The sequence below is a fragment of the Protomyctophum bolini genome (genome assembly GCF_963924005.1).
Source record: "Protomyctophum bolini genome assembly, chromosome: 24".
Classification (NCBI taxonomy): domain Eukaryota; kingdom Metazoa; phylum Chordata; class Actinopteri; order Myctophiformes; family Myctophidae; genus Protomyctophum; species Protomyctophum bolini.
In genome coordinates, this window is record NC_137885.1 from 5763970 (window position 1) to 5831469 (window position 67500).

Below are 67500 nucleotides of genomic sequence, written 5' to 3' on the forward strand. Positions count from 1 at the left end.
GGGACCCCTTCGCGGACCCGTTCGCGGACCCCCGCGGACCCCCGGACCCACCCACTGAGCAAGCATATGGTACACACATCACTCATAATATTTTACATTTGACATGAAATGCATTCAGATGTATTTTTACAATGGTTTCTAACAGTATTCTTTTTAACATGTGATTGTATAGTGGTCACGCATCACACGCACATCATCAAGACACAGGTATATAGCTACAGAGGCAGTACCATCCGGGGACCACAGGGTGGGGCCGTAGCCTAGCTATAGAGCACCCTGTAACATGCCTTGATCCCGCATCTAGCTGCTGCCAGCGTAGAGTCTGAGAGTTAGTTGGGAGGAGGAGGGGGATCCCCCCCCCCAAAAGGTAAATAGAGGCGAGAAGAGACTGTCTTCTTTGTAAAAGGTAAACAATGGATGATGGAATGGATTTTATTTTGGTTTTGCTGTCTTTTTCAAAAGGTTAATTTGTTGTGCTCCTCGCTCCTGCGGATCTTGACCTGTGGCCGCGAACACGGGCCATTCAAACTCAAGTCGGCTGCGTTATCCAACAGACCAACGAGGATACAAAATGCCATGGATTTTGGGTACGTTTGGTTTCGTCCCCTCCCAACGTCACATTGGTCCCCCCCAAATGAGTTGGGGGGGGGGTCCCCCCTGGCTGGGGGGTGCCCCCCCTTTATCCCCCCTGGCTTCAAAGTTATCTTAGGAGTAATACTTTTGAAATCCTGCGTTCATAAACGCGATATATATATTTTGAAGCATATATATCCACCCCTGTGAAAATCCCAAAATGGTTTGGCCCGTTCTACAGTTGTCAGAAGTTTGGGAGTTGTTACACCGCCATCAGTGACCCAATGTGCTTTGCACTCTGTAATGATTCAGGAACAGGATTCAATAGGTCGCCACTTTTGGTAGCACGCACCACTTTTGGTAAGACGTGTATCAGTAGATATGAATGGATAAGCTTTATCCTTTTCGTGTCAAGGACCCCCGAATGGACACGTATTAGCCCGCGGACCCCCCCTTCCCATTCGAAGAGAAGAGAAGGACCCCCATAACAGAAGATTTATACAGCTCAGTGATTCTCAACCGGTTTAATTTCAAGGACCCGCAGTTTGACATGCTTAATCAGGCTTTCATTTCGTCTGCGCGAAAAATGACAGACTATTTTAATGCCAATGCCATTTTTAGCTGTGGGACTCCAATTGATAATGTAAAATCAATGTTAATTTAAAAAACTGAGAGTGACATGCCACAAGGGTCCATTTGGTTCCAAACTATAATACTATATCATGTAGCTGTACCTCCTGGAACTCGCTCAAGGACCTCTGGGGGTCCCCGGACCCCACTTTGTGAATTATATTATTATTATATTACACCATTTTGGGATTTATGGGGAAAGGAGGAGATCGATGCCGCTAATGAAAGCACAACACCAGGTAAGCTGCAGCCAGGTTTTCTTTCCTCTCGAGTTGCATGGGTTTAACACTAACTACAACCTCCTCCTGAAAACTTCCCTGGTGTTGTACATTTTATATACTGTAGTGTGGTGGATAGACACACACTGAACAGTTATTAATGACATTTATAATTCACTGCGTTCCTGCCCATGTTATATATGGTTGTTCCTCTCACTTTAATGCAAGGCATAGTGTGTTACCTTAGGAGCAAAGAAACACACCTCCGAGGTGTTGACGTAGTGACAAGTTGACGTTTTATCTATGCGACAAGTTTTGTGTTGTCTCTCTCTTCTTCTAAAATAAACGGAGTGCCACCATCGTTGGCTTTTCCAATACGAGAATAAATCTCTCTTTTCTCTCTGCCTACACCGGCACTCCTACATTGGTGACCCCGATACTCTTGGACGTTTCCAGAGTTTTATTATATACTGGACATGTCAGCCTCGCTCAAATTGCCCGACTTTTGGGAACAGAATTCCAGCGCATGGTTCGCACAGGCGGAGGCTCAATTCGCCATCAAAGAGATCACAGTTGATGAAACAAAGTTTTGATAGGCTAACTTACAGATCAGATGGTCAGTGAGTTTTGACCTGTTCGAGGCACTGCTGATAATGTGGTTAAACTTTTTCCTAAGGAGGAGGAATCACAGCCAGGTAATTCATAATAATAATAATAACTGTGCCAAAACGCAGTTTTGTATGTACATTGAGTCACTGGAACAACCTCTGTGTCAGTCAGCGCAGTATTTTTATGTAATTTATTTAGGTAGGAACCAAAGTTCGCTAAGGCGGAACCTTTGTTTTTAGATCGCTCGTTTCTTACAAGACTTCGTGTAACATTGGTGTGCGACCCGCATATGGGTCCCTGTTTTGGGAAACTAAGGAATAGGGTTTGGGAAGCTCGCTGACTTTAATGGAACATTCTCCAAAGACCCCACCTATTTGATTTGTGAATTCTCTTTTCTTCTCGTCACCACGTCAGACGTTCACTCATGCTCGGAGAACATTTGTCTGAATGGAGGAACTTGTTTCAAGACGGGCAGCATCCAGTCAAGCGGCTGTGCGCGGAGACCGCTGTGAAACAGGTACAGTACGCACTGAGAGTAGCTCCCACAGAGCACGTTCTCTCCATGATTCACACACGCATCATTCCAGCTCTTATATCTGTCTTGACTATTGCAAATGCCTTGTTCAACTGCAATGCCTCAGCTTTAGTAGTCTGTTCTGCTCTGGCCTGGAATGCTGCATGTGAGCTTTCTAACCTCACATACAGCAGAAACCTAAAAAAACCTTGTATGTCCATGCAATCATCCATCCATCTTCAACCGTTTATCTGGAGTTGTGTCGCGGGGGCAACCTTTCCAGAAGAGAGCTCTAGACATGGGGTCTTGGCAATTTCCCACCAATGCCTAAAATAGGGAGGTCTGGTTGAGAACCGGTCTTTCCAATGAACAATATTAACACAAGCTTGTGACAACACTGTCGCAAAATTGCTTGCTCAGGGTCGGATCTATGTCAGTCTCTGCTCTGCATGTAAAGTTTAATAGAATCTACGGTGACCGTGATAGGTATGTCACGCGAGCATGGATTATATATTTATTCATTCAACAAACTTGACCTACATGGAAGCTAAATAGCCTACAAGTTGTTAGTTTACATTAATGAAATCAATAGTGTTGTATATACACAAATATAAATGTAATGTTTATATTTACAGTATACTTTTTGACGCTGTATTCATTTGGTTTGACACAACTTTTACACACAAAAATTCAAGTTCTCTCCTGAGCAGCTCAGGTAAACATTTCAGCACTCATCACAGGAGACCCGGATTCAAAAGTGCAGCTTTAAGAATTCACGCACGCACGCACGCACGCACGCACGCACGCACGCACGCACGCACGCACGCACACACACACACACACACACACACACACACACACACACACACACACTTTCCACTTTCCTTTCCTTTGTTTAAATAACTTAAGTCCATGCAGGATAACACATCGAAGAAGGTAAACTCATGAGCCACATGTCCTCCTCTCTCCCTCTCACCAGACACGGAGACATGTGACTACGGATGGCACAAGTTCCAGGGTCACTGCTACGCTACTTCCCCACCAGGAAGAGCTGGGACGCGGCCAAGAGGGAGTGTCGTGTCCACGGGGCCCACCTGACTAGCCTGCTGTCCCACGAGGAGCAACACTACGTCAACCGTACGTCCCACAAACGCTAATATGGTATCCGCTAGACTGTATATAGACGGTGCTAGACTGTATATAGACGGTGCTAGACTGTATATAGACGCCGCTAGACTGTATATAGACGCCGCTAGACTGTATATAGACGCCGCTAGACTGTATATAGACGCCGCTAGACTGTATATAGACGCCGCTAGACTGTATATAGACGCCGCTAGAGTGTATATAGACGCCGCTAGACTGTATATAGACGCCGCTAGACTGTATATAGACGCCGCTAGACAGTATATAGACGGTGCTAGACAGTATATAGACGGTGCTAGACTGTATATAGACGCCGCTAGACTGTATATAGACGCCGCTAGACTGTATATAGACGCCGCTAGACTGTATATAGACGCCGCTAGACTGTATATAGACGCCGCTAGACTGTATATAGACGCCGCTAGACTGTATATAGACGCCGCTAGACTGTATATAGACGCCGCTAGACTGTATATAGACGCCGCTAGACTGTATATAGACGGTGCTAGACTGTATATAGACGCCGCTAGACTGTATATAGACGCCGCTAGACTGTATATAGACGCCGCTAGACTGTATATAGACGCCGCTAGACTGTATATAGACGGTGCTAGACTGTATATAGACGGCGCTAGACTGTATATAGACGGCGCTAGACTGTATATAGACGGCGCTAGACTGTATATAGACGGCGCTAGACTGTATATAGACGGCGCTAGACTGTATATAGACGGCGTTAGACTGTATATAGACGCCGCTAGACTGTATATAGACGCCGCTAGACTGTATATAGACGCCGCTAGACTGTATATAGACGCCGCTAGACTGTATATAGACGCCGCTAGACTGTATATAGACGGTGCTAGACTGTATATAGACGCCGCTAGACTGTATATAGACGCCGCTAGACTGTATATAGACGCCGCTAGACTGTATATAGACGCCGCTAGACTGTATATAGACGGTGCTAGACTGTATATAGACGCCGCTAGACTGTATATAGACCGTGCTAGACTGTATATAGACGCCGCTAGACTGTATATAGACGCCGCTAGACTGTATATAGACCGTGCTAGACTGTATATAGACGGTGCTAGACTGTATATAGACGGTGGGTTAGGTTTAGGGTTAACCCTAAATCGAAGAACGACTGACACTTTTAGAATCTGATCTCAGGTCAGAATTGGTTAATCAGACCGGTGTGTGTCCAGTGTAAACCTCGTATGAATCTGATCTCAGGTCAGAATGGGTTAAGTACTCTACTTCAGTTCTTATACTACATTAACTTGCTAATTTGAGATCTGAAGAAGCCAAAACGAGGTACAATTATTTTCCCTAAGAAGCTGCATTGACCTTTTGATACGAGCTGGCTTTATGGAGCTGGTCAGGGACGACCCCGTGGGATGTGGCCCTTTTCCTTCTAAATGCAACGCGTGCCCTGCATTCTGAAGGAAAACGCTAAGGGGTGTGGCTTTAAACCATGTAAGGCCTGGAAAATAATTCTAAATCCTGACAGTTTTCTGAAATATCTATGTTTCTAGGCCTATATATATCACTCAATATTTCATGTCAAGGACCACAAAAATGATCTGTAATTGGGCCTCCGACCCCCATCTGAAAATATGTTGTTCCAGGGACCCTCCCCAGAAGCAAAGATTTTAGTTAAAAACGTTCGTTCTGAAAAAATATATTCCAAATTTGACAGTGTAAACTGTACATTTTTGAGTGGTGCAACCACTCCAAGGAACAGCAATGTCCGTGTCTATGTGTGGTTAACCTATGTGTTAATGAGCACCAGTATAATGAGTACCAGTAGGGGCGCTGTTGTGCCATGCGGAAGCAGAGAGAGAGAGAGAGAGACAGTGCTGCACTGTTGCCTGCTAATGAGAGAGAGAGAGAGGGGGGAGACTTGGCAGCTTTTGCAGCTACAAATAATGAACAAAAATGAACTGAAATGGACCTACTATAGTAACTGCACTGCCAAGAAGATACTGTACCACCTGACTGCTCCAGTGCAGTATTTGTATACTTTATTTAAATGAGGTTATATGTTATGCATATATACATTTGGCACCGACTCAGCGCCATTCTAATGCAAATTAGCCTTATTGCAAAAGTACAATTCACAACCAGCGACTATAGCCAATAGTCACACACAGACAGTTAGAGTGAACATGATTATACAGTGTCTTCTTCAGAGAGTCGGTATTATAGGAACTGAAGCGCTTTTTATAAGAGGACTTTAAAAGTGATCATGACAGCTGTGGTTGTATAGCCAGGGAGAAAGCATCGTTCCGATGTCGAACTCAATTCATGTCGCGGGCCGGATTCCTTCTCTGTGTGTGTGTGTGTGTGTGTGTGTGTGTGTGTGTGTGTGTGTGTGTGTGTGTGTGTGTGTGTGTGTGTGTGTGTGTGTGTGTGTGTGCGCGCGCGTGCGCGTGTGCATGTGCGCGAGTTTACCGGAGTTTGTTGGAAACTTGAACCCATTTTCACCTGAGATCAGATTCTAAAAAAATGTCTTCCACATCCTGACAGTTTTCTGAGAAAGCTGTGTTTCTATGTCAGTCGTTCTTCGAACCACCAGGTACTCAGCAATAATGTACAGTAATAACAATCCACATTAATGGAAAAACTCACGAAGAATTGCGGCAAAACAAATAATCCACGGACACGATTATTTTTGCATGGCCGCATCCGTCCGACCTCATCCTATGTTATATATAAACAATAAAATCAATCAAATAGAAACACGATAGTGTAGCTTGATAATCTATAACACAGGGCGCCGCCATCAGGCAAGTGCGGCTCATTGCAGTCTCTCAGACCAGAGCTGTTTAGAGCGACAGAGTGCAGACAACCGGCGCAGTGGTCACGTGACCCATGCGGCCCCATGAATGAACGGTGAACGGAACCCCCCTCAGAGTGTATACCGCGGACCCCCGTGCAGACCTGCGGAGAGGAGACCCCCCCGGTCCGTCCCCCCCTGTGCATTAAATACACCATACGCTTTTTTTTTAGCTCACTGAGTGTACTACAATGTCTTTACTTTATGTATTTTATTTAGCTTTCCTTATTTTGGTGCTATTTCATTTACTTTGTTTCCATACAGTACGTATAGGGCTACTTTGCACTGTTGTTAGTTATTCCCATTCACAACCGCTAGAAGTGAATTAGTGTATTACTTCAGGTATGCTGCATGTATAGATCATCTGCTAGTTTTTGAGGGCACTAGCCCCTCCCATATACAACCTTTTGAGGGCACTAACTAGCCCCTCCTATATACAGCCTTTTGCTATAGCTCGTGTCACATTTGCCATTGACAATGAAAGGAGAATTTACATCATACGTGTCCGAGCAAATCGACATGTCGACGTGCGCCGATAAGAGCACCCTCATTTCACACAGGTGGGATTTGTTTTATTGATTGATTGATCTCTTCTTCTTCATCTTCTTCATCATCTACATCTCCTCCTCCTCCTACAGTTCCAGCCAACATCTACAAAGTGTCAGAGGACATCAGCGTGAACGAGGGCAGCAACGTGACGCTCAGCTGCCTGGCGAGCGGCCGACCAGACCCTACCATCACCTGGAGACTACTCAACCCCTCGGGTAAGAGCCAGCATCCCTATACATGTATCTTACAGCATGTTATGTATACAGTTACAGTATGTATATGCCTATACACAGGGCGCGGGGACTTATACGCGCCAAGAAGCGTCAAGAAGACGCCTGTAGGTCCCCTAGGGTAGATACCCTCACAAAAACATGCAGTAATCCTGGTCTCTAAACTGCCTCCCCCTGGCCAGCCGTGGGTTTTTCATTTGAAGGACCCCCAGAATTAGTTGTTCCATATTCTACAACAGGTCGTTTCGTGGAAGCAATCTGATTGGTTGAAACGGCTTCTAGCCGTGGGTTAAACCACGCAGCACCATTCACCACCTAATCAAAACAAATAATTCAGCTGCTCTGTTTTCCCAGAGCGCTAGAAAACTCGGTGGCTAGGGTAGCTAGTTTCTTGAGACATTTGTGGTCGTAGTGACTACATCTGTCATTTAAAAAAAAAAGGTTTTTTCAACGATTTCCTTAGTTTTAAGGGTAACTGTTGTAGAATTGCAATATTACACGAGAGGGTGTGGGTTAACGTGATTATTGCCACTTCAGTGATGCTTGCGGAACTCGACTTCGTCTCGTTCCTGACCGCATCCCTGTCGTGGCAATAATCACGTTAACCCACACCCTCTCGTGTAATATAGCTTAATTCTAAACTTTCTGCAATTCTGACAATAATCATACTCTCCACGTTTTTGCGGGGTCAAACAAAGGGAATCACCGTGACATTGATCCCCTTCGCCTATTCGCTCATACGGGCATGACGTACGTATGTGCAGGCAGACGAGAGGCAGTAGGGATTTATTTTCATACTTTGTGTTAGTGTGCACGCACGTGTGTGTGTGTGTGTGTGTGTGTGTGTGTGTGTGTGTGTGTGTGTGTGTGTGTGTGTGTGTGTGTGTGTGTGTGTGTGTGTGTGTGTGTGTGTGTGTGTGTGTGTGTGTGTGTGTGTGTGTGTGTGTGTGTGTGTGTGTGTGTGTGTGTGTGTGTGTGTGTGTGTGTGTGTGTGTGTGTGTGTGTGTGTGTGTGTGTGTGTGCGTGCTATAGGGTGCATGCACGTGGGTTCATTTCGAAACCAATCTTACCGTCGCAGATTCGTTGGAACAAGACATCTGTTCAAGTCCGTTATAGGCTCGGAGCGTTGCCAAAGCGCACTCTGTGTTGTCCATTATGAATATTGAGGCTGTTAACCTCTTTATAAGTAGCTGCTTATGGCAGCTGGATGCTTTTAGCGGGTGACGATTAGTGACCTTGACACGTCTCCTCCTGTACGCAGCGTCCAGACGCCAGCCTGCGTGGACTCTCTGTCTCCTTCCCTATACGACCATGGCACCTTGTACACTATCTATTAGTGCTCTAGTTTCGTCCTTTGCTAACATTTTGAATAGTTAAAATAGCCAATCTATACAAGCTCTACAATCTACAAACGTGTCAGTGTAGATTGGCTTTTAACCCTTTGACTGGACACTCTTAATAAGATCTTATTGTGCATTGGGCCAGATTTCGCGACTTTTTGAATGACAATAGAAATATGTGCGATATGACCACAATGTCAGGAAATGTCTCATCTCCAAGCTGCATGTCTGTACTTTACAATGAAAAAATAATTATGATTCTAGCATTTTCCATTGTTTACTAATAAGCATTTTAGTACACCTTGGTTTCAGTAGATTACATAAAAAATAAAAAAATAAAAGTCTAAAAATCGATCGAATTTTTTTTGTTATAAAAAGACGTACTGACAGGGCAGTACGTCTACCACGCGGATAACGTTATTGGCCCACGTGGGATTTGTTGATTTACCACGCGGATAACGTTGTTGGCCATGGGAGGGTTTTAAACACGTTTCGAGCCATAATCGTGTCTATACGGTTTACACTTCTGTGCCAATGCCGTAAGGATAACGTTTTACGGCGTGCGTTTATACGGCAGGCCTCTTGGATACAGCTGTGTATCGCCTGAAACGGCATCCATCTTGGAACGGGACGAGAGAAAACAAAAACGGTTGCTTATAACGATCATCCGCGCTCCATATAGAGTCCCATAATGATCTTTTTAGCGAAGTTTATCTCGGATTTGGTGATATGAGATGAATTCGGGCTGTATTTTGCGTGTCTTAAGTACCAGGTCTTATTCCCTAACTTGAGTAAACTAAAGACCTGGATGCTTTTACCAAGTGATCCAGAGGTCAATGCTCTTTGGCCACTCAGAATAGCCAAATGGCATTGATCACGCCTCCAGGTCTTTAGTTTACTCAAGTTAGGGAATAAGACCTGGTACTTAAGACACGCAAAATACAGCCCGAAGTATGATATTAGGATGTCGATAAAAACCGTGCGCGTTGCTCCGTCTAGCAGGCTATAGCGTCCTCCATGCTAGTCCCATGCTAGATCGACCCCGCTGTATAACAACGGCTATTACTTTCCCGGTTCAACAGCCGCGTCACGGGGTCCTGAATTTGTTTTTAGCATGGCAAGGTTTACAGAGGTGCACAAGAACATGCATGCAGGGAATGTGTTTAAACTATATTCGAAAATGTTTTTCAAAATGGTAAAAGAAGTTTAGGGATAAGGGTATAAAGCATGGACGAAAACACACTGAACTCCTCAATGAGACTAAAATGAACTAAAATGATCACTGAGGATTTTCACTCTCTTTGTCTCTCTCTCTCTGTGACAGACGGAGGGAGGCCATATTTAAAACACGCACATAAGCGTGAGCGCGCACACACACACACACACACACACACACACACACACACACACACACACACACACACACACAAACAGTGCATGTCAAGCTGTCAGTGACAGACAGTGGCTGAGCTTGCTGATTGCAAGCAGTGAAGTATACTATAAGGTGCTGACAAGTGCTGCGTATGCGTGCGTGCGTGTGCGTGCGTGTGTGTGTGTGGCGTGGTGAGGACTGGCGTCCCTGTGAGGTTTCAGTGTGTGTGTGCGTGCGTGTGTGTGTGTGGCGTGGTGAGGACTGGCGTCCCTGTGAGGTTTCAGTGTGTGTGTGTGCGTGCGTGCACCGAGTGACGCGCTATATGAGCTTGTAGATCTGCTATTTTTCTATAGCTAAAGCATAACATAATGCTGACACCAAAAGGGTTTCCCGCCCCCAAAATATGTTATGACTTAAATAGGCAACCCTTGCCGTAAGAAAACAATGAATAAAATATAGGCAATTAACACATGGATCATGACAGTCAGCATCAGACTGTGTCATCACTTACTGTACCTTATAGGCTGATCCTCACCGTTCTCAAATAGACTGTACTAATAATAATAATGCGACGATACCGGCGGTTCATTAACATAATCAAAGCCATGCAATGACAACAAAAAGACAGTGAGTAAACTAAAAGATTGACTTCCTCGTTGTAATGAGCGGCCAACTGAACTGATTGTCTGAGTCACGTTGAACCCATTCTGACCTGAGATCAGATTCATACGAGGTTTCCACTGGACACACACACACTGGTCTGATGAACCCATTCTGACCTGAGATCAGATTCTATAAAAATGTCAGTCGTTCCTTCGATTTTTCAAAAATAGCAGACCTACAAGCTCGTAGCGCGCCACTCGGTGGCGCGCTACGAGCTTGTAGATCTGCTATTTTTCAATAGCTAAAAGCATAACATGATGCTAACACCAAAATGGGTTCCCGTTCAGAATGGGTTAACGATCACCTTATCGATCGGGGGCTTATCGAGCCGGGTTCTTCTTATCGAGCCCACTATCGAGCATTTTCTATTGTTTTGTGGAAAGACGGGAGACAATAAATTCTGTACAAAACCCAGTATCTTTTAATAGGGCCGTCAAATACAGTATAGGTTTCTAACAGACGGAAGGCAATTGGCCTTTTTACCTATATATATGTACTGTATATATATATATATATATACACACATATATATACACACGTCGTGATATACACATTCACGACGTGCCAGAATGTAAAAAAGAACAAGCCGACAAAAGCTCGATAACGAAGTTACAGCAGGTGCCACCGTGCCTCCCCGCCATAAATATCTCTTGATGTGTTGAGGAGGCATATATTTATTTGTTAATTATGTGTTGAACATCATTTAAATTGTGCTGGAAGTGAGAGAGACAGGGTGGTGGTGCACGGATATAAATTGCACACACGCACGCACGCCGTGTATAGGATGATGACACTCGTTTGCTCCAGGGTGGGGGAAGGGTGGGGGGGGGACCGGACGTTGGGGGGGGAATAACGCCTGTACGCATGTCCTCTTCTGGAGTCGCTGGGCATGGAGTCCCTCAGACATTCATGCATGTCCTCTGGAGTCCAGGGGGACATGCCCATGCCCAGTCGCTCCAGGGCATGTCCCTCAGAGCTTCTTTGCTGATTGTTGTCGTGTATTTGTCAAGATGGCTGTGCATGCGTGGCATGCGGTGAGAGCTTCAAAGCTATATGTGTGGGTTTGATTCATCAGGTATTTTGGTGTGTAGTCCTTGTATAGCGTCTGCTGTTAGACACATAGGCACGTACGTACACGCGCATGCACGCACGCACGCACGCGCACAGGCGCACACTTTCACGTTGTGTGTGTGACAGACGACATAAAAACAAATGCGCCTGCTAATGCTATGCTCAACTTTAGACGTCTCACAAAGTAGCTGCTTAACATAAATTAGCATATTATAGGCCTATTGCTAAATAAAATGTTTCACACTGTGAGGGGAAAGTGATGCCGGTGCCACATTTAACCAACTGAAGTTGCTGCGTCCGCCCACTTACACCCCCCCCCCCCTTCCCCTCCCTCTCTCTCTCTCTCTCTCTCTGTCTCGCTCTCTCTCTCTCGCTCTCTGAATTCAAGGATTCATGGGGGGTGTAATTGATATATATAATATAATATCAGTACGTTTTTGGGTGGACTACTCCCCTAAAGCACCACTTTTCAACCCTTCTTCATATAATTGGTCCTCTCTAATATATATATATATATACTGTATATTATATAGGTGGATATTTTCAGAGAGAGAGAGAGAGAGAGAGAGTTCCTGAACTGAAGAAAGTGGTGCTATTTTATCATGAACATTGGTGAGGGCCAAGTATATGAAGGTAGGCTGAAAAGTGGTCCTTTAACACCCAGACAACATGGAGAAACATAATTATTCAGCTCTGAGAGAGAGAGAGAGAGAGAGAGAGAGAGAGAGAGAGAGAGAGAGAGAGAGACCCACAACATCGGAAGTGTCCCCTGATTAGAAGAGGAAGTAAATCAAAATAACAGCTGGAGAGAAGGTGATAATTATTCTTAACGGAAAAAGCAGAAGTGGAGATATATCAGGCACGCACGCACGCACGCACGCACAATGGTGGAACGTAACAAAGTATATGTATTTAAGTATTGTATACTTAAGTTTAAAATTTTCCCGGGGTCTCCTCCCAGTGGGACGTGCGCCGAGGACCTCCCTATAGGGAGACGCCCGAGAGGCGTCCTAACCAGATGCCCCGAACCACCGCAGCTGGCTCCTTTCTATAGGCGAAGGAGCAGCGGTTCTACTCCGAGTCTCTCTCTCTCTCGTGTGACCAATTTGTGCTTTACAAAAAAAAAACAGAGATAGCTTTAATGTGAAGTGTTATTGTGTTTCCAGCGGAGCCGTTGGATGGCGAGGAGTACCTGGACATCACAGGGGTCATGAGGAACCAGGCGGGACGCTACGAGTGCAAGGCCAGCAACGATGTGGCCACGCCCGACGTCAAATATGTCAACGTGGTCGTTAACTGTAAGTCAGCGGTGGAGAGAGAGAGAGAGCCACTACAGTTCCACACTCACTCCAGAGAGCCACTATAGTTCCACACTCACTCCAGAGACCCACTATAGTTCCACACTCACTCCAGAGACCCACTATAGTTCCACACTCACTCCAGAGACCCACTACAGTTCCACACTCACTCCAGAGACCCACTATAGTTCCACACTCACTCCAGAGAGCCACTATAGTTCCACACTCACTCCAGAGAGCCACTATAGTTCCACACTCACTCCAGAGACCCACTATAGTTCCACACTCACTCCAGAGACCCACTATAGTTCCACACTCACTCCAGAGACCCACTATAGTTCCACACTCACTCCAGAGACCCACTATAGTTCCACACTCACTCCAGAGACCCGGCCATTATAGTTCCACACTCACTCCAGAGACCCACTATAGTTCCACACTCACTCCAGAGACCCACTATAGTTCCACACTCACTCCAGAGACCCACTATAGTTCCACACTCACTCCAGAGACCCACTATAGTTCCACACTCACTCCAGAGACCCACTATAGTTCCACACTCACTCCAGAGACCCGGCCATTATAGTTCCACACTCCCACACTCCCCAAAGAGCCACATTGCATACTGTCGTAGCAAACAAAGCCGATCTACACAGCTATTGTTGCTAATATTATGAATTGAAATCCAGATTTTATTTTTTGCTGTTTTTGAATTGGAATCCTGAAAAGTATTTTTTTCATTTATTTAAATAATCGGCCGATTAATCAATTATGAAAATAACCGTTAGTTGCAGTCCTAATAGATAGATATTGATTTTTGATTTAGTGCACCTGTTTCATTCCCATTGCTGCGTCGTGCTCAAAACACAGCTGCTTCTTGATTACAGAACTACTCTGTTTTTAATCTCATTCAAGATGACATCCAGACAGTGTAGGCCTATTACTCGTTTTTAAACTTAAAGACAATGGCAGAATCTTAGTTTCCGAACCAACCAGAGCGTCACATCCCTCCAGGCTTTGGGGCGTATGTCCGTCTCATGCCCGCAGGCCAGTGTTGTTTTGGCAGCATTTTAGTTTTAGTCATAGTCTCTTGAATAGTTTTCACTTAGTTTTAGTCACATTTTAGTCACCTGGAATGTTCTAGTGTTTAGTCTAGTTTTGGTCGACTAAATATCATACGATTTTAGTCGACTGAATCTACAGTTGATTTAGTCGACTAAAATGTGTTTTGACAGGCCTTGATGTCGTTGTAATGACATATTTTACACTTTGGTTGCATGATGAAAATAGCAGATATACAATCTCACAATGCGTCGCATAAAACTGGCATAAAACTGGATCTCTTGTCCACTAGTCCCTTCCTAACATTTTAGTCTAGTTTTTATTTGTCGACGAAATTGTCAGTATATTTAGTCTTATAGTTTTAATCATCATAGATTTGTTTTTATTTAGTTTTAGTCAGTGAAAAAAGGTAGTCGACGAACATTTTCCGTCGTAGTTTTAGTCGACGAAAAAAACACTGCCGCAGGCTAACGAGTGCTAGCGAGTGCTAACGAGCGCGCTAACGAGTGTGTCAGGAGGGAACCGTGCATTGAGCGCATGTCTCTATTGTTCCAGATCCTCCGACCATCCAGAGAACCCAGAGCACGGAGACCCAGGTGGGTCGCATGGGCATTCTGCAATGTGACGCCACCGCTGTGCCCACGCCAGAGTTCGAATGGTACAGAGATGACAAGAGGTACAAACCGCACGCACGCACATACACACACACACACACACGCACGCACGCACGAACGCACGCACGCACGCACGCACGCACGCATTTTTCTAAACTTACTCCCACAGGAAATGTATACGGTATAGAGCGAGACACACTGACAAGAGTTTGGGACTTTTCTATGTGTTTTTTTTTTTTTTTTTTGACACACAAAATGGCCAGAAAAACACAGTGACTCATAGCTCTGCCCATTTGGGCCCAATTTAACGGGACGTGTCATTTTTGGGCCACTGACACCATCCTGTCTAAGTTTCTCTGGGGATGTTTTTTCTTTGTTTGTTTGTTTGTTTGCGTCACCAAGATGTTTTGGACGTAGTTTATCGTATGGATAAGAACCTGGTCCAATAAGCCCAATAAGTTCATCACCAAAAGGATTGTAACGCTATACTGTAGGATATAGAGCGTCACAGTCCCTCCCCCTTTCAGAAAAACGAGACAGAAAAGCGGACAAAGCCAACTCGGATCGTGACAAATCATGACAATGAACACTATGTTTTGGGCCGATCAAATCATTTATAATACGAAAAACAAAACAAATAGTGTTGTCTCCTGCCTTTATTTTCTTCTGTCTAATGATTTGATCGGCCCAAAACATTGTGTTCATTGTCATGATTTGTCACGATCCGAGTTGGCTTTGTCCGTGGCGTAACCGTCTTTAAATAAATACTTTAGGAAAAGCCTATGAGGAAAATGCATTGAGTTTCATTTCCTGGGCCACTCGTTTTTTCTGAAAGGGGGAGGGACTGCGACGCTCTATAGTCTCTGGGGCCATTTCTAAAGGATTGTACTGTACTCTATACTGTAGGATATAGTCTCTGGGGCCATTTTTGAGTGGAGTAGCACTTTGAATATTCATGTCCAGAGTGTTTTTATTTTTTTGCTAAGCTGCAAGTAAAGCTATGCATACTTTGACGATTTTCATTTATATATAAAGACATATCTGAACGACTGTATAAAGGCCAATGTGGCACATGGGTCTGGCTCGCGAGATTATAGATCGTGATTTCGTGAATGGTCCGACTATGGCAGGCTCTGTTAAGCCCAAACCACTGCATGGGACAAAACAGTTTTTAAGGTAGACCACACCAACACAACTCATTGAGTTGCAATGAGTGTTGTGATCTATATACCTTAAAAACCGTTTTGTCCCAGCCTGACCCTTTTGGTGTGGTTTGAGCTTTATAGTTGCTCAAACGATTGATGGTCGGCTCTCCTCTCCAAAAGATGGATTATTTTCAGCTTGAAAGCGCCCAGGGCCCTCCGAGGAAATGTGTGTAGCTCTGCACTGGGAAGAGGAGAGCTAGCTACATGTTTAATCATCTATTTCAAATGTACATGTCGATTTGAGCTCTGACATTTATTGACCTGATTTAATTACTATACGTCTATATATGTAGTTTAATGACTAGGATTAAAATGTCATTGTCTTTTCAAAAAATAATTATGTCCAATGTATTTGTATTTAGTTCATAAAGTTAACTTATGTTACATTTATTTGAAATTAAATTAAAAAAGGTTACTTTTCAGGATTCCAATTCAAAAAAGCAGAAAAAAGAATTCAGGATATCAATTCAAATATAGCAATTCAAATAGCTGATCTACAAGTCCGAGCTTGTAGATCGGCTATTTTTTGCTATGACAGAAATATGCAACGTGGCCCTCTGGAGTGAGTGTGGAAATATAGTGGCCCTCTGGAGTGAGTGTGGAAATATAGTGGCCCTCTAGAGTGAGTGTGGAACTATAGTGGCCCTCTGGAGTGAGTGTGGAACTATAGTGGCCCTCTAGAGTGAGTGTGGAAATATAGTGGCCCTCTGGCGTGAGTGTGGAACTATAGTGGCCCTCTGGAGTGAGTGTGGAACTATAGTGGCCCTCTGGAGTGAGTGTGGAACTATAGTGGCCCTCTGGAGTGAGTGTGGAACTATAGTGGCCCTCTGGAGTGAGTGTGGAACTATAGTGCCCCTCTGGAGTGAGTGTGGAACTATAGTGGCCCTCTGGAGTGAGTGTGGAACTATAGTGCCCCTCTGGAGTGAGTGTGGAAATATAGTGGCCCTCTGGAGTGAGTGTGGAAATATAGTGGCCCTCTGGAGTGAGTGTGGAACTATAGTGGCCCTCTTGAGTGAGTGTGGAACTATAGTGGCCCTCTGGAGTGAGTGTGGAAATATAGTGGCCCTCTGGAGTGAGTGTGGAAATATAGTGGCCCTCTGGAGTGAGTGTGGAACTATAGTGGCCCTCTGGAGTGAGTGTGGAACTATAGTGGCCCTCTGGAGTGAGTGTGGAACTATAGTGGCCCTCTGGAGTGAGTGTGGAACTATAGTGGCCCTCTGGAGTGAGTGTGGAACTATAGTGGCCCTCTGGAGTGAGTGTGGAACTATAGTGGCCCTCTGGAGTGAGTGTGGAACTATAGTGGCCCTCTGGAGTGAGTGTGGAACTATAGTGGCCCTCTGGAGTGAGTGTGGAACTATAGTGGCCCTCTGGAGTGAGTGTGGAACTATAGTGGCCCTCTGGAGTGAGTGTGGAAATATAGTGGCCCTCTCTGTCATCAAAGTTTCCCACCCCTGCTCTAGTATGTCTTTTTGATTGATTCAGATTTTACAGAGGCCTGTTTCTAATTGCAGCCGTCCGTAGGTGCCCTTTATAGAGCGGTTTTGAAGGAGTCAAGGGATTCACATGTCTTAATGACTGTTGGCAGGGCGTTCCACATGTTGGTGGCATAGGAGCGAAAATAATTTAGTCCCTGGTTTCTTGCCTGTGCTATTAACTCATTTTTGATTAAAAAAAAACAATGTCTTGATCATAAGTCTTGAATATGCAGGTCTGTATAAAAAAAGAGTCACATTCGTTCTATATGGACTCTCTTGCTTGCAAAGCACTCAAGAAGTGTTCAATGAATGAATCCCTCCGCAGGTCCAATACAGCTGTACCTCCCGCTGCGGCGTTCCTCCGCGCTATGTGCCCATGCAGTCTCCTTGTTAAACCAACCCTATATGACACATTATTTTGTCACATCAGCTTTGATCTGATGACTTCTGACCGGCGTAGCGTGATGAAGCATAATCACCCATTTATTTGCTCCCTATACGCTATTATTACAGTGTTAATCGCACATTAGCGTGAAGAGTGACAGTCGGTGACACTCTTTTTGTTTGTTCTTCTGAAAAGTGCACTCCTATCTGGTATGATACAGTATGTAAACAGCATATAGATTATAATCTATACTGTATTAAACACAATAGATAAAGCTCTTTTATTCATTACAAAAAAAAAAATTAGAGTAGCAAATTATTTTGTACGGCTTTTCTCTCCCTGCTATCGTATCTAGCCCCTGTTTAGACTGCAGTCAAATCTGATTCAAATTCAGATTTTAGCCGATCTTTTGGCCTGACTGGCGTTCACACTGCCGTTTACAAGTGACCTGCAGATCCGATCTGTCTGTTCAGACTGGCAGCCAAATCTAGCCTGAATCACATCTGTTGCCACATCCAGATTGGAATCTGATTGTTTTAACCCATCTTGGGTGGGAATCCATTTTGGTGTTAGAATTATGTCATGCTTTAACTATTGAGAAATAGTAGATTTACAAGCTCATACGAGCTTGTAGGTCTGCTATTTTTGAAAAATCGAAGAACGACTGACATAGAAACATAGCTTTTTCAGGAAACTGTCAGGACGTGGAAAACATTTTTAGAATCTGATCTCAGGTCAGAATGGGTTAAATAAGTCTAAACGTGAACAAGTCGCATACAAGTCACACGGAATCTGATTTAGAACAGGTTGTTGCATTCAGACCGAGACGGATCTCCTCGAATCAGATTTGAATCAGGTTTGAAACCACCTCTGAATGTGGCTCAACTTAAAAGTCACATTGGCTGTATGTCACCCGTCTGCATCAGATCAATCAATCTGGATGTGGCACAGATCTGGTTCAGGCTAGATTTGGCTGCCGGTATAAACGTGGCCTATTCTACAACAGGTCGTTTAGACAGAGGAAGCAATCTGATTGGTTGAAACGGCTTCTAGCCGTGGGTTAAACCAGCACCATTCACCACCTAATCAAAACAAAGAATTCAGCTGCTCTGTTCTCCCAGAGCGCTAGCAAACTCGGTGGCTATAGGCTAGCTAGTTTCTTGGGACATTTGTGGTCGTAGTGACTACATCTGTCATTAAAGAAACTGTTGTAGAATTGCAATATTATACACTTGAGGGTGTGGTTTAACGTTAACCCACACCCTCTCGTGTAATATTGCTTAATTGACTCACCTCGCCAGTGAGGAGCCCCTACCAGGAGGACGTAGAGCCTTCGTCCTATACTCTCCCCGCCCGGGGTCAGGTGCCACTACCCCAGCCAGTAGGAGTATACGTGCAATGCTTCCCTCCTCTGAACACGGGGCCAATTGTGTCCGCGTAGTATAGACGCTCGACAAAGCCCGGTTGCAGCACGGTGGATTCGAACCCACAACCTCCATTTTGTTCATTTTTTTGTCACAGTTATAGTCAGTTATCAGTTATGAAAACGACATAAAAAAATAAAAAAAAAGTTGAAATGGTTTCAAGGATTCTGCCAGATAGCGGCCGATATCACTTGTCATTGAATGGAAAGTGAATGTACTTTTTCTTTCTTTCTTTGACAATTTCCCATAAGGGGGAAATTGTCAAATATAAATATTATGATCCAGTATACGTCCCCCACCACTGGCATGCTGGTGGGAATGGAGGAATGGAAGCACTTTAACCCATTCTGGGCGGGAACCCGTTTTGGTGTTCGCATCATGTTATGCTTTAGCAAATAGCAGATCTACAAGCTCATAGCGCGCCACCGAGTGGCGCGCTATGAGCTTGTAGATCTGCTATTTTTGAAAAATCGAAGAAATACTGACATTTTTAGAATCTGATCTCAGGTCAGAATGGGTTAATCAGACCAGTGTGTGTCCAGTGGAAACCTCGTATGAATCTGATCTCAGGTCAGAATGGGTTAAGCGTGGAGAGGCAGGGATAGAAACCGTGATGGCATTCAGAGGTGGAAGCCAATCTGCTCCTCCTTTTTTTCAATACTTGTCATGTAATAACCCTGAAGATTAGCTGCTGCTCTCCTTCCCCAACTCTCTGCCAAAGTCATTTAACCCATTTCTGGCGGGAGCCCCATTTTGGTGTTTCATTTCATTATTACTGTATGTTCTATACTTTAGCTATTGGAAAAATAGCAGATCTATACGTATACAAGCTCGTAGCGCGCCACCGAGTTGCACGCTATACGAGCTTGTGGGTCTGCTATTTTTGAAAAGTCGTGAAAATGTGGCGCAAATCTTTGGATATATAATTATTATTTCAGAGCCAATGATTTTAACTCATATCTCTGCTTCTGGGGGGGGGGGGGGGGGGGGCTGGAACAATATATTTTCAGATGTGTCGGGCAGCATATTACATATAAGAGTCCTTGACATGAAAATGTATACAAGAACCACTGATATAGAAACATAGGTTTGTCCTCAGGACAAAATGGGTTAAATGGAAAGCTTTTGATGCCCAATGCTGCTGCTGATAATAATAATAAAAAAAAAGGTATTCCATTTTGATCCAATGCACAGTAGCGGCTACAAATGTTCTGAGACAGGAAGAAAGCGGAAATAGTAGAGAAGCTGTTATCATGGATATTATGCATAACCCGCAGTAATGCATGTAGGTCTATCATAACACTAGCGCTCCCAAGATTCATATAGTTTTGGGGATAATGTTTAGCATTATCCAGTGTTTCCTATAAGCCAACCGCTCCAGCCTATGCAGGTTGATACTCTGGTTGTTTTGGGCCTGTTTTGAGTGGTCTCTCAGCCTCCTCTATTCCCTTCCACATCAGACCAAGGAGTGTCAATTATCCTTGAGTGATAATGTTAACCCAACAACAACCGAGAAAGCATCTATGTCATTTTGGATTGTAGTTGTTTATTATAGCAACATGTTGTTTTTTCAGTGGTGCAACCACTCCCAAGGAACAGCAATGTCCGCGTCCGCCTGTGTTGGGGCGCTGTTGTGCCATAAAGAGAGATAGTGCTGTACTGTTGCCTGCTAATGAGAGAGAGAGAGAGGAGGAGGGGGGGGGGAGAGGTGAGTTGCACCACTCAGTTCACACAGGTGTGATTTTTTTCTTGTGAAAACTACAAGCTTGCATGGAGTGAAAGAATCTACAAGCTCTACAAGATCTACAAGCTCGTAGCGCGCCACCGAGTGGCGCGCTACGAGCTTGTAGGTCTGCTATTTATTTTTTTATCGAAGAACCACTGACATAGAAACACATAGCTTTAGATTGTGGGGGCCTAAATAATATAGTAGAAGCGTTTGTATCAAGAATTGATCAATGTCACCATGGTCCTACAAATAACCTTTTATTTATTTTTCCTTTTTTAAAAAAAAAAGCCCATTGTCAAAAGGGCAGGGGGTGCTAGACAGGGGGTGCTCTAGCACCCCCTAGTGTCTACCTGTGCGCGCCACTGGCACTGCTGATAGGCCTATAGCAACCGACGTGCACACTGCCGATATGTCCGAATGTGCCATTCCAAATAAAAATGACTCCAACCCGAGTTACATTAGTTTACATTATTTATTTATTTTTATATTGAAGAAACAACATTGAATTCATTGTAAGGATAAAGGGGAATTGATGGCACTTTTGCAAATAAGATGATGATGATGATAATGATAATGCGTTATTACCTTAACGTATACCTGCCTGTCAGGATTTATACGCAGTGAGGTTATGGGATTTACATACATTGACAACATGCTACATGTACAGTGTTAGGCTGATCTATTTGTAAAGTGTACAAATGTTCATGGCCCGCTCGCTATCAGAGTCAAATTCACAGTAAGTAAGTACATTTTATTTATAGAGCACATTTCACAGACATCAGTCACAAAGTGCTTCACAACAATAAAAGCAAAACATATCAATAGTAACAATAGTAATATTAATAATAAAATATAAGAAAGAAAGAAAGAAAGAAAGAAAGAAAGAAAGAAAGAAAGAAAGCAAAGAAAGAGAAACCAGAACAACGGCACAGGTAAAGAGAAATGATAACAATCAATCCAGCACTATGTTGGAAAGGCCTGTCTAAAAAGGTGGGTTTTTAACCCATTCTGACCTGAGATCAGATTCATACGAGGTTTCCACTGGACACACACTGGTCTGATGAACCCATTCTGACCTGAGATCAGATTCTAAAAAATGTCAGTCGTTCTTCGATTTTTCAAAAATAGCAGACCTACAAGCTCGTAGCGCGCCACTCGGTGGCGCGCTATGAGCTTGTAGATCTGCTATTTTTCAATAGCTAAAGCATAACATGATGCTGAACACCAAAATGAGTTCCCGGTCAGAATGGGTTAAGTGGTGGAACCACTTCTACATCCAGCAATGTCCGTGTACCTGTTTGTGTCGTACGTCAATGAGCACGAGTGGTGTGCGCATGCGTGCGCGCGCACCACTGGTGTGCGCACGCACCCGCACCCGTGTGTGGATGTTGTTGCTACATAAATAGCGTCAATGCTAGCGAGCTAAAATATAGCCATCCTTGCTCTAGAAAGCACCAATGTTTCCATCTTCTAGACCACCGGATTATCAGCAAAAACCTCCGAAAATCGCGCTAATTGACCAAACCACGGAGAGCTCCGTAGATTAGGAGTTATTCAGCTTTTAGTCTGCCTGTATAATGGGAGGTGGACGGCAGCGCGCATGCGCAATCCATAATGAAGCTAATCTAACGGAGCAGAGAGAGAGAGAGATTTTATTTATTTTTTAAGTTCCACTGAGGCCACAGATTTCAGGTGCTCCGGGAGGTCATCCCATAGCCTGGGGGGGGGGGGCGAAACTATAGCAAAGGCTCGATCACCATGTGTTCCAGCATTTTTATTCTTGCCGCATCTTAATTATTTTTGCGCCATGGACTACTTTATTTATCGTATATAATACGGACCCCAACGTATATATACTGGTTGAGCCCCCCATGGCAGCTTTTAACATTGGTCCGGAGTTGCCATGCCAACGCCCCGTCACCACCAGCTATGGGACGTATAATTAACAGTTTAAAGGTGTAAGTGATAATGTGTAAAAGCTCTACATTGTGACGTAATCATTGCTATCAGGAGGAGACAGAATCCATACAGGATACAGGGTAAACAATTAAGTGACATTTTGAATTGATGAAAATGAGACAGACAATAATTGGAAGCGTGTATACCTTCTCTGCTCAGAGCTTTGTTGCCCGTGGCAACAGAAACATAAAGAAAGTGAGTTGTCACTTGTCAGCTATATAGCATGACAGGCAGCCGTGATGGTTGTTGTTGTCAGATGCCGTGCATGTGTTTGATCACTGTCATATCTGCCCACCATCCGTCTCCCAGGTGTGGAGACTCGGCACGGCTCTGTGTGTGTGACTCCATTCATCATCCTACTAAATACATGACTCATTAGCAGGGTTAACTCAGTCTGCATGTGTCACGCAGCACACGCACACGCAAGTTTAGCAGGCCATACTACAGTTAATATACGGTAATATACAGGTGTGATGGTGCATTACGGGAGTTTACCGGAGTTTGTTGGAAGGTTTAACGGGAGTTTCCTGTAATATACAGAACCGTTTAGTATTCCATGCTTTTTGCACAGTGACTCGTGCTACTATATCTACTTCAGTCTCCAGTCTGATTTGGAGTCCCACCAACGTTCCAGGAGAGACCAGCCTTACCATGTGTCTGAGTGGCTCCCGGGCAGGCATAGTTTTACTGAGGTTTTATAGGGTTAGGTTTAGGCATAGTTTTTACTAAGGTTAGGTTTAGGTATAGTTTTACTGAGGTTAGGGTTAAGGTTAGGTTTAGGTATAGTTTTACTAAGGTTAGGTTTATGTATAGTTTTAGTTAGGTTTAGGTATAGTTGGGTTAGGTTTAGGTATAGTTTTACTGAGGTTAGGGTTAAGGTTAGGTTTAGGTATAGTTTTACTGAGGTTAGGGTTAAGGTTAGGTTTAGGTATAGTTTTTACTAAGGTTAGGTTTAGGTATAGTTTTACTAAGGTTAGGTTTAGGTATAGTTTTACTGAGGTTAGGGTTAAGGTTAGGTTTAGGTATAGTTTTACTAAGGTTAGGTTTAGGTATAGTTTTATACTAAGGCTAGGTTTAGGTATAGTTGTACTGAGGTTGGGGTTAGATTTAGGCATAGTTGCAAAAACGAGAACTATCGAGTCAATCACAGCAGGGTTTTCCTGGAGCTGCGGTGCAGGGGTCCCAACTATAACGCGTCTCCCGGCCCTCCAACACCCAGACAATAATAATCACATTTGTCATATTCTCCCTTCCACTTTCCATTTTCTCTTCCTTTGTCGGTCGCAGCGTTTTTGACCCTTCGCTCAGCGCCCCGTTTGGCCTCCACGTAGCAGAGGGATCATCAAATCATTTCAAACCCCTGATAGTTAAATAATGACTGCATTTAGGAGGCAGCTATAGACCATCGAAACCATTCAGTAGGCCAGTGCTGCCCTCTGTCTGTGAACTTTGATCATGACGTGTTTATGTTATTTGTGTTTTTCTATCCTTTATTTTGAGGCAGCATGCATAAAACACACATCCAAGAACCTCAAAACAAAAGCATACAATTGAAATGTATGATCACTCTTTGGCAAACATTGTGTCTAATTTGTGCGTTAGAATGTGCTTCATGTACATGTTCTTGTAGCTTACCCGGTTATTTGTTAGTGTTTTATTAGTATTTAGTGTATTCTACAGGCTTCTGGAGGTATTGTTCATGGATTTATTATTTGGCTGTTGTATAACTTGTACAATGTATAGCGTTTGAAAGTGTAATTATGTATTCTGGCCTCTTGGCCAGTTCCCTGCACTTGAAAAAGAGACACAGTCTCAATGTGTTTTTACTGGTTAAATAAAGGTTAAATACAACTCTAACTAACTGTTTAAATATATTCCAAGAGAATGGTGCAGCATAGCTCAAAGTGTGTTTCTTCTGTTCTGATGTCAGATTTGTATTGAAGAACATTATGCAATACAACATATGCAGCGTGCTGCCTTGCTCAGGGGCAGGGGCTGAAATCCCGTAAGAGGGCACTTTTGGACGAAAATATAGCGAACATAGCAGATCTACAAGCTCTCAACGCGTCGCGCTGCGACGCGTTGAGAGCTTTTAGATCAGCTATTTTCGGGGGGGCAACCCAGCACTCTTTAGCTAGTGGAGATGCGGTGTATGATTTCTAAACAAATGTGTTCAACGCAAAATACTGTGTTCAAGTTCAGGAGACTTTGGGGGAAAAAAAGCTCAGATCAGCTATTTTTGCTATATTTGAATTTAAATCTAGTAATAATGTTTTGCTATTTTTGCATTGGAATCCTGAAAAGTAACCTTTTTTATTTAATTGCAAACGCCTTTAGTTAGAGTTATGTTAACGTACTGATGAACTAAATCAAAATACATTGGAACATAAAAACGACAATGACATTTTACTATTAGTTATTAAGCTACACATATATAGACTGAAGTCGCTAAAGCGGGTCATGTTTGCATGTTTGGAAGAAATCAATAATATACCAGTGTTCTGATATTAACCGCCAGTTGCCCAAGTACAGTATGGTCTGCATCGTGACAATGCATGAAGCACACAATTAACCCATTCTGACCCGAGGTCAGATTCTAAAAATGTCTTCTACATCCTGACAGTTTTTATTCTGACCCGAGATCTGATTCTAAAAAAATGTCTTCTACATGTCAGTCGTTCTTCGATTTTTCAAAAATAGCGGACCTACAAGCTCGTAGCGCGCCACTCTATGAGCTTTTAGATCTGCTATTTTTCAATACTCAACTCAACTCAACTCAACTCAACTTTATTTATAAAGCACATTTAAAACAACCATAGCTGCCACAAAGTGCTGTACAGTACATAGGTAAAACAGTAAGTAAACGCATAGACTAAAAACACAGAATACAAAGACAACACACAAAACAAAACACAAAACAAGGGAAGGAGGGTGGGGGAGGCTAGTTCAGGAACAGAGGTCTCATGCTGTGTTAAAAGCCAAAGAATAAAAGTGCGTTTTAAGCGAGGTTTTAAAAATGGCCAGAGAGGGGGCCTGCCTAATTTGCTAAAGCATAGCATAATGCACCAAAAGGGGGTTCCCGATCAAAATGGGTTAAGTGTGAGTCACACATTGTTTGATACAAATTCTAAAGCAGCGTGACAGTGTTTCTAATGTACGGTCGGAGATGTGATTCTGGGGCATTCATGTATATACGAGAAACTTTGACAGGAAAAGACTCGCTCACCGTATAGACACTAGTTTAAACTAGTATAAACTCCTTGGATTGAGACTTTCCTTTATTTTTATCATGCTCATAAAGTGCTCTGTGCTCAAAGTGCAATTAAAAAGCAAACGTTTCGGTCCTATAAGACCTTCGTCAGTGCTATATCGATAGTGATATATATATACACGATAATCATCATTATCACCGTCGTCGTCATAATCCAAAACGTTATCGGCCTCGATCGAGCTATTGTACTGTACTGTACATGTAGGAGGAACTGAGATTGAAGGAGTGTGGCTGCTTGACCAAGTTCCCTGATGATAAATAAAAATATCTGCGTGCCATAAGAAGTCATACATTTTAAACAAGTATAGTTTCGAGGGAAAGTGACCCCAAAACAAATTGCGTTGAAAGAAAAAAAGCACACATATTCCACGTCGGAGGCGGCGGTGGCGGCACCAGAGATCTAGGTCTAGCATTGGGCTGTGGGGACACACACACACACACACACACACACACACACGCCCTGGGTCTGTTCTTGGCACACATGCAATTCTTCTACAGCTCCAGCCTTCAAAAAGAGAGAGAAAAAAGGGGAGCTACGGTATACATATCTGCTGACCTGTACGGGGGGGCATGCACCACGCTTTGCATTCCTCCAGAGTCTCTCTAGTAAAAGTAGGCCAAAGTGGCGTATGTATGCATATATACCGTATAGGACCCTGTAGGTATCTGGGTCTCCCAGACAAACCTCTATTCAATTCCCATCAACACACACACACACACACACACACACACACACACACAGGAGAATATTATGGAACTGCTCCAATGGCCTTATCACGCAGGGCAGAGGGATGCTGATAGCAAACCATGCAGTCATGCAGCACCAGTTGTGCTCCCTCACAGGAACTCACACGCATGGCATACGTGCACACACTCCTGTATACGTGTACACACTCCTGTATACGTGTACACACACTCCTGTACGTGTACACACACTCCTGTACGTGTACACACTCCCTCTTCCGCTGCACCAGTGTTGACTGATACTATGGCGAAACATGTTCGTCGACTGTAAGCTGGAAAGAGTAGTATACGAAGCTGGAAAGAGTAGTACGTCGCGCATCAAAAAACATAGGATGCAGCCTCCCTATACACTTTCCTCACTCTATTCCACCAGAATAATTAGGAAGGCAAATAAAATCATTGCAGACAACTCCTCTCCATCCTGCACATCACCTCTTCAATCTCCTCCCATCAGGCAGGAGATATAGAAGTATCCAGAGCTCTACATGGGGATAGCACTTACCCCGTAGCCATTAGACATCTGAACTCGTAGCAATATGCATATAGCACTTTAAAAAACTGGATGTAATTTCCTATGCTGCTGGTTTTTGTATTGTATTATTGTCCTTCTTGTTTGTGTATATCTATGGTTGTCTGTATATGTTGAGTATGAACCAAGACAAATTCCTATCAACTTGTTGACATGGCAAATAAATTATTGAATCTTGAATCTTGTACCTTTTTTTTCCACTGACAAAAACTAAATGGAAACTAAATGGAAAACAAAGCTATGGTGACTATAAATAAGACTAAATATGTTGACAATTTCGTCAACGAATAAAAACTAGACTAAAATGTTAGGAAGGGACTATAGTGGACAAGAGATACCGGTACAAATAAAAGTCATGTTACACTTGGTTGCATGCTGAAAATAGCAGATCTACAAGCGCACAATGCGCTGCAGTGCGACGCGTTGTGAGCTTGTAGATCGTCTATTTTCAGCAAGTGTAAAAGAAACAGTCATTGCGACGGCCTCAAGGCCTGCCAAAATTGATTTTAGTCGACTAAATCAACTGTAGATTTAATCGACTAAGATATTTAGTCGACTAAAACTAGACTAACACTAAAACATTCCAGGTGACTAAAATGTGACTAAAACTAAATTAAAACTATTCAAGAGACTATGACTAAAACTAAAACAAGTGGTCATAAGTGTATATCTCTCTCTGTCTCTTCCACTGCACACACATACAGTAAAGATCTCCACACACCGGGCGCGAATTCAGATTTTTAATTTAACCCATTCTGACCGGGCACCCATTTTGGTGTTATAGCATCATGTTATCCTTTAGCTATTGAAAAATAGCAGATCTACAAGCTCATATCGCGCCACCGAGTGGCGCGATACGAGCTTGTAGGTCTGCTATTTTTGAAAAATTCGAAGAACGACTGACATTTTTAGAATCTGATCTCAGGTCAGAATGGGTTCATCAGACCAGTGTGTGTCCAGTGGAAACCTCGTATGAATCTGATCTCAGGTCAGAATGGGTTAAGCGGCGTTTCTCCATCGGTTCTCCGAGAAACGCGGCCGGTGTGCAACCACCTTAACTCTCTGTTCCGCTGTCCTCGTCAGAGGGAAGAGGCCCTTGGCACTTTATCTCGCTGCCAACTCCCTGACTGACCTCCTGTTGGCCAAAAAAACATGCCAGGACATTTGCTTTTTATGTTAATTTGTCTCCGTATGAGCCTCATGGTGTGTGTCAGCATAAACTCGGGCTGCCTCGCATGCATGCTTCACGTTCAAATTAGCACTTTAAAGTAAATAGGATTAGGTTGGAAGCACTTTAAATGAAAGATACAATACACGCAGGTGTTATGTTTGTTGTCTCTCTCTCTCTCTCTCTCTCTCTGAGAGGAGAGGTAATTGCAATGATGCACCAATTACAATACAGGTGGTATTATAATTGTCAGAGACAATTACTATTACTACTGTCAGAGCCTTGGATGTGTCATTAACACCACTTTACCCCGATCCAGCTCAAGTGGAGTTTAATGGGGGAGGTTTTGCCAAAACGGCTGACAATGGATCTCTAAACTGCATGTTCTGCCGCAGGGGAGAAGTTAGTTAGCTGGTTTAGCGCACAGTTTGAGGATCAAATGCAGTTAGCTATAGTTTTGTAAAGAAGCACTTTTTAATACTTTTCATTGGTTCAATATGTTTTTTTGGTAAAGGGGGTTCAATGGCATTGATTTATGAGTTAGCTGGTTTCTGCCCGACAGCAACAATTGTTTTATTATCTCTCTCCCCCCTCTCTCTCTCTCTCTCTCTCTCTCTATCTCTCTCCCCCCCCCGACCCTGCACAGAATATCCAACGGTCAGGGCGTCAACATCCAGACTCTCGGCACCACCTCCGTCCTGACCATCGCCAACGCCACCCAGGAGGATTATGGGAACTACACCTGCGTGGCCACCAACAGACTGGGCATCCAGAGTGCCAGTCTCTTCCTCTATAGTAAGTTAGTCCTCTAACAGACTGGGCATCCAGGGTGCCAGTCTCTTCCTATATAAGTTAGTCCTCTAACAGACTGGGCATCCAGGGTGCCAGTCTCTTCCTATATAGTAAGTTAGTCCTCTAACAGACTGGGCATCCAGGGTGCCAGTCTCTTCCTCTATAGTAAGTTAGTCCTCTAACAGACTGGGCATCCAGGGTGCCAGTCTCTTCCTCTATAGTAAGTTAGTCCTCTAACAGACTGGGCATCCAGGGTGCCAGTCTCTTCCTCTATAGTAAGTTAGTCCTCTAACAGACTGGGCATCCAGGGTGCCAGTCTCTTCCTCTATAGTAAGTTACTCCTCTAACAGACTGGGCATCCAGGGTGCCAGTCTCTTCCTCTATAGTAAGTTAGTCCTCTAACAGACTGGGCATCCAGAGTGCCAGTCTCTACCTAGTAAGTTACTCCTCTAACAGACTGGGCATCCAGGGTGCCAGTCTCTTCCTCTATAGTAAGTTAGTCCTCTAACAGACTGGGCATCCAGAGTGCCAGTCTCTACCTCTATAGTAAGTTAGTCCTCTAACAGACTGGGCATCCAGGGTGCCAGTCTCTTCCTCTATAGTAAGTTAGTCCTCTAACAGACTGGGCATCCAGGGTGCCAGTCTCTACCTCTATAGTAAGTTAGTCCTCTAACAGACTGGGCATACATAGTGCCAGTCTCTTCCTCTATAGTAAGTTAGTCCTCTAACAGACTGGGCATCCAGGGTGCCAGTCTCTTCCTCTATACTAAGTTAGTCCTCTAACAGACTGGGCATCCAGAGTGCCAGTCTCTACCTCTATAGTAAGTTAGTCCTCTAACAGACTGGGCATCCAGGGTGCCAGTCTCTTCCTCTATAGTAAGTTAGTCCTCTAACAGACTGGGCATCCAGAGTGCCAGTCTCTACCTCTATAGTAAGTTAGTCCTCTAACAGACTGGGCATCCAGGGTGCCAGTCTCTACCTCTATAGTAAGTTAGTCCTCTAACAGACTGGGCATCCAGAGTGCCAGTCTCTTCCTTTATAGTTTGTTAGTCCACTAACAGACTGGGCATCCAGGGTGCCAGTCTCTTCCTCTATAGTAAGTTACTCTACTAACAGTAGAGTAACTTACTCAAATGATAATCTTTCTCAAATGATATGAGAAAGAGGCAAACAATTTGGAATATAGCCGATCTACAAACTCCTGCAATCCAAGTTCTATTTTTTTCGGGAGGTTACGGCCTGAAAAGGTTGAGAACTATTGTACTAACAGACTGGGCGAATGCCAGTCTCTACAAATTATATTGATTGATTTGGGGGGAAATTGAAACTATTTTGTTAACTAGTTTGTTTTTGTTAAAGTCGTTAAATAATTATAGTGGAGTAAAACATATAGTGTGTGTCTCGGCGTGTCGTCGAGTGGGAGATAATGGAGTGTAATGGAAAGTAAAAGTACCCCACAAGTAAAGTACTTGAACGTAGTTGAATAACTCAGAGAAGCCACATTTTACCCTCAGAGTCAATTAGAACAGGCTGAATGTTCCTCGTTTGACCACTGAACATTATGGAATGCATTGAAAATAACTATACAATATATCATTCAACGTGCTAAAATTGCACAAAGAATACTACGAGTCCACCCAAATACTCGTGGTTGTTTAAATTCCAGACGGCCACGGTGTTTGTTTTAAAGAGAGAGCATGATGTCCAAGCTCAACCCTGTCACATGCTATTATAATGTTCCAAGAGAGAGGATTGTGTGCACATCTCAATGCCTACATTCAGGCAATGCCTACATTACCAGCTCAGTGGCCTTGTGGTTAGAGTGTCAGCCCTGAGACTGGGAGGTCGGGGTTCGATCCCAGGCCGGGTCATACCAAATACTCTAAATAATGGGACCCAGTGCCTCCCTGCTTGACACTCAGCATCAAGGGTTGGATTGGGGGTGGGAAGTGAGGACGCTGGCGTCGACTGTTCGCCGCTTCACCTCCCAATGTATGAATGAATGAACCATTGTATAGCGCTTTGAGCACTTGGAAAAGCGCTATAAAAATGCAATTCATTATTATTATCAGGGTGCTGGAGGTCAGGCGTCAAGGCAAACATCAAGGAAGAGGAAGAACATCCAGTTTGTAGAGCTCCGAGACTTACTTTATTTTAGACCATATCCGTGGTCATCATATGGGCATATATACCTAACGATGGGCAAATTCTAATTTGTGTGTATTTTTATATCAAAAGTCCATAAAAATCTAATTTTAATTACTTTCCTGAAAACGAAAACGCGCTGCGTGATGACGTGTCGAGGCCCACATATATACCTAACGATGGGCAAATTCTAATTTGTGTGTATTTTTATATCAAAAGTCCATAAAAATCTAATTTTAATTACTTTCCTGAAAACGAAAACGCGCTGCGTGATGACGTGTCGAGGCCCACATCGACAAAAGCCGATAAAAATGAAGCTCACCCGTTTAATTCCCCATATCGGCGCATCCGTCCGACACTGTCCAACACAGCTGCTACTGATTACAGAAACCCTCCGTTTTTATTCCCATTCAAGATAACACCCCCAGACAGTGTATTACTGGCGTAGCTACCGCCCCTAGCTACCGTCCCATCGCCTGAAGGGATGCAACGCTCTGATTGTTGGTTCAGAAACTTCAGAGCCGTGTTTCAACTTGAAACGGTCTGAAAAGTTTCACTACGCATTTAAGGCAACAATTAAATGCAACGTTTCGACCGACTAGGTCTTCATCAGGCAAATAATTACAATGACAGAAAATAGATCATTGATTAATGATCATGTATAACACCTGGGAGTGGGAAGGAGCACAGCAACCAAAACCAATCGCAGGGCTAGAACCTGTCAGTCCACCAATCAGAGGAGAATTTACCTGCAGCAGAAAAACTTTACACACTTAAAACAAACAATCAATAGAAAAAACATTTTCATGAGAGGAAAAACATTAAAGGTGCAGTAGGGGGTTGCACCACATCACACTAAGTTCAAACTTAGCCTATAGCTAAGTCAAGACTTATGCTACTTACTAAAAGCAATTTCAAGTTATAACTAGGCATTTGAACCCTAGACAGTCCTTGGTTTAGACTATAGTCATTGGTTAGACCAGTCATTAGTCCTACAACTACAACATATCTCAAACCCTCACCCTAAACCTGACCTCCCACGGGGCAGCACATCTAAACCTAACCTTAACCCATGTCTAACCAATGACTAGTCTAAACTAAGTATGCACCCCGGCAGCTCACCAATGGTTGCAGCAAAAGCACAGTCAGTACCTCACATTGGCCACCAGATGGCACTCACTCCTCTATACTGAAGCTTTGCAGGAGCTTGTGGAAGTGTGAGAATTGAAATATTCATAACCAGAATTGACAGTTTGCAGAATTACAGTACATTTCAAGCACAAACTCAATACAAAGACTGTTAACTGTGAGTGGACGACCCAATTAAGCATTACACTTGTTTACAAGAGGGTCCACCATGTTCAATTCATCAAAACATTTAGAGACGTACAAATAGACACTTCTATATAGTCGAAGAACAGAACAGGATTTCATCATAAAGGAGGTAAAAAGGGAAAAGAAACTTATACAGTGAGGTGGGGGGTTCAGATTTTACGGGGGCCAGTTTCGAATTGCAGCCGTCCGTATAGGTGCATGCCCTTTGAGAGCGGTTTTGAAGGAGTCAAGGGATTTGCATGTCTTAATGACATGCGAATCCCTTGACTCCTTCAAAAGAACGGAACAGAATTGATTTAATACTGATGGATACATGAGTTCACCCTCTCTCTCTCTCTCTCTCTCTCTCTCTCTCTCTCTCTCTCTCTCTCTCTCTCTCTCTCCCTATCTCTCTCTCTCTCTCTCTCTCTCTCTCCCTCTCAGGACCAGGGTCAGGTCGAGACATCAGCGGCTCTGCTTGTGTCTCTCACTCACTGTGGCTTCTGTTCAGCTGCGTCTCCTGCCTTTTCTTCAAGTGTTAATACCAAACCACGACGTCCTCCTGCATAGAATAACCACTTTTTTGGTTCCCGGAAAAGAGCCTTTCAGACCCGAGGTTCTTTTTAAAAGAACCTCACCGAGGTTCTTTTTAAAAGAACCATTTATTTGAACGGTTCTGTAAATCTTGTATATACGGGGCATAGCGTATCTTGTGTGGTTCACTCAAGTCTTTGTGTTGCGGTAGAACGACCCCGAAACCGAATAGAAGCCCCCGAATACAAACATCTTTGTCCCCACGATGGTGGCAGAGTGTTGCGTCGAAATGGGTGGTGGAGCTCCTCCGGGGACGATCTTAGTCCAGATCATCGTGGTGGTGTCCAACTTGTGGATGTCGTTAAACCATATTATGGGGCAGTTCCTGGCCACTCCTCCGTGGACGTACATGAACTTCCCCAGGACGCAGGCCGAGTGACCTTGCCTCGTCTCTGGAAAGGACCCACCGGAAGCCTTGCGCTTCTTCAACCATCTGTGCACGTTGACGTCGAAAGCATACACCTGGCCGTCTCGCCATCTGTCGTATGCCCAGATGTAGATGATGTTCCCTACCAGCACAGCTGGTGCTGGTAGGGAACGACATTTGGGAATGTCGCTGCGAGTGCCTTAATTGGGTCTCCACCGGAGACAGCTCACTCCAGCTCGAGGACACCTTGTCGAAGATGTATACACATCGATGTCATCGTCGTAGTTGTCATGGACTCCGAAGCAGTAGATCCGCTGTCCCACGGCCACCGCGGCTTGACCGCGTCCCTTTGGTCCTCCCAGACGCGTCCAGCACATGTAGCATCCCTCACAGCGGATCTTATGTCGAAGCGTAAACTTTTAGGACTGCTATACCGTGATATTCTGACGGCAGAAGATGTGTCCTGTTTGGTACAGGGAAAATATAGACGGATTTGTTGCGTTCCTCAAAACCTGCATGTCTCTTTATTCACAGGATCTTATTTTAATTTCCTTTCTCTTTTTCTCACATCAACCGTTTACAAAATACATCTGCATGTGCTCCAAAACTCACATTGTTAATACTGCTACTTTAATCAGCCTCAGTCTTATCAGTTAATACTATAGTAAACCTGGCTTTGTAGTTAACTTTTAAAATAAAGAACACATAACTGAATTAATCAAAATATCACAACTCAATTCAATAAACATTTGTACAATCACACAAAACCCTGTGCTAAACTGTCGTGTTAAAGGGACAGTTCACATTTTTTTTAACTTAATTTGTATGAAATACCATTAATATAGTGGTTGCAACTGTATTAATTGATTGTCCGAGTCCCGTGGTCGGAGTTCTGCTCTGGTTTTGGTGAATATTAAGTAGTTCCGGTCATTTTGTGGGGGGCACCGGGGCCACGCATTAAAAGTAAATGAATCCACAAAACTGTTTGTTGAGTCATTTCTAAGATAATAGTGAAATTTCGTTCAACTTAGTAGTGGTATGGACACAATCACACACACAAAAAACATAGTTCTGTGTGATAGAGGGGTAAAACAATGAACGAAAGTTGCTACTACATGGTAGAAATAGCCAGGTCAACAATAGCTACAATTAAATTACATTAGTTTTGTGAGTGTAGTGTTGTAGATTCACATATGATATCTGATATATGATAAGTATTGAAACACACCGGACACAGGGCTGCCTTGTCGACGAAGATGGGATCCTGAGGCCCAATCCCAATCCACTCCCTTGCTGACTCAATGAGCCCTCACTGACTTAGCTGCGCGTTCATGTGAAGTCTGCGAGGGCTTGAGGGACGTCCCATTTGAAATCGGTAAGTCAGTGAGGGCTCAGCCCCGCCCCTTTATGTGCCCTTTGCCAAAGTCAGCATCGATGCTGACTTTGGGCTGACTTTAGCAAAGAAATTACCCACAGTTCATAGCGTTACCAGGGGAATGAGGGGGATCCTCCAAACGTCAATCATTTAAATATGCAAATTAGTTATGTATCGCGATTAGAATGTCAACAAACACAATAGTGCTTTTTCACTGTTCTTAAAAGGAGACGGAATGGAAGGATATAGGCTATATATTTAATAACAATAATAATAATAAGGGAAACATGATGAGAAATGACTAATGAGCAAAGTAAAAGAATATGGAAATGAAATGTATAATGAATATTATTATATATGAATATTACAACCCATATCACACAGGAAAGTGTATTTATGAAACGATCAGCTTAAATACTAAAATAGACATGATAGACATGTATAAATAGGCCAAGCATGTAGGTAGGCACTGGCTGTGAATATGGAGAGTTTTTATAAAGTGTCATGGACTCATGAATGGCGGACTCATCTTCAAAGTGCTGTCCCATTTCTTTCACAACAATGTGGAGCCCTTGCAGCCTCTCACCCTCAAGCCCTTACAGCTGACGTCACTAAAGTCAATGAGGGTCCAGGGCTCAGGGCTTGAGGGAGGCATTTGGGATTGGGCCTTAATCAACTCACAGTCACATTGCATGTAATCACCACATATGACCCACCTCAGGGCACCTGTGTATAACATCCTGGTACCCTATGCAATACAAGTGGCTGGACACTAATTTGAGTTAATTTAGAACAGACACCACGGGACTCGGGCAATCATCAACCACTATATTATTGGCAAGTATTTCATACAGCTGCCTAAGTTCAAAAATTCGGAACTATCTGAACTAGTCTAGTCAAAGAGCTTGCGTTTTCACAGAAAATAAACAAGGCCATTTTTAGAATCAGTCATACATTCAATGCAAACTCCAAGTCTCAAACTAAACCAAAATCCAAAACAACATTTCTGTATTATTCTTAGACCAAACAAAAGAAGAAAGGGAGTCCTTTGAAATAAGTTGTGATGCTTTTGTAGGCTACATATTACTTACTAACCTGTTTTGTAGAGGGAAAAAATACAGTACACAGAAGATTTACGTTGCGTTCTTCAAAGCAGGCGCTGCTGCTGCAAGCTGGTATCTGAAGGACTAATCTGAGTTCCCAGAAGTTTTATTAATGCCCACCTAATAGGCGAAACTCCCCCTGGTGGCATGACTAAGTAACTACTATTACTACTTTTTTAACACAAAACACATCTGGAATTCTGGATTTGGCCTCTCTCAATGCCAATAAAACTAGAAAGAGGCAATTCTGGGAAATTGCAAAGTGTGATTGCCGACATCGCAGCCGTCGAAAATGGAATCGCTTTTGGCTCCGCGTTGATGAAGCCACCCTCGACAAGCGATTCAGAATTGGGACGGATCGGACATTCCGTGCGTGAGTTGTGGGCGTTTTCCGTGAAATAGGCCCCTCCCACTAACTTCGGAAGACGATTACGGCCGAACGATAGAGAAGATCTAAATTCTGACTGTGCTGTTTTAATCGGATAGGTCCGTAGATCATGTGTACCGATTTGTGTGAGATTTGGACAAAATCTGTAGGAGGAGGAGCAAAAAGTGTGTTTTGAACAAAATTCAAAATGGCGGGAAATCTATCTAGACGCAAATGGGCGTGGCCTATATGGGGAGATCCGTCATGACCCAAGGAATCCAGGGAAAAAAATATTTTCAGACCTACGGTTCAAGAGTTATACCCAAAAACGTAAAGTTGGCTGTTATAGCGCCACCATGAGGCCGACCGGTATACTTCTAAGGTAATTAATTTGAGTAATTATGATGAATCTCTCCTCCAAGTCTTGTAAGTATAGCCCTTACGGTCTCAGAGGAAAAAATACTTGAAAGTGAGTGTTTGCATTTTCCCATTCATGTGGAAAAAAACTGTGGGAGGAGTAGCACGTCAAAATAAAGTTTATCTATAAAGAAAATAAAGGAGAAATAAAAGTGCAGTAAAACAATAGTCTGATTGCCCTCGGGGCAATCACACTAATAAATAACAAAACAACAATTGTGCACATATGTAACAGGTTGATATATAATAGAGATGCAAGACTACGTCACTCCCAATGATTAAGCGGGAGACTCTTGTTTATATTGTGCAAATTCAGGTGTGTTTCCAAATAATCCCTCGTGTGCCAGTACAATGGGGATTTATTAATACAATATACAATATTGTGCCACAGGCTACAAATAAAACATCATGTACAATAAATAGTATTTTTGCATTTTTTTTAGGCTTAGTGTTACTTTCAATAGCTAATTCTGATTTAAGCTTGTCCATTGAACTTTAGGCCCTCTTAGGCAATTTAAATTATGCAGGTTTAGTCTAGTCTTTTTAGTCAACAAAAAATGAACACGGCCATAAAAGACTCAAAACTAAAATATAATTGCCCAGACTCTTCTTCAACAAAGATGGCAAAAGCAAACATTATTTGTTCTGTACTATAGTATGGTACAAAACACTGAAGTCCTTCAACCAGAAACTTAACCTCAGTTAAACTATGTCTAAACCTAACCTTATTCCTAACCTTAACCTCAGTTAAACTATACCTAACCCTAACCTCAGTAAAAAATATACCTAAACCTAACCCTAACCTCAGTAAAACTATACCTAACCCTAACCTCAGTAAAACTATACCTAACCCTAACCTCAGTAAAACTATACCTAAACCTAACCTCAGTAAAACTATACCTAAACCTAACCTCAGTCAAACTAACGCAGTGGCTGGGGGGGCGTTTCCAAGAACCTGAATGCAAAACGGATACCATATTAGCGTTTGTGGGACGTACGGTTGACGTAGTGTTGCTCCTAACCCTAACAACACAGCCAGTGATGGGTTTATGACAGTGCTTTTCAACCCTTTTCATTTCAAGGCCCATTATTTATTTGGCATTTGAGCCACTGGCCACCATTTGATGAGATTTAACCTCTCAGACCCTAATCTAAAGAATAGTCCTGAAAGCCACCCCTATAGAGCGTCGCAGTCCCTCCCCCTTTCAGAACAACGAGTGGCCCAGGAAATGAATCCCAATGCATTTTTCCCATAGGCATTTCTTAAACTATATATTACAAAGAAGAAAAACAACAAAAAATGTGTTTTTTTCTATTTTCTAATTCTTTGTTTGGCCTGAAAAATTGTGTTTGTTGTCATGATTTGTCACGACAAGAGTTGGCTTCGTACGACGCTTAAAAGGTCTTTAAATAAATAATGTAAGAAATGGTGCACTGCTCCTCCCGGTGTATAGGGGAGGGCTGTCTTACAGAGACAACATGTAGACAACATGCAGCAAAGGTTGCCATGAAGTTCATGATACGGTACTCAAACACGCAACACGCCGTCAGGCCACCACTAGGCCAGCGGGCGCCACCCGGTCTCGGTCATCTTACCAGTTGGTGTAAAGGCTGGTGATGGTGGGTTCTCCATGGCTGTCTAGGTGCTGGGTCTGCTGCAGCAGCACGTTGTTGAACACGCGGGTAATGTCAATAGTGACATAGTTCTCTATGGACTGTAAGACGGTCATGTAGGCCCTGACGCTGGTCAGTAGCTCGCTGGGCTTGGCTATCTCCTGAGTAGCCTGGTTGTACATGGTCATCCCCACAATAGACCTGACACATACACATGAAACAGTTTAGCTTTCCATGTGAATAAAAGGTAACAAGATGAACTCAGACAAAGGTTTACTTTATGTTTGCACGTGTTTTGACAACTGTAGCTAAATTAGAACATTTCGCTAGACAATAACGTTAAGATAAATATAAATAAATACATACATAATGTAATTTGTATCCACTGATGACAAATCATAATTCATTATCTACATACATGATACATGCATCAACATTTGAGGACAACAGCAATATTTATTTTGGGGATCATTTACAGCAGGCTTTAGAGGTCGCAGTGTAACATTGAGCAATCAAACACATGTGAGTATTTGCAGTGTGTACATGTATTTACTTGGTAAATCTGATCTCTAGATGTGAGGTGAGGTATTCTCGCGGTGTGAAGGTGTGTTCCCACACCACCATGTTGGGAACGTAGTTGATGGAGAAACACAGCTCAGACAGGGCTGTGTGCAACTTGTCCAGACTGAAAGAAGACAACAACAAAGTATACGTTTCAAACACTTTGCTGTCTGTACGAGAACACACAAGGCTGTGAAGTCAGGTTATTATTGTGACCCGTTTAACCCCTGGCTCTACAATAACAGAAATACACACACAGTACATTGAAAACAAACCTTTCACATTTCGTTTTAAATGACAAGAATTTCAACATTTTGGTGTTAGCATTATGTTATGCTTTAGCTATTGAAAAGACAAGCTAAAAAAAAAACAAGCTCAAAGCGCGCCACCGAGTGGCGCGCTATGAGCTTGAAGGTCTGCTATTTTTTGAAAAATCGAAGAACGACTGACATAGAAACATAGCTTTTTCAGAAAACTGTCAGGATGTAGAAGACATTTTTAGAATCTGATCTCAGGTCAAAATGGGTTAAGGATTTACAATACTTATTGAATAATAATGTTCTAGTGTGTGTGTGTGTGTGTGTGTGTGTGTGTGTGTGTGTGTGTGTGTGTGTGTGTGTGTGTGTGTGTGTGTGTGTGTGTGTGTCCAGTAATCTATTTTTCCTCATGCTCTCAACTCCAGGCTTTTCTCGCTCCGGCTCTCCTTTCTTCCCTGTAGCTTTCTTACTCTTCTTGTTGACGGCCTGGCTGATGGTCTTGGCACAGTGCTTAGGAAGCAGCTGGAGACAAAACAAGTATAGTAGTAGTAATATTGCATGTATATATTAAATTCATCCAAATGTTGCTACAAGACAACAAAACCATTGGACACATCTGGTAGGATGGTTGCTAATGCTAATATCTTGTAATAGCATAGGCCTAGTGTTGGCTGTCTTAAACCAGTTAGTTAATTAATTAAGTAATATTACACGAGAGGGTGTTCTTTATATTCATTAATGCACTCGGAACTCTCCTGCAGCATCGCAGGCATGCATTAATGACGATGAAGAACACCCTCTCGTGTAATATTGCAATTATACAACAATCATACGAGCTTGTAGATCTGCTATTTTTGAACAGTCGAAGAACGACTGACATAGAAACATAGCTTTTTCAGAAAACTGTCAGGATGTAGAAGAATTTTTTTTTAAATCTGATCTCAGGTCAAAATGGGTTTATGGTAGATCACTTTGTCATTAGCAGAACGGAAATATGAACAACATACTTGGCAACAAAGAATTGATACTGCGTTATATTCAAATTGTCTCATTCGTGTCGTCCCATTGACCAAAAATAGGCGTTGTAGTGTGCGTGTACAGTACGTACCTGGTCACTGAGAGTACATTGTTCCGTGCAAATGTCAGTGATGAGATTTCTGGCCTGTTTGGCCATTTCATCCAGGAACATGTTGCACAGCGACAGGCTGCGATCCCCTATGTGGTGGCGCTAGAAGACACACACATAAACACACAATGTGGGCTGTTCTATGGCTACAATTATACTTGTTATTTCTATGCGGACACAAACTGCAACACAGTATGTTCTGCTAAAAACACAACACATTAGCTGGGACTATGGGTGTTTTTTTCTTTTGGGTGTGTGTGTGTGTGTGTGTGTGTGTGTGTGTGTGTTACCTCCTCGGGGCACAGTTCATGTGTGCAGGACATGAAGTGTGTACACAGCAGAGGGAAGCAGATGGAGTGTCTGCTCTGAGATGGTAGCTCCAAACACTGTTGAAACATCTTCTCAAATGCACGGCTGTAGAAACTGCACACACAAAAATATATTATTTATTTTGTGTAAATGTGTTGATGTATAAGGTGCGTGTGTGTGTGTGTGTGTGTGTGTGTGTGTGTGTGTGTGTGTGTGTGTGTGTGTGTGTGTGTGTGTGTGTGTGTGTGTGTGTGTGTGTGTGTGTGTCTCTCACCAGAATATGGAGAGGTCAGAGGTCTCCACTAGCATCTCCACCAGTGAGTCCACCATCTTGGTGTGAAAGATGATGGTGTTCATCATCTTCCCCAGCTCCCTGTGGTCTGCTATACCCAGACTGGCCTTAGAAACACTGGTATACGCCTAGAGGAGACATGGTGGGAGGGAATAAAGAACAGAAAGATGGAATAGAAGGGAACGAACCAAATGAACAGGGAAAGAAAGGCAGGTTGGATGGAAACGAAGAGGGAATGAGGAAAAGGAAAACAGGAAGTAGGGATGAACCGAAATGCAAAGAAAGTGGCAATAAGTCTGAGGAATCAGAAACAAGAGAACGACAAACGGAAGACTATAGCATCATTGTTGAGGCATGTATTGACATTAGACACCAGCGGATGGCGGATTTAGCCGGTTAACCGCAGTTTGGGTCAAAAGAATATATTATTAATTAATATCGGATAAACCGCGGGTGAAATAATGCTGGAAATAAATGAATGGCATCCATCTATAGGTTTTATAACTTTTAAAACGGAAATAAACTAATGACATCTATCTATAGGCTTATAATATAGTTTTTTTTAAAAAGGCACCAAATCTCGGCGTGCGTGCGTTAGTAGTATTTTTCCTTGAACTTGTAGATTGGCTATATCCCTGCAGCGGATTTCGGGTGGTTGCGGATATATAAATTGGATTAAGTCATTTATGCGGTGGGATAACAGGCGGATTATAAATATGCACACTCGGATTCGGGTGACAAAAAAGCTCATCCGCTGATCTCTGATTGACATGATCATGAATTGACATTGAATTTGAAAAAAAGGACACATTTACACAAAATATGTTTGACAATATAAACGCATAATATCCAGCTTGCCCAGAGACATCTTGAAAATATAGCAAATTCGTTCGATACAATTTGTTCCTGAATAACATGTAGTTGGTATCAAGTTCAACTGTGTGTGTGTGTGTGTGTGTGTGTACCTGCAATCTGAACCAGTCCAGTCTCATGCCTCTGAAGTCAAACACATCTCCATCCTCCACTATAAGGAACAAGCATGTGCAAAATTACCACAACACTGTGTTTGATGTTATTTTTAAAACAATATTCACACACATCACATCATCCTTCAATAATTATATTCCACAACACTGAGCTGACATGGACATAAGCATTTAATCTTTGATGTTTACTGTCTGCTGGCGTTTGGCTTATGAATGTTATTCTGTTGTACCAGGTTTTTCTTTTCCTTTTAGATTTTTTTGAGAGAGAGAAACCATGAAACAGTTTTTGGCATAATATAAACACAGTACATTCCAGTATTAACCCATTTTGCGCGGGAACCCCTTTTATGTTATACAAGATCTACAAGCTCACGCCGAGTGGCGCTCTACGAGCTTGTAGGTCTGCTATTTCTTTTAAATGGTGAAAATGTGCCTCACATCTTTGAATATATATTGTTACAGAGTGAACATTTTAACTAAATTATTTGCTTCTGTGTTGGGGTCCCTGGAACAACATATTTTCATATTGGGGTCCTTTCCTTGACATGAAATATTGAGCACAACTGAAACAGAAACATTTCAGAAAGCCGTCAGGATTTTGAAGACTTTTTTTTTAATTTCGACCTCAGGCCTAAATGGGTTAATTGAACTGAAAGACTGTATAAAGAAAGAATGACCTGTTGCAATTGTACACTCTCAGGGTTAAATGATCATACATGATTACCTCAAACCATGATTTACAGTACAGTAGTTTATGTTTACCTTGTTTGACGCTGAGAGAGGTCATCGTGTTGACGAAGGAAGACATGATGATTGATTCATCTTCTGGACACACAGAGAGGTTCTAGCATAGAAAAAACAAGTTCCATTCTTACGGTGATTAATGTTATCGATGCATGTTCCTTTAGCCATTATTCATCATTGTCATACAAATAAATATTAGGAATATGAAACCATGGGTGGTAGGGGTAGTTTCAGTAACCCCCTTCCCCCCGTTAATTAAGATTGTCCCACTGACATTTTCAATGCTTGTGTGTGTGTGTGTGTGTGTGTGTGTGTGTGTGTGTGTGTGTGTGTGTGTGTGTGTGTGTGTGTGTGTGTGTGTGTGTGTGTGTGTGTGTGTGTGTGTGTACCTGCACCAGTTCGTTGAGCACCACAGCATCGAAACCAGATAGATACTGAACGTAGTACCTCTGCATGACTGGACCATACTTCCTCACATGGGCCCTCAGCTCCTCCATGTAGAAGATCAACTCTGCTATGTGTCTGTAACACACACACACACACACACACACACACACACACACACACACACACACACACACACACACACACACACACTTAACAAGAAATTCTTGAACACAAACAATAGTGGATGCGCAAACTTGGAAAACTCTACAACAAGTGCTTCAGGATACAGATCACGGGCATCGCCTTCTCCATATATGGCGACTGCCAATTATTGCAGACACTGAACAGAATTTTGCCGATGCCTGATCAGCTCTCAGCTTGGGCATGCCTGCAATCTGCAGGCACCTCACGACTGATTTATGGACATTACCAAGGCTTCCAAATATGAACACAAGTAGTTTACATTTGTAGCCAAGCTGTATAATAGCATCTTTAAGACGCTGGTACTTAAGCACCTTGGTAAGGAATGCCTCTTCCAGACTGTGGTCAAATGTACATGCCACTTCCAAAATGGTCACTTCTCTACGGTCATCAACACCAACAATATCTGGTGTATTAGCTGTGACATCTGAAATCATCATAGACTCAAATACCACACGACAGTGTGATTTGAGTCTGGCTACATGAACATGGCAGTTAAAACATACGAGTGCTTATACATTTTGGCAGATGATGAAACATATGAACTTAGCTAATAGGTCAACAATTCTGTCGTGCCTAGCGATGTACATTCCATTATATACATAGCAACCAAACACACATTACTGTGTGCGATCATGTATCAGTGTGTGTGTATTATTGTGCGTGTGTGTGTGTGTTTGCTTACTTGTCTAAGTCATCTGTACTTTTCTTCTGGATGTTGTCGGCGTGACGAAGGAGCCAGATGATTTCATCACGGGCAAACGATAATGCCATGAACACAAACAGCGCCTGCAGGTGGAGAACACAGAGTAAAAGAGAGAAAGGTCTCTTTTTGAACACCTACTGTACAAAGAAAAAACACACTACTTTGGTATCATTATCTTCATCAGAACATTATAGGGCCAACTCATGCAGGTGTTAAATAGAAAGTAGAAAAGTTCATCTTAAATCATTAGGTTTATAAGAAGACAGAGTCACACTAGTTATCAGAACATAATGTATTCCCTTAATAAACTGTGTGATAACGTATTCTGGCCCCGATTGAAAAGGCATTATCCCAATCCCACAATGCACAACTTGGAGTAAGGGACAAAGCGCTAAAGCATTGCGTGATTTCAAATGCCCAGATTTTGAGCTTGTATAAACTGGGTACCAGTACCAGATCAGGAATCACCATTATTATTATTCGCAGTACTAACGTTGTGGTCCTGTACTTCTGGCTCTCCACAGGAACTCCATAACATAGAATATACAAATATTGCAGCACGACTCTTTAACCCAGGCCTGACGTCGGAATAAATAAAAAAACGTTCGCTCTGAAAGAATATATATTCAAAGATTTGTGCCTTACGATTTTTCAAAAATAGCAGACCTAAAATATGATCTGAAGTGGGACGTGTTCCTCAGTCATGTTGCAGGTCCCTTGGTGTGATCCATGGTCAGGCAATGCCCTCTTGATTGTTTATTGTATTACTACACATTATGATACGGTTGATGATGCTGCGTTTGGTCGTCTAAATAATGTAAACTATTTTCAATTTTTTCTTATCTATCTTGTCTGTCCATGAATACGTACTCTGCTGTTGTTGCTTGTGTCTGTATTTTAGGTTGTCTGTTGTATGCGTTTGTAAAAAATCTAAAATAAAGTACTGATCATAAAAATAAGAAAATAGCAGACCTACAAGCTCGTAGTGCGCCACTCGGTGGCACGCTATGAGCTTGTAGATCTGCTATTTTTCAATAGCTAAAGCATAACATAATGCTTAGTTAAAAACACCAAAAGGGGTTCCCACCCCAAGAATGGGTTAAGTTGACATTATATATTACCTTTGGGCCCAGGAGTCCAGGCTGGTCAGCAAGGACGGTAGCCAACTCCTTCAGAGCAGAGCGGAGAAACTTGCGTCTCTCTCTGTGCATGGAGCCTCTGCACATCAAACACATAGATGATGCCCAATGACACATCATTCAATTATATATTCTATCACCTTCGGGACAACATGGTAAGATGAGAGTACCACTGACAGAAGAGGAGAGAAGGCAGGTGGTTGAGCAGGGGAGGAATTAAATATTTTACCTTTACTAGTTCAATAACTGGTCATACTATATATTTTTTTTGTTTTATACTAAAACCTTAAATGGATTTTGGTAGGGTCAGTAATGTCAGCCCATTGACATTGGCCAAAGAAACTGGCCCAGACAGCCAATAAGTGGAATGTTTCTCAATAGCATTTTTTCTTCCATCCCTTTTCTGGGGTGAACACACAGATATTATTAGTGTAGCGTGAAAACATCAGGGGGCGTAAAAGCATAAGGTTTAAGTGATTAAAAAGTGAAGGGATGCAGGACTAAAAGACTAATGGATGGAGGAATGAGTGGCCAATTAGAGAAAGTGGTTAAACAAGTGCAAAAGCATGCAAGATAAAAGGATAGCAGGTTGAGAAAGAGGGAAAGGCGAGAAGAGACAAAGACAAGAGAGAAGGATGTATGGATGGATAGATAGACAGATAGAGGCAGATTAAGAGATGGAGGGCAAAGAGAGATTAGGATACGTACGCATGAGACAGTGCTTGTTCCTTGCATTCTCTTATGTCGTTGATGCGTTTGTTGTATCTGAAACACACAAATTGAAGAGAGGCACTGATTGAAAACCCTGAACCCAGTGTGTGTGTGTGTGTGTGTGCGTGCGTGCGTGCGTGCGTGCGTGCGTGCGTGCGTGCGCGCTCGCTCACAAATTGTTTCCATTTTATTATTATCCTGTCTGTGTGTGAACTCCTGCAATTATAGCATTTGTCTACTACTTTTATTTCCTGAGATGGCAACACATACTGTAATGTCCAATTGTTTGTCTTATTGCTTTCTGTATGTCTTTGTCTATTCTTGTTCATGAAACATTAATACATTTTAAGTTGAAAACAAAAGAAAACCCTAAACTCATGGCATGAAGGTGTTAAAGATTCCAATAAATTATTATTATTATACTAATAAAGACAAACAATTGTGTAATTGAGGATGTTAAGCAGAACAGTGACAATATAGAGACATTGAATATGTTATGAGTGTGTAAAAAATTCCTAAATCGGCAAAAGAGTTTTGACATAAAAATCACAAATGCTCAACATTCATAATGTAGCTTGTACACATCAAGTCACCAAATGTACATTATAAATCAGGCATAAATGTGTGTGTAGATGCTTCCTACGCACACGTGTGTGTGTGTGTGTGTGTGTGTGTGTGTGTGTGTGTGTGTGTGTGTGTGTGTGTGTGTGTGTGTGTGTCTGTGTGTGTGTGTGTGTGTGTGTGTGTGTGTGTGTGTGTGTGTGAGTGTGCACGCGCGCCTACCCTCTGATGTTAACAAACAGGTCCTCAGCTGCTTTGTGAATGTGGAAGACCTCATCTCTAAACAGGCAGAGACACGCGGAACTCTGCAGAGCCAACTTGCCAGTCTCAATAATAACATTCTGTTACATCACCTTTGGTGTCCCTATACATTTCTGTTACCTGTCGTCACCTGCTTCCTGGTCATGTGACTTCAGTAACCAATACACGACAGCTATGTCCCACAAAACTCCCTTCAAAATAAAAGCATTTGGCTCAAAGGAAAACGACTTGTTTCACAATAAGTAACATTGTCATAATAACAATGTCTGTTCACCCAGAATATAGAAAAGTTCAGTAGAAAACGTGTTTGGGTTCTTTACAGTTACAGACACAGAGAGGGGGGAGGGGGGGCCTAGAGAAAGCAATATGAGATATTTTATGACCTTGTGATTAGCAGACAGCCAAAAGTAAAACATAAAACATAAATGTGTTTTGGCCATCCAATTATTTACCATGCACACCATCAAATATGAATACACGGTTTTCAAATAATTGCAATGCATACTATTGAAGAATAGCCTACTATAAAACTTCATGTTCAAACACTGATCAAGACAAAAATGGGAAATGATGGATGGTTATTTCACTATATAAATAGGCCTATTCCTGTGGAACCGGGAGTCAAGCAAAAGGGAATGCATCCCATGTTCTTGTCAGGGTCCCCAGTTCAAAAGTGATTAATTTGGATGGGGTCACGCCCTGACAAGGTTGAGAAACACCAGTGACCACACTACTCTATGAATTTGATGATGGCACACTCACGCACGCACGCACGCACGCATGCACACACACACACACTCCCACACACACACACACACACACACACTCCCACACACACGCACACACACACACACACACACACACACACACACACACACACACACACACACACACACACACACACACACACACACACACACCGGTGTAAAGCTGGGAGGCCGCATTTGAAGCCTGTCAAGGTCACACCTTGACCCTAGACCTTAGGAGTGTCTTTGAGCGACGGGAGCAGGTTCCCCAGATTCAGCTTCACCTTCTGAACAAAAGTATGTCTTGTTTGAAACAAAAGGACTTTTGGAAAGGGCCTAAAGGTGGCGCTAACCGTCAAACTACAGGGAGTGTTGTGCATTTTTTTTTTTAATCCGACAGATACCTCTCTGGACTCACTTTTTCCCGCTGAATCCGAATATATCAACGACGAGACTGTCTGACCTTGGGAAAGTGGTGAAAAAGGGCGCTAAAGTTTGTAAAAATGTCACCTTTGCATCCAAAAAGGACATATTTCCTGTGATTTTTTCCAATCAAGGGGCATGTATTCCCACTTACTTTTTCCCCCCGATTCCAACGGTGGTGGTCTTATCTCTCTACGACGTCAGGAAGTGGGTGTAAACGCCCACTTCCTGTCCCCAGCCCCCCGAAATGTTGTGGAAAACGGGACCAATTCCATTAAATCCGGCATGAAAAAGTGATTCAGAAAATGTGTTGTTTGAAAAAAATAAATAATAATTGAGCTCTAGGGGCTGAAAAAACGTGTCTCTTTTGATTTGGCGGAGAGTTAGCAGTGTCGGAGAGCTACGAAACCACTTCCATCGGATTCGGGACGCTTCAAACATTTAGAAACAGTCTTGTTTGTGAAGACAGCAATTTTTTTGAATATCTTATTGAATTTTAAAGCTGGGAGGCCGCAAATTAAAGCCTTAAATGTCAACGCTTGACCTTTGGGTCTTCCGAGTGTCTTTGAGCGTCGGGAGCGGGCTCCCTAGACTCACTTTTTCCCGCTGAATACAGCCGTGGTGGTCTCGTGTCTCTACGATGTCGGGAAGTGGGTGTACTAGCCACTTAGCCGCCAGAAATCTTCTGTAAAAAACCGAGACCATTTTCCGACTCAGAACGGCGAGGCGAACGCGCTGATATGTGTTTCTCAGCACACGGACTTACGGTTCTCTTAATTGGCTAGGGTTAGGGTTAGTTTTCAACGCGCGATAGCTCTTGAACGATACGTCCGTCAGACAAGTAATTGACGTTGGCGTTTCCAGCTTTCCGAGGCCTACGATCTGATATGTCCGCCATTGTCGTGCGACCCCCGTAGCCCCTAACCCTAACCCTAGATAACCCTAGTTTTACCTGACCGAAAGGTTTATAGGGTTACCGATGCTAAGAATGTGTTTTTGGTTGAAATGCTGAATTTAAAATTGAGTACCAGAAGCGAGCCACATATCATCGCGTTCGTCTTATCGATAGCTACGCGTGGACGCGACTAACTTTTATTTCTGACCTTTGTGGGAGGAGCTATCGCACTTTAAAGGCTACCTAGACCTATGTCCTACGTTACGTCCTACGCTGTAGAGACCTACGTCCTATGCTTCAGAGACCTACGTCCTACGTTTTAGAGACCTACGTCCTACGTTTTAGAGATCTACGTACCACGCTGTAGAGACGTACGTCCTACACTGTAGAGACGTACGTCCTACGCTTTAGAGACCTATGTCCTACGCTACGTCCTGCGTTTTAGAGATCTACGTCCTACGCTGTAGAGACGTACGTCCCACGCTGTAGAGACCTACGTCCTACGCTACGCCCTATGTTTCAGAGACCTACGTCCGTCCTACGTTACGTCCTACGCTTTAGAGACCTACGTCCTACGCTACGTCCTACGTTTTAGAGATCTACGTCCTACGCTGTAGAGACGTACGTCCTACGCTGTAGATACGTACGTCCTACGCTGTAGAGACCTACGTCCTGCGTTACCTCCCACGCTGTAGAGACCTACGTCCTACGCTGTAGAGACCTACGTCCCACGCTACGTCCTATGTTTTAGAGACCCACGTCTGTCCTACGTTACGTCCTACGCTGTAGAGACCTACGTCCTACGCTTTAGAGACCTACGTCCTACACTGTAGAGACGTACGTCCTACGCTTTAGAGACCTATGTCCTACGCTACGTCCTGCGTTTTAGAGACCTACGTCCTACGTTACGTCACACGCTGTAGAGACCTACGTCCTACGTTTTAGAGACCTACATCCTACGTTACGTCCTACGCTTTAGAGACCTACGTCTTACGTTTTAGAGACCTATGTCCTACGTTACGTCCTACGCTGTAGAGACCTACGTCTTACGTTTTAGAGACCTACGTCCTACATTACGTCCTACGCTTTAGAGACCTACGTCTTACGTTTTAGAGACCTATGTCCTACGTTACGTCCTACGCTGTAGAGACCTACGTCCTACGCTTTAGAGACCTACGTCCTACGCTACGTCCTACGTTTTAAAGATCTACGTCCTACGCTGTAGAGACGTACGTCCTACACTGTAGAGACGTACGTCCTACGCTTTAGAGACCTATGTCCTACGCTACGTCCTGCGTTTTTGAGATCTACGTCCTACGCTGTAGATATGTACGTCCCACGCTGTAGAGACCTACGTCCTACGCTACGTCCTATGTTTCAGAGACCTACGTCCGTCCTACGTTACGTCCTACGCTTTAGAGACCTACGTCCTACACTACGTCCTACGTTTTAGAGATCTACGTCCTACGCTGTAGAGACGTACGTCCTACGCTGTAGATACGTACGTCCTACGCTGTAGAGACCTACGTCCTGCGTTACCTCCCACGCTGTAGAGACTTACGTCCTACGCTGTAGAGACCTACGTCCCACGCTACGTCCTATGTTTTAGAGACCTACGTCTGTCCTACGTTACGTCCTACGCTGTAGAGACCTACGTCCTATGTTTTAGAGACCTACGTCTGTCCTACGTTACGTCCTACGCTGTAGAGACCTACGTCCTACGCTTTAGAGATCTACGTCCTACGCTGTAGAGACCTACGTCCTACGCTTTATAGACCTACGTCCTACGCTTTAGAGACCTACGTTACGTCCTACGCTGTAGAGACCTACGTCCTGCGTTACGTCCTACGCTTTAGAGATCTACGTCCTACGCTTTAGAGACCTACGTCCTACGCTTTAGAGACCTACGTTACGTCCTACGCTGTAGAGACCTACGTCCTACGTTACGTCATACGCTGTAGAGACCTACATCCTGCGTTACGTCCTACGCTTTAGAGACCTACGTCCTACGCTTTAGAGACCTACGTTATGTCCTACGCTGTAGAGACCTACGTCCTGCGCTTTAGAGACCTACATCCTACGCTGTAGAGACCTACGTCCTACGTTACGTCCTACGCTGTAGAGACCTACGTCCTACGCTTTAGAGACCTACGTCCTACGCTACGTCCTACGTTTTAGAGATCTACGTCCTACGCTGTAGAGACGTACGTCCTACGCTGTAGAGACCTACGTCCTGCGTTACGTCCTACGTTACGTCCTACGCTGTAGAGACCTACGTCCTGCGTTACGTCCTACGCTTTAGAGATCTACGTCCTACGCTTTAGAGATCTACGTCCTACGCTTTAGAGACCTACGTCCTACGCTTTAGAGACCTACGTTACGTCCTACGCTGTAGAGACCTACGTCCTACGCTTTAGAGACCTACGTTACGTTCTACGCTGTAGAGACCTACGTCCTGCGTTACGTCCTACGTTACGTCCTACGCTGTAGAGACCTACGTCCTGCGTTACGTCCTACGCTTTAGAGATCTACGTCCTACGCTGTAGAGACCTACGTCCTACGCTTTAGATACCTACGTTACGTCCTACGCTGTAGAGTCCTACGTCCTACGCTTTAGAGACCTACGATACGTCCTACGTTTTAGAGACCTACGTCCTGCGTTACGTCCTACGTTACGTCCTACGCTTTAGAGACCTACGTCCTACGCTTTAGATACCTACGTTACGTCCTACGCTGTAGAGTCCTACGTCCTGCGTTACGTCCTACGTTACGTCCTACGCTGTAGAGACCTACGTCCTGCGTTACGTCCTACGCTTTAGAGATCTACGTCCTACGCTGTAGAGACCTACGTCCTACGCTTTAGAGACCTACGTTACGTCCTACGCTGTAGAGTCCTACGTCCTACGTTACGTCCTACGCTGTAGAGACCTACATCCTACGCTTTAGAGACCTACGCTACGTCCTACGTTTTAGAGACCTACGTCCTGCGTTACGTCCTACGTTACGTCCTACGCTGTAGAGACCTACGTCCTGCGTTACGTCCTACGCTTTAGAGATCTACGTCCTACGCTGTAGAGACCTACGTCCTACGCTTTAGAGACCTACGTTACGTCCTACGTTTTAGAGACCTACGTCCTACGTTACGTCACACGCTGTAGAGACCTACGTCCTACGTTTTAGAGACCTACGTCCTACGTTACGTCCTACGCTTTAGAGACCTACGTCTTACGTTTTAGAGACCTATGTCCTACGTTACGTCCTACGCTGTAGAGACCTACGTCCTACGCTTTAGAGACCTACGTCCTACGCTTTAGATACCTACATTACGTCCTACGCTGTAGAGACCTACGTCCTGCGTTACGTCCTACGCTTTAGAGACTTACGTCCTACGCTTTAGAGACCTACGTTACGTCCTACGCTGTAGAGACCTACGTCCTGCGTTACGTCCTACGCTGTAGAGACCTACGTCCTGCGTTACGTCCTACGCTTTAGAGACTTACGTCCTACGCTTTAGAGACCTACGTCCTACGTTACGTCACACGCTGTAGAGACCTACGTCCTACGTTTTAGAGACCTACGTCCTACGTTACGTCACACGCTGTAGAGACCTACGTCCTACGTTTTAGAGACCTACATCCTAAGCTTTAGAGACCTACGTCCTACGTTACGTCCTACGTTTTAGAGACCTACGTCCTACGCTACGTCCTACGTTTTAGAGACCTACGTCCTACGCTGTATAGACCTACGTCCTACGCTTTAGAGACCTACGTCCTACGCTGTAGAGACCTACGTCCCACGCTACGTCCTACGCTGTATTTCATAGGCGTGATTGGCGTGGTTTGTTTGTGGGTGTGGCTTGATTTTTTGTGGGTGTGGTTTGTTTGTTTGTGGGTGTGGCTTGATTGTTGGTGGGCGTGTTTTGATTGTGGGCGTGGTTTGTTTGTGGGTGTGGCTTGATTGTTTGTGAGTGTGGTTTGTTTTTTGTGGGCGTGGCTTGATTGTTTGTGGGTGTGGCTTGATTGTTTGTGGGTGTGGCTTGATTGTTTGTGGGTGTGGCTTGATTGTTTGCGGGTGTGGCTTGTTTGTGGGTGTGGCTTGTTTGTGGGTGTAGCTTGTTTGTGGGTGTGGCTTGTTTGTGGGTGTGGCTTGATTGTTTGCGGTTGTGGCTTGTTTGTGGGTGTGGCTTGATTGTTTGTGGGTGTGGCTTGATTGTTTGTGGGTGTGGCTTGATTGTTTGTGGGTGTGGCTTGATTGATTGTGGGTGTGGCTTGTTTGTGGGTGTGGCTTGATTGTTTGTGGGCGTGTTTTGATTGTGGGTGTGGCTTGTTTGTGGGTGTGGCTTGTTTGTGGGTGTGGCTTGTTTGTGGGTGTAGCTTGTTTGTGGGTGTGGCTTGTTTGTGGGTGTGGCTTGATTGTTTGCGGTTGTGGCTTGTTTGTGGGTGTGGCTTGATTGTTTGTGGGTGTGGCTTGATTGTTTGTGGGTGTGGCTTGATTGATTGTGGGTGTGGCTTGTTTGTGGGTGTGGCTTGATTGTTTGTGGGCGTGTTTTGATTGTGGGTGTGGCTTGTTTGTGGGTGTGGCTTGTTTGTTTGTGGGTGTGGCTTGATTGTTTGTTTGTGGGTGTGGCTTGATTGTTTGTGGGTGGGGCTTGATTGTTTGTGGGTGTGTTTTGATTGTGGGTGTGGCTTGTTTGTGGGTGTGGCTTGTTTGTGGGTGTGGCTTGATTGGTTGTGGGTGTGGCTTGTTTGTTTGTGGGTGTGGCTCGGTTGTTTGTGGGTTTGGCTTGTTTGTGGGTGTGGCTTGGTTGTTTGTGGGTGTGGCTTGATTGTTTGTGGGTGTGGCTTGATTGTTTGTGGGCGTGTTTTGATTGTGGGTGTGGCTTGTTTGTGGGTGTGGCTGTTTGCGGGTGTGGCTTGTTTGTGGGTGTGGCTTGATTGTTTGTGGGTGTGGCTTGATTGATTGTGGGTGTGGCTTGTTTGTGGTGTGGCTTGATTGTTTGTGGGTGGGGCTTGATTGTTTGTGGGCGTGTTTTGATTGTGGGTGTGGCTTGTTTGTGGGTGTGGCTTGTTTGTTTGTGGGCGTGTTTTGATTGTGGGTGTGGCTTGTGTGTGGGTGTGGCTTGTTTGTGGGTGTGGCTGTTTGTGGGTGTGGCTTGATTGTTTGCGGTTGTGGCTTGTTTGTGGGTGTGGCTTGATTGTTTGTGGGTGTGGCTTGATTGTTTGTGGGTGTGGCTTGATTTTTTGTGGGTGTGGCTTGATTGTTTGTGGGTGGGGCTTGATTGTTTGTGGGCGTGTTTTGATTGTGGGTGTGGCTTGTTTGTGGGTGTGGCTTGTTTGTGGGTGTGGCTGTTTGCGGGTGTGGCTTGTTTGTGGGTGTGGCTTGATTGTTTGTGGGTGTGGCTTGATTGTTTGTGGGTGTGGCTTGATTGTTTGTGGGTGTGGCTTGATTGTTTGCGGTTGTGGCTTGTTTGTGGGTGTGGCTTGATTGTTTGTGGGTGTGGCTTGATTGTTTGTGGGTGTGGCTTGATTGTTTGTGGGTGTGGCTTGATTGTTTGTGGGTGGGGCTTGATTGTTTGTGGGCGTGTTTTGATTGTGGGTGTGGCTTGTTTGTGGGTGTGGCTTGTTTGTGGGTGTGGCTGTTTGCGGGTGTGGCTTGTTTGTGGGTGTGGCTTGATTGTTTGTGGGTGGGGCTTGATTGTTTGTGGGCGTGTTTTGATTGTGGGTGTGGCTTGTTTGTGGGTGTGGCTTGTTTGTGGGTGTGGCTGTTTGCGGGTGTGGCTTGTTTGTGGGTGTGGCTTGATTGTTTGTGGGTGTGGCTTGATTGTTTGTGGGTGTGGCTTGATTGTTTGTGGGTGTGGCTTGATTGTTTGCGGTTGTGGCTTGTTTGTGGGTGTGGCTTGATTGTTTGTGGGTGTGGCTTGATTGTTTGTGGGTGTGGCTTGATTGTTTGTGGGTGTGGCTTGATTGGTTGTGGGTGTGGCTTGATTGTTTGTGGGTGTGGCTTGATTGATTGTGGGTGTGGCTTGTTTGTGGGTGTGGCTTGATTGTTTGTGGGTGGGGCTTGATTGTTTGTGGGCGTGTTTTGATTGTGGGTGTGGCTTGTTTGTGTGTGTGGCTTGTTTGTGGGTGTGGCTGTTTGCGGGTATGGCTTGTTTGTGGGTGTGGCTTGTTTGTTTGTGGGTGTGGCTTGATTGTTTGTTTGTGGGTGTGGCTTGATTGGTTGTGGGTGTGGCTTGATTGTTTGTGGGTGTGGCTTGATTGTTTGTGGGTGTGGCTTGATTGTTTGTGGGTGTGGCTTGGTTGTTTGTGGGTGTGGCTTGATTGTTTGTGGGTGTGGCTTGATTGTTTGTGGGTGGGGCTTGATTGTTTGTGGGCGTGTTTTGATTGTGGGTGTGGCTTGTTTATGGGTGTGGCTTGTTTGTGGGTGTGGCTGTTTGCGGGTGTGGCTTGTTTGTGGGTGTGGCTTGATTGGTTGTGGGTGTGGCTTGATTGGTTGTGGGTGTGGCTTGATTGTTTGTGGGTGTGGCTTGATTGTTTGTGGGTGGGGCTTGATTGTTTGTGGGCGTGTTTTGATTGTGGGTGTGGCTTGTTTATGGGTGTGGCTTGTTTGTGGGTGTGGCTGTTTGCGGGTGTGGCTTGTTTGTGGGTGTGGCTTGATTGGTTGTGGGTGTGGCTTGATTGGTTGTGGGTGTGGCTTGATTGTTTGTGGGTGTGGCTTGATTGTTTGTGGGTGTGGCTTGATTGTTTGTGGGTGTGGCTTGATTGTTTGTTGGTGTGGCTTGATTGATTGTGGGTGTGGCTTGTTTGTGGGTGTGGCTTGGTTGTTTGTGGGTGTGGCTTGATTGTTTGTGGGTGTGGCTTGATTGTTTGTGGGCGTGTTTTGATTGTGGGTGTGGCTTGTTTGTTTCAATCAATCAAGCCACACCCACAAACAATCAAGCCACACCCACAACCAAACAAGCCACACCCACAAACAAGCCACACCCGCAAACAGCCACACCCACAAACAAGCCACACCCACAAACAAGCCACACCCACAAACAACCGAGCCACACCCACAAACAACCGAGCCACACCCACAAACAATCAAGCCACACCCACAAACAATCAAACCACTCCCACAAACAATCAAGCCACACCCACAAACAAACAAGCCACACCCACAATCAATCAAGACACACCCACAAACAAGCCACACCCGCAATCAAGCCACACCCACAAACAATCAAGCCACTCCCACAAACAATCAAGCCACACACACAAACAAACAAGCCACACCCACAAAAAGCCACACCCACAATCAATCAAGCCACACCCACAAACAAGCCACACCCGCAAATAGCCACACCCACAATCAATCAAGCCACACCCACAAACAATCAAGCCACACCCACAAACAATCAAGCCACACCCACAAACAATCAAGCCACTCCCACAAACAATCGAGCCACTCCCACAAACAATCAAGCCACACCCACAACCAATCAAGCCACACCCACAAACAAGCCACACCCGCAAACAGCCACACCCACAAACAATCAAGCCACACCCACAAACAGCCACACCCACAAACAAGCCACACCCACAAAAAGCCACACCCACAATCAATCAAGCCACACCCACAAACAAGCCACACCCGCAAACAGCCACACCCACAATCAATCAAGCCACACCCACAAACAATCAAGCCACACCCACAAACAGCCACACCCACAAACAAGCCACACCCACAAAAAGCCACACCCACAATCAATCAAGCCACACCCACAAACAAGCCACACCCGCAAACAGCCACACCCACAATCAATCAAGCCACACCCACAAACAACCGAGCCACACCCACAAACAATCAAGCCACACCCACAAACAATCAAGCCACACCCACAAACAATCAAGCCACACCCACAAACAAGCCACAACCGCAAACAATCAAGCCACACCCACAAACAAGCCACACCCACAAACAAGCTACACCCACAAACAAGCCACACCCACAAACAAGCCACACCCGCAAACAATCAAGCCACACCCACAAACAATCAAGCCACACCCACAAACAATCAAGCCACACCCACAAACAATCAAGCCACGCCCACAAAAAACAAACCACACTCACAAACAATCAAGCCACACCCACAAACAAACCACGCCCACAATCAAAACACGCCCACCAACAATCAAGCCACACCCACAAACCCACAAACAATCAAGCCACACCCACAATCAATCAAGCCACACACACAAACAATCAAGCCACACCCACAAACAAGCCACGCCCACAAACAATCAAGCCACACACCCACAAACAAACAAGCCACACCCACAAACAAACAAACCACACCCACAAACAATAAAGCCACTCCCACAAACAATCAAGCCACACCCACAATCAATCAAGCCACACACACAAACAATCAAGCCACACCCACAAACAAGCCACGCCCACAAACAATCAAGCCACACACCCACAAACAATAAAGCCACTCCCACAAACAATCAAGCCACACCCACAAACAAACAAACCACACCCAAAAACAATCAAGCCACACCCACAAACAAGCCACGCTACACCCACAAACAAACCACACCCACAAACAATCAAGCCACACCCACAAACAAGCCACACCCACAAACAAACAAGCCACACCCACAAACAATCAAGCCACACCCACAAACAAGCCACACCCACAAACAAACAAACCACACCCAAAAACAATAAAGCCACTCCCACAAACAATAAAGCCACTCCCACAAACAATCAAGCCACACCCACAAACAATAAAGCCACACCCACAAACAAGCCACACCCGCAAACAATCAAGCCACACCCACAAACAATCAAGCCACACCCACAAACAATCAAGCCACACCCACAAACAATCAAGCCACGCCCACAAAAAACAAACCACACTCACAAACAATCAAGCCACACCCACAAACAAACCACGCCCACAATCAAAACACGCCCACCAACAATCAAGCCACACCCACAAACCCACAAACAATCAAGCCACACCCACAATCAATCAAGCCACACACACAAACAATCAAGCCACACCCACAAACAAGCCACGCCCACAAACAATCAAGCCACACACCCACAAACAAACAAGCCACACCCACAAACAAACAAACCACACCCACAAACAATAAAGCCACTCCCACAAACAATCAAGCCACACCCACAATCAATCAAGCCACACACACAAACAATCAAGCCACACCCACAAACAAGCCACGCCCACAAACAATCAAGCCACACACCCACAAACAATAAAGCCACTCCCACAAACAATCAAGCCACACCCACAAACAAACAAACCACACCCAAAAACAATCAAGCCACACCCACAAACAAGCCACGCTACACCCACAAACAAACCACACCCACAAACAATCAAGCCACACCCACAAACAAGCCACACCCACAAACAAACAAGCCACACCCACAAACAATCAAGCCACACCCACAAACAAGCCACACCCACAAACAAACAAACCACACCCAAAAACAATAAAGCCACACCCACAAACAATCAAGCCACACCCACAAACAAGCCACACCCACAAACAAACAAACCACACCCACAAACAATCAAGCCACACCCACAAACAAGCCACACCCACAAACAAGCCACACCCGCAAACAGCCACACCCACAAACAATCAAGCCACACCCACAAACAGCCACACCCACAAACAAGCCACACCCACAAAAAGCCACACCCACAATCAATCAAGCCACACCCACAAACAAGCCACACCCGCAAATAGCCACACCCACAATCAATCAAGCCACACCCACAAACAATCAAGCCACACCCACAAACAATCAAGCCACACCCACAAACAATCAAGCCACTCCCACAAACAATCGAGCCACTCCCACAAACAATCAAGCCACACCCACAACCAATCAAGCCACACCCACAAACAAGCCACACCCGCAAACAGCCACACCCACAAACAATCAAGCCACACCCACAAACAGCCACACCCACAAACAAGCCACACCCACAAAAAGCCACACCCACAATCAATCAAGCCACACCCACAAACAAGCCACACCCGCAAACAGCCACACCCACAATCAATCAAGCCACACCCACAAACAATCAAGCCACACCCACAAACAATCAAGCCACACCCACAAACAATCAAGCCACTCCCACAAACAATCGAGCCACTCCCACAAACAAGCAAGCCACACCCACAAACAATCAAGCCACACCCACAACCAATCAAGCCACACCCACAAACAAGCCACACCCGCAAACAGCCACACCCACAAACAAGCCACACCCACAAACAAGCCACACCCACAAACAACCGAGCCACACCCACAAACAAACAAGCCACACCCACAATCAAGCCACACCCACAAACAAGCCACACCCACAATCAAGCCACACCCACAAACAAGACCCGCCAACAATCAAGCCACACCCACAAACAGCCACACCCACAAACAATCAAGCCACACCCACAAACAATCAAGCCACACCCACAAACAAACAAGCCACACCCACAAACAATCAAGCCACACCCACAAACAAGCCACACCCACAATCAATCAAGCCACACCCACAAACAATCAAGCCACACCCACAAACAAGCCACGCCCACAAACAATCAAGCCACACACCCACAAACAAACAAGCCACACCCACAAACAATCAAGCCACACCCACAAACAATCAAGCCACTCCCACAAACAATCAAGCCACACCCACAAACAATCAAGCCACACCCACAAACAATCAAGCCACACCCACAATCAATCAAGCCACACACACAAACAATCAAGCCACACCCACAAACAAGCCACGCCCACAAACAATCAAGCCACACACCCACAAACAAACAAGCCACACCCACAAACAAACAAACCACACCCACAAACAATAAAGCCACTCCCACAAACAATCAAGCCACACCCACAATCAATCAAGCCACTCCCACAAACAATCGAGCCACTCCCACAAACAATCAAGCCACACCCCCAACCAATCAAGCCACACCCACAAACAAGCCACACCCGCAAACAGCCACACCCACAAACAATCAAGCCACACCCACAAACAAGCCACGCCCACAAACAATCAAGCCACACACCCACAAACAAACAAGCCACACCCACAAACAAACAAACCACACCCACAAACAATAAAGCCACTCCCACAAACAATCAAGCCACACCCACAAACAAGCCACACCCACAAACAATTCAGCCACACCCACAAACAATCAAGCCACACCCACAAACAATCAAGCCACACCCACAAACAAGACCCGCCCACAAACAAACAAACCACACCCACAAACAATAAAGCCACTCCCACAAACAATAAAGCCACTCCCACAAACAATCAAGCCACACCCACAAACAATCAAGCCACACCCACAAACAAGCCACACCCACAAGCAATCAAGCCACACCCACAAACAAGCCACACCCACAAACAAGCCACACCCACAATCAAAACACGCCCACAAACAATCAAGCCACACCCACAAACAATCAAGCCACACACCCACAAACAAACAAGCCACACCCACAAACAATCAAGCCACACCCACAAACAATCAAGCCACTCCCACAAACAATCAAGCCACACCCACAAACAATCAAGCCACACCCACAAACAATCAAGCCACACCCACAATCAATCAAGCCACACACACAAACAATCAAGCCACACCCACAAACAAGCCACGCCCACAAACAATCAAGCCACACACCCACAAACAAACAAGCCACACCCACAAACAAACAAACCACACCCACAAACAATAAAGCCACTCCCACAAACAATCAAGCCACACCCACAATCAATCAAGCCACTCCCACAAACAATCGAGCCACTCCCACAAACAATCAAGCCACACCCCCAACCAATCAAGCCACACCCACAAACAAGCCACACCCGCAAACAGCCACACCCACAAACAATCAAGCCACACCCACAAACAAGCCACGCCCACAAACAATCAAGCCACACACCCACAAACAAACAAGCCACACCCACAAACAAACAAACCACACCCACAAACAATAAAGCCACTCCCACAAACAATCAAGCCACACCCACAAACAAGCCACACCCACAAACAATTCAGCCACACCCACAAACAATCAAGCCACACCCACAAACAATCAAGCCACACCCACAAACAAGACCCGCCCACAAACAAACAAACCACACCCACAAACAATAAAGCCACTCCCACAAACAATAAAGCCACTCCCACAAACAATCAAGCCACACCCACAAACAATCAAGCCACACCCACAAACAAGCCACACCCACAAGCAATCAAGCCACACCCACAAACAAGCCACACCCACAAACAAGCCACACCCACAATCAAAACACGCCCACAAACAATCAAGCCACACCCACAAACAAGCCACACCCACAATCAATCAAGCCACACCCACAAACAATCAAGCCACACCCACAAACAAGCCACACCCGCAAATAGCCACACCCACAATCAATCAAGCCACACCCACAAACAATCAAGCCACACCCACAAACAATCAAGCCACACCCACAAACAATCAAGCCACTCCCACAAACAATCGAGCCACTCCCACAAACAATCAAGCCACACCCCCAACCAATCAAGCCACACCCACAAACAAGCCACACCCGCAAACAGCCACACCCACAAACAATCAAGCCACACCCACAAACAGCCACACCCACAAACAAGCCACACCCACAAAAAGCCACACCCACAATCAATCAAGCCACACCCACAAACAAGCCACACCCGCAAATAGCCACACCCACAATCAATCAAGCCACACCCACAAACAATCAAGCCACACCCACAAACAATCAAGCCACACCCACAAACAATCAAGCCACTCCCACAAACAATCGAGCCACTCCCACAAACAATCAAGCCACACCCACAACCAATCAAGCCACACCCACAAACAAGCCACACCCGCAAACAGCCACACCCACAAACAATCAAGCCACACCCACAAACAGCCACACCCACAAACAAGCCACACCCACAAAAAGCCACACCCACAATCAATCAAGCCACACCCACAAACAAGCCACACCCGCAAACAGCCACACCCACAATCAATCAAGCCACACCCACAAACAATCAAGCCACACCCACAAACAATCAAGCCACACCCACAAACAATCAAGCCACTCCCACAAACAATCGAGCCACTCCCACAAACAAGCAAGCCACACCCACAAACAATCAAGCCACACCCACAACCAATCAAGCCACACCCACAAACAAGCCACACCCGCAAACAGCCACACCCACAAACAAGCCACACCCACAAACAAGCCACACCCACAAACAACCGAGCCACACCCACAAACAAACAAGCCACACCCACAATCAAGCCACACCCACAAACAAGCCACACCCACAATCAAGCCACACCCACAAACAAGACCCGCCAACAATCAAGCCACACCCACAAACAGCCACACCCACAAACAATCAAGCCACACCCACAAACAATCAAGCCACACCCACAAACAAACAAGCCACACCCACAAACAATCAAGCCACACCCACAAACAAGCCACACCCACAATCAATCAAGCCACACCCACAAACAATCAAGCCACACCCACAAACAAGCCACGCCCACAAACAATCAAGCCACACACCCACAAACAAACAAGCCACACCCACAAACAATCAAGCCACACCCACAAACAATCAAGCCACTCCCACAAACAATCAAGCCACACCCACAAACAATCAAGCCACACCCACAAACAATCAAGCCACACCCACAATCAATCAAGCCACACACACAAACAATCAAGCCACACCCACAAACAAGCCACGCCCACAAACAATCAAGCCACACACCCACAAACAAACAAGCCACACCCACAAACAAACAAACCACACCCACAAACAATAAAGCCACTCCCACAAACAATCAAGCCACACCCACAATCAATCAAGCCACACACACAAACAATCAAGCCACACCCACAAACAAGCCACGCCCACAAACAATCAAGCCACACACCCACAAACAAACAAGCCACACCCACAAACAAACAAACCACACCCACAAACAATAAAGCCACTCCCACAAACAATCAAGCCACACCCACAAACAAGCCACACCCACAAACAATTAAGCCACACCCACAAACAATCAAGCCACACCCACAAACAATCAAGCCACACCCACAAACAAGACCCGCCCACAAACAAACAAACCACACCCACAAACAATAAAGCCACTCCCACAAACAATAAAGCCACTCCCACAAACAATCAAGCCACACCCACAAACAATCAAGCCACACCCACAAACAAGCCACACCCACAAGCAATCAAGCCACACCCACAAACAAGCCACACCCACAAACAAGCCACACCCACAATCAAAACACGCCCACAAACAATCAAGCCACACCCACAAACAAGCCACACCCACAATCAATCAAGCCACACCCACAAACAATCAAGCCACACCCACAAACAATCAAGCCACACCCACAAACAAGCCACACCCGCAAACAGCCACACCCACAAACAATCAAGCCACACCCACAAACAGCCACACCCACAAACAAGCCACACCCACAAAAAGCCACACCCACAATCAATCAAGCCACACCCACAAACAAGCCACACCCGCAAATAGCCACACCCACAATCAATCAAGCCACACCCACAAACAATCAAGCCACACCCACAAACAATCAAGCCACACCCACAAACAATCAAGCCACTCCCACAAACAATCGAGCCACTCCCACAAACAATCAAGCCACACCCACAACCAATCAAGCCACACCCACAAACAAGCCACACCCGCAAACAGCCACACCCACAAACAATCAAGCCACACCCACAAACAGCCACACCCACAAACAAGCCACACCCACAAAAAGCCACACCCACAATCAATCAAGCCACACCCACAAACAAGCCACACCCGCAAACAGCCACACCCACAATCAATCAAGCCACACCCACAAACAATCAAGCCACACCCACAAACAATCAAGCCACACCCACAAACAATCAAGCCACTCCCACAAACAATCGAGCCACTCCCACAAACAAGCAAGCCACACCCACAAACAATCAAGCCACACCCACAACCAATCAAGCCACACCCACAAACAAGCCACACCCGCAAACAGCCACACCCACAAACAAGCCACACCCACAAACAAGCCACACCCACAAACAACCGAGCCACACCCACAAACAAACAAGCCACACCCACAATCAAGCCACACCCACAAACAAGCCACACCCACAATCAAGCCACACCCACAAACAAGACCCGCCAACAATCAAGCCACACCCACAAACAGCCACACCCACAAACAATCAAGCCACACCCACAAACAATCAAGCCACACCCACAAACAAACAAGCCACACCCACAAACAATCAAGCCACACCCACAAACAAGCCACACCCACAATCAATCAAGCCACACCCACAAACAATCAAGCCACACCCACAAACAAGCCACGCCCACAAACAATCAAGCCACACACCCACAAACAAACAAGCCACACCCACAAACAATCAAGCCACACCCACAAACAATCAAGCCACTCCCACAAACAATCAAGCCACACCCACAAACAATCAAGCCACACCCACAAACAATCAAGCCACACCCACAATCAATCAAGCCACACACACAAACAATCAAGCCACACCCACAAACAAGCCACGCCCACAAACAATCAAGCCACACACCCACAAACAAACAAGCCACACCCACAAACAAACAAACCACACCCACAAACAATAAAGCCACTCCCACAAACAATCAAGCCACACCCACAATCAATCAAGCCACACACACAAACAATCAAGCCACACCCACAAACAAGCCACGCCCACAAACAATCAAGCCACACACCCACAAACAAACAAGCCACACCCACAAACAAACAAACCACACCCACAAACAATAAAGCCACTCCCACAAACAATCAAGCCACACCCACAAACAAGCCACACCCACAAACAATTAAGCCACACCCACAAACAATCAAGCCACACCCACAAACAATCAAGCCACACCCACAAACAAGACCCGCCCACAAACAAACAAACCACACCCACAAACAATAAAGCCACTCCCACAAACAATAAAGCCACTCCCACAAACAATCAAGCCACACCCACAAACAATCAAGCCACACCCACAAACAAGCCACACCCACAAGCAATCAAGCCACACCCACAAACAAGCCACACCCACAAACAAGCCACACCCACAATCAAAACACGCCCACAAACAATCAAGCCACACCCACAAACAAGCCACACCCACAATCAATCAAGCCACACCCACAAACAATCAAGCCACACCCACAAACAATCAAGCCACACCCACAAACAATCAAGCCACACCCACAAACAAGCCACAACCGCAAACAATCAAGCCACACCCACAAACAAGCCACACCCACAAACAAGCTACACCCACAAACAAGCCACACCCACAAACAAGCCACACCCGCAAACAATCAAGCCACACCCACAAACAATCAAGCCACACCCACAAACAATCAAGCCACACCCACAAACAATCAAGCCACGCCCACAAAAAACAAACCACACTCACAAACAATCAAGCCACACCCACAAACAAACCACGCCCACAATCAAAACACGCCCACCAACAATCAAGCCACACCCACAAACCCACAAACAATCAAGCCACACCCACAATCAATCAAGCCACACACACAAACAATCAAGCCACACCCACAAACAAGCCACGCCCACAAACAATCAAGCCACACACCCACAAACAAACAAGCCACACCCACAAACAAACAAACCACACCCACAAACAATAAAGCCACTCCCACAAACAATCAAGCCACACCCACAATCAATCAAGCCACACACACAAACAATCAAGCCACACCCACAAACAAGCCACGCCCACAAACAATCAAGCCACACACCCACAAACAATAAAGCCACTCCCACAAACAATCAAGCCACACCCACAAACAAACAAACCACACCCAAAAACAATCAAGCCACACCCACAAACAAGCCACGCTACACCCACAAACAAACCACACCCACAAACAATCAAGCCACACCCACAAACAAGCCACACCCACAAACAAACAAGCCACACCCACAAACAATCAAGCCACACCCACAAACAAGCCACACCCACAAACAAACAAACCACACCCAAAAACAATAAAGCCACTCCCACAAACAATAAAGCCACTCCCACAAACAATCAAGCCACACCCACAAACAATAAAGCCACACCCACAAACAAGCCACACCCGCAAACAATCAAGCCACACCCACAAACAATCAAGCCACACCCACAAACAATCAAGCCACACCCACAAACAATCAAGCCACGCCCACAAAAAACAAACCACACTCACAAACAATCAAGCCACACCCACAAACAAACCACGCCCACAATCAAAACACGCCCACCAACAATCAAGCCACACCCACAAACCCACAAACAATCAAGCCACACCCACAATCAATCAAGCCACACACACAAACAATCAAGCCACACCCACAAACAAGCCACGCCCACAAACAATCAAGCCACACACCCACAAACAAACAAGCCACACCCACAAACAAACAAACCACACCCACAAACAATAAAGCCACTCCCACAAACAATCAAGCCACACCCACAATCAATCAAGCCACACACACAAACAATCAAGCCACACCCACAAACAAGCCACGCCCACAAACAATCAAGCCACACACCCACAAACAATAAAGCCACTCCCACAAACAATCAAGCCACACCCACAAACAAACAAACCACACCCAAAAACAATCAAGCCACACCCACAAACAAGCCACGCTACACCCACAAACAAACCACACCCACAAACAATCAAGCCACACCCACAAACAAGCCACACCCACAAACAAACAAGCCACACCCACAAACAATCAAGCCACACCCACAAACAAGCCACACCCACAAACAAACAAACCACACCCAAAAACAATAAAGCCACTCCCACAAACAATAAAGCCACTCCCACAAACAATCAAGCCACACCCACAAACAATAAAGCCACTCCCACAAACAATCAAGCCACACCCACAAACAAGCCACACCCACAAACAATTAAGCCACACCCACAAACAATCAAGCCACACCCACAAACAATCAAGCCACACCCACAAACAAACCACACCCACAAACAATTAAGCCACACCCACAAACAATCAAGCCACACCCACAAACAATCAAGCCACACCCACAAACAATCAAGCCACACCCACAAACAAGACCCGCCCACAAACAAACAAACCACGCCCAGAAACAATCAAGCCACACCCACAAACAAACAAGCCACACCCACAAACAAACAAGCCACACCCACAAACAAGCCACGCTACACCCACAAACAAACAAACCACACCCACAAACAATCAAGCCACACCCACAAACAAACAAGCCACACCCACAA

At 44.7% G+C, this 67500-nt stretch overlaps 2 protein-coding genes across 2 annotated transcripts; one reads left to right on the top strand and one right to left on the bottom strand.

Annotated features, from left to right (window-relative positions):
• The first annotated feature begins 1578 nt into the window (after positions 1-1578).
• LOC308311594 (limbic system-associated membrane protein-like) lies at positions 1579-33486 on the top strand. The gene is made up of 8 exons (XM_080758345.1): positions 1579-2116; positions 2445-2547; positions 3524-3681; positions 7174-7299; positions 12927-13058; positions 14676-14796; positions 29270-29418; positions 33319-33486. Exons 3-8 carry the CDS (start codon positions 3546-3548, stop codon positions 33414-33416), a joined length of 762 nt encoding a protein of 253 aa, XP_080614471.1. The 5' UTR covers positions 1579-2116; positions 2445-2547; positions 3524-3545; the 3' UTR covers positions 33417-33486.
• A 5203-nt stretch (positions 33487-38689) lies between these two features.
• LOC308311704 (nck-associated protein 1-like) lies at positions 38690-47097 on the bottom strand (the record flags this gene model as incomplete). Its single annotated transcript, XM_080758491.1, has 14 exons — positions 38690-38912; positions 39265-39396; positions 39912-40051; positions 40638-40757; positions 40946-41078; positions 41239-41384; positions 42222-42280; positions 43005-43086; positions 43376-43508; positions 44260-44363; positions 45402-45498; positions 46128-46184; positions 46914-47032; positions 47083-47097. The coding sequence occupies 14 exons, from the start codon at positions 47095-47097 to the stop codon at positions 38690-38692; spliced, it is 1560 nt and encodes a 519-aa protein (XP_080614617.1).
• Positions 47098-67500: the final 20403 nt, after the last annotated feature.

Coding starts and splice junctions, on each gene's coding strand:
- LOC308311594 (XM_080758345.1), top strand. CDS start 3,546: ATGGCACAAGTTCCAGGGTCACTGCTACGCTACTTCCCCACCAGGAAG. Junction 3,682..7,173: donor GGAGCAACACTACGTCAACC/GTACGTCCCACA, acceptor CTCCTCCTACAG/TTCCAGCCAACATCTACAAA. Junction 7,300..12,926: donor GAGACTACTCAACCCCTCGG/GTAAGAGCCAGC, acceptor TTGTGTTTCCAG/CGGAGCCGTTGGATGGCGAG.